Genomic DNA, 72,089 nt, shown 5'->3' with positions numbered 1-72,089 from the left:
GAAAACCGGAAGCCACGCGCAGCTCGCCGGTGGACGTGCAGCCCACCACGTCATCCTGCAACTGCGGCGACATTGTGACCACCGTCGGGATAGTCCATGGGATAGGGTGACTGTTGGCGCGTTCCAGGGGCGAGGGGAAACACTTCAGAGGGACGTAGCGCACTGCCCCAGAGCGTGGACCTGATTGTGGCTGGCGCGCACTGTTTTGAAAGCTCATGTAATCCAGTGTTTTGGGAAGTGAAAGGAGGCTCATGCAATAAACAAAGTTAAATAACCGCTCACAGAATCACAGTTTTTGTAGCGGGAGCTTACCAGTCGAGCATTTCGCGGTACATGGGAGAGGCCAGTTGTGCGCATGCGCCGTTACCATGGCAACCGAAGAGGAGCGAAGTGCGGCGTGCGCTTCGCCGTCGCCGCGGCCGCGCGCCAGCTCCACCCTCAAAGCCGAGCTTGACGTCACGCGGATGAGCAGTTGTGCGCATGCGCCGATACCATGGTAACCAGAGAGACCCCACAGCTGCGCCGCGTTCTTCGTCGCCGCCTCGCCACTTTGTCTGTAGCACAACGCCGCGTCTGTAGCACAACGTTTGACATGCATGCAGAGAAGGAGAGTCCAACTGCTGCTAAACGGCGATATAGACAAGAGAACATCAACTTTTCCGATCCTGAGGTTGTCGCCTGGCAGTTAGCTTGAACTAAATAAGAACGCTGGAGTCTGTGTGTACGTGAAACAAGGTATCACCGCTGTCAGACATCTCCCTTCTATCGCAGTAAATAATGGTGAAGCCAGATGTGTTCGGCTTCTGGAAAGCGGCATTATCATCCAAGGAGTCTACGTGGTACCGGGAACATCTGTCAAGCAGACAGTTGATGTTGTTGTCACGTGTATACCAGCCTACGGCACGGTTTCACAGTTGTATGTGACATTGGGTGATTTCAACAGGAAACAGGACTCTCTTAGTCAGTGTATAAAAGAAAAGTTTGACTTTAATTTAGCTTTGGACCCTCACGTCTAGACTACGCAATGGGGAACTACAATAGAGCTTGTATACTAAAGAGGCTCTACCAAATCGAAATACTGTATCGACAAAATTGAGACCGCTGCATGCTACTTCACAGGTCATCGGGCAGTCTTCGTCTCTGTCAAGCAAAATTAATAAAAGATGTGTATACAAAGTGTCTTTCATTTCTAAACATAAAGTGAACACAAAAAGCTCAAGCAGGGAAACGTACCTCTCGCTACGTATATCCTGGCATAGCCAAGCTAAGCCACTGCCAATTTTTTTTCCAAGTTGCCAGCAGACACGCACCAACAGACCGCAGATCCCTCTCACGAGCACGGCGAATAAGGGCAAAAAACATCACCGAGGTCGAGCAGCTCAACATACAGTCGCACCTCTGACTCGAGCACGGTAGGTGAGAGCCAGGCAGAGACGATTGAAGTTTAACTTGTAATTACTGGTCCCTCATTTTCTTACCAAGAAATTTTAGAACATTTACTAAAAAGGTCTACATCCTTAAATCCGTGCTCTTTCTGCGGTATTTTTTCCGCTAAATGTCTTTATCACAGATTTTACGCCGAGCTTGGCAGCAACTGCAGACAATGGGACAAAATTCCAGAAGCTTTCCTTGCAGTGAGTGCGCACTAATTAAGGTACAAAGAGAAAGCCATCTGTACTGGAATTGTTTCGCAAACTATTACCATACTTAACGGCGCTTGCGTGCGCTTAGTACTTAGATTAAATCGTAAAGCTCCAAATTATATATGCATTGAAAATCCCCAGGGCTGGCACGGATTAGCTCATTCCTATTCGCAATGAGGATAACGAGTTATTGGAAGCGCCTCACTGCATTTGTTTCTTAGGTTTCGTTGCACTTAAGCCGCTGAGAAGGAAGAACTCTAAAGGGGACGCTCTTTGGGGGCGCACAACTTGACGAGATTTTTTGGAGCGACGTTGAGTTTTAAGAACCGGAAGTAATTGAATCAGAGCCTCCGCTCAGTGCAGGTTTGTCCCCCTCTGTCCCTCCGCTCCACCCCAAGCCCCTGATATGGATAGACGGTTTCTGCAACTAGTCCAGAATGGTAGATGAAATTGAAATTGTAATTTATTCCGCAATAAAACGAAATGTAGCGAGGAGGGCAGGTAAAAAGCTGTAAAAACAGCTTGAGGAGTCCTGACCTCCAAGCATACAGAGCAGCGCAGCAGCGCGCGGTGAAGGCGATATGCATAGTTATTCAAGTGTTGGCTCGGATTGCATCAAAAGCACGAGCAAAAAGGCAGAAAATAAAAATAAAACAACAGAGAACATTATTATACAAACATGACACGCAATTTCTTTAATGAAGTTGTGGCTATGTCAGTATTTGTTTCCATAATAAGGTGATCTTAAACCGTCGGCAATAAATATTTTAAGTCTGTTTCCCGTAGTTCGGCATTTAGAGATGTTCCAGGGTTCTAAGTAACGTATGTTATAGGTGGTCTAGTTAATCTGCAAACCTCCTAGTTTAGTTAATGCAGCACTATGTTTTAATATTCCAAGTTTATAATGGAGGCATAGTTTGTAATTGTATAAAGATGCAATAAGAACGATACTGCACTTTTTAAAGACGTGTGCAGTATGGGAGCGATATGGGACATTACAGACCCGTTCCTGCAATATTAACAGTTTGCTAATGTTTGTTGCTCTTGTTGTGGCCCATACTAAAGAGGCATAGTTTAATGTAGAGCAAAGTAAACATTTATAAAACAGCACATCAACTGAAGTAGAGAAATAATAACAGTGATGGAGCATGATGCCAATAGCTCTGGTCCATACTAAAGAGGCATAGTTTAGTGTAGAGCAAAATAAACATTTATATAACAGTAAATTAACCAAAGGAGAGAAATAATAACAGTGATGGCGCATGATGCCACTAGGTCTAGACAATTTTAACGATATACCTTACGTGTTCATCCCATGTCATATGTTGTGAAAACTATAAACCTAGTCATTTAAAAGTTTTTACTATGTCAGTATTGATAATGTTTAAGACAATGTGCGGCTATTCGATCTGCCTGTGACGGGAGTGAATAAAAACAGTTTTTGCTTTGTGATGGTTAAGTGCTAAGCAATTACTTTGAGCCCAAGTATTTATTTTAGATAGAGTGCTGTGAGCTTGATTAGATAATATCTTACATGAGTTATCTGAAAAAAAAAAACTATTGTCGTCGCATAGATTATATAGTGAGTAGTTTCATCTAGGCATACTATTTCATTGATATACCGGATAAACAGAAACGAACCCAGAATACTGCCCATTTGGACCGCCGTTTTCACTGATTGCACTGCAGACTTTTGTCCTCCGATTACTACAAACTGTGATCTATGTTGTATATAAAATGTAATTAATTCTTGTGCTTTTCCCCATAATGCCACAATGATGAAGTTTTTTTCACAGAAAAATTTGTGATTAATAATATCAAACGCATTTGAAAAATCGAGAAACAGTCCAAGCACCATGCTGTCGCGTTCGAAATTCTCGAAAATAAATTCTTTTTGAGGCAAAAGTGCCAACTGTGTCGGCTTGTTCTTTCGAAATTTATACTGGGCTGAACATATAAGGTTATGACTGTCAGTGAATGAGTATAGACACTTGAAAATTATTTTCGCCAGGCCTGTGGAAAAAGCGGATAAACCAATATAGGACGATAATATGTCTTATCGTTCCTATCACCCTTCTTTAATATAACTGTTATCTCTACGGTTTGCATGGCGCGCGGAAGAATTCCAGTCAACAAGCCCATACTGAAAATTCGGGCAAGGCGAACTGATGAAGGCAAATAGCTATTACATTTTTATATGCTCTATCTTAATGTACACGGCATCAGTTACTTTGCTGTCATTAATCTCCCGAAATGTACTTGCAACTTTCCTTTACGAGACTGGTTCTAAAAATATTGTTTGTTCATTTGGGTCATTCACAAGAATTGAATAAGGGGTATGATCGCTAACGTTGCGAAGTGACAGAAAAAAGCTATTAAAGGCTTTGGCTAGTTCAGCAATTTGTAACTCTATTACATCTTTTCTTATTTTACTTACTGTATCTGTTGCGGTTCCAGTTGCAACGTTAAGTGCTTTCTAAACATTCCCTTTACGCCCTTTTGTCGAGTTAAACAGGTTAATATAAATACTGTCTTTTGTTAACCTCGATGGTGTTTCGTGACAAAAATTCTGTATGTATTTAATGTTTTGAGGGCTTCCGGGGGTTTAGTACATATAAATGTCCAATATAATTGATCTCGTTTCTGCATAAGGTTCAAAAATTCTTTAGTTATCTAGGGTTTGCAACCTTTTTTACGTGTTCTCTACTTCTTCAGGGGAAACATGGAATATATATTTCAGAAAATTCGCTACATATGCTACATTCGCGCCATTTGCTGCGAACACATCCTTCCAGCTGACTGTGGTTAGCCGGTCTCTAGTACAGACCGTTGCAGGAATAATAACTTGGTTAGAGAATACGAAACGTGGTCGCTTTGATTTGATAATGGGCTGATTTCCTGACATAACTATCGGCAAGTGGCCGCTGACACTATCAATTAAAGTACAAGCTCTAACGAGGAATGCGTCAGAGTTGGTTAAAAACAGGTTTAAAAGTGCCATTGATTGTGTAGTGATTCGTGTTGCTGATGTGGTAATATTCTGGCAGGAATGAGTGTTTAACAGTGATTCGAGTTCTGATTTTACATTGCTATCAACGAGCATATTTATGTTAATGTGACCACCAAAAATTATTTGATATTTTCTTGCGCTTACAATTTCTAAAAATGAATCAAAAAAAGAAAAAAAACTTAACGTTGGCGGAAGGAAGACGGTAGAATACACAGAATACTGCAGTGCTGAATCTAATCACAAGGGTTTCATAAAAGAGGGTAATATAGCAAAATTCGGACAGTAGTTCAGAATTCATTAAATCTGAAACTAAAAACGCAACACAGCCCCCCCCCCCCCCCCTCTACTCCACTCCCTGTTGTCACCACGGTTCATGTAATATGATTTGTGTGTCTGAAGTGCATATACACATCCTCATCCGAGGAAAACCAAGTATCAGAAAACATAACATCAAAGCAAACTTGCGCTTCAGTGAGGAGATAATCGAGTTCATTTCGCTCAATTTATTCCGGATCTAAGGTTACAATAATGAATAAAATTCAGGCATTGCCGACCATCAGCATTGAGGACGTTATTAAGATGTGGGAGGTTTGCATGAGAAGTAAAAGAAGGAAGCATTCGAGGTGATAGGGCACCGAAAAAAAAAATACCGGAAGGAATGCCAGACCAAGGTGTATCGCAGACTTTCAAGGTCTGTGGCTCAGCGAATAAAAATGCCGCTATCATCTTCCTTTTTCCTGATAAATGCAGTGCCACAAAAACTTTTAATCGTGGCTTTTTTGCCCAATTCCTTGCGCGGCGCAGCAAGTCTGTTCTGGTGAATCATGTTCTCGGTGATTGAAACATTCGATAACTTATCCGAAGTTCTTTACGCGCTCCCGGCCATAAGACACGAATTGACTGCTGAGCAAATCGGACATTGATTCCACGTGTTTTGTTTTACTTCGAAGGAAGTCTGAACAGCGCCAATAACATTCCTTGTTAGCTCGGTCAGGTGGATAGTCTTACCTACATCATTCAGTTTACAAAAATTTTTAGTTTTCTGTTACTGAGATGCCATGAACTTCCATATAAAGTTTCCTGCTACGCCATTCAAGGTAATTTACAGCTAATTTCATCTGTTCAATGCCATGGGCAGTACAGCTAGCCTCAAGCTTGCTTGCACGCTTGCTCAAGTTACTAATATCCTTCTCCGGTTGAGCCTGTCGGTTCAGGATCTCGTCATCGTTGCTGACACCACCTCAATTGAGGCCTTACTCTCTCAGACCTTCACAGGCAGGTCAACCATGGCATCAAGACTTTTAGTTATATCGGTGAGACAGACAGTATATTAGGTTCTGTGGGCGCTGTATCAACTTTGACCTTTAATGGACGACAGGCCATGCACAGCCGTGTGCGGCGGCCGGAATCGTCTTTGGATTTAAACGTTGATTCTGACCAGCCTGAACAGCTACTAATACGAGAAGAACACTCACATTCGCAGCAAGTCAGAAAGCGTCCATCGTCGTGCAGGAGCTCACTGCAGATGCAGACTTGTCCCGTGCCAGCCATGGTCCGAGGGAGAAGATTGAATACACGCCTTGAGGTCGACAGGCCGACAGTAGCAGCTCATACAAAGGCAAAGAACGCAGCATGGCACAACATGGGGGCAGCAGCGGCAGCAAAAATAGCGCTAAGCACGGACAAACTGAAGCGAGTTCACTAGTCTCGATAGGCGGGAAGAAAAAAATATATAAGGGGAGCGCCCTTCCACCGCTGCCGCCCGTGTGACTAATTTGGACGCTGCCACCAGGAGCGCGACAAGAGTTTCGCGAAGTCCGTGACGTCAGGCAGGGTGCACAGGTACAAAGGTATCGTCCCAGCAGCGGTTACAGATCAGGTCACGATAGGCGGGAAGAAAAAAAATAGATAAAGGGAGCATCCTTCCACCGCTGCCGCTGCCGCCCTTGTTAGCCTGGGGCGTATGCGCCTGCAAACCTTGCACAAGTTTTGCGCATGCTATTGGTGTTAAACGTGGACACGATGGAAGACCACTGCTGGTCCGTCCTATTTCGCAAGTTCTTCAGTGTGCCACATTTTCCGCGGCTCCACTTGCACTCAGCCGCATCTCAAAGTCTTTTCTCTCCTATTCCTACAGTTTCTTATATCCCGTTATTTTGGCCATACGTGCTAGCCACCGGGCTAGGAGGCGTCTTCGCGATTTGAGCACTGTCTTCCAGTCCAAAATTGCTTTACAGTGCTGTTACCTTCCATTTAAAAGCACGAACTGATTTCGCGGTTCCAAAGTAAATGCCACAGAAATTGTGGCATTCAGCTCCTGGCAGTGTTAGGCTGTAAAAAGGCCAGCCATTGTTCGTGATTTTTCTTTATTGCTAATACTTAAACTATTATCGTTAGCATGATTTTTACAACATAAGATAAATTCTTCTGTCGTCGAAGCATATTTTTTTTTAATATGTTTGGCTACGAACTTTGTACCAAAAGATTTTCTCTAGCATTTTGCTATCCCTTGTCGTGGCGACATTACTACAGAAGCATGCCAAGAAATAATTCTACTAGTACTAGAGAAAAATACTGCAATACGAGCTAAAAATCTATCGTTTCGACTAAACGCTAAAATATTTTGTCCTATTTTGGGCAAAATTTTGTCGTTTTTATTTTTTTCCGGCTTGAGGTGGCCTGTACAGATTTTATTGACGCTATAAGGAACTACATGTTTTAATGAAAGCGTGCCACGGGTAGATAACCCTGTAAAAGATATAGCAAGAGAACCGAAAAAAATGTCTAATGCATATTCAGGCTGCTTTCCGAGCTTAAGTATTGCATGCATATAGGAAAATTAGATTTATAATGATTAGTATTTTCTATCTCCTCTTAAGCATTGTTCTTTCTTCCCAAGACAATTTAGTCAATCAAGCAATGAGCCTAGGTATAAACTTTCCGTGTTTTCTCCCTCTCTCTCTCTTGAGATACTCCTTAAGGCGAAGAGACACACATGAAAGTAGAGATGCGTACGCTGCGAATACCGCATATTTTATGCTGGTCATTTTAACTAGCGATGTCCAGTGAAACGTTCTCAGTCTACTACAAATAACTCAAGACAAGGAAACGCTGTTAGACTGCGTGCAAAGAAAATTGCAATACTGAATTTTCTACCTCAGCACACCAAGCGTAGAGTTCGTCCCCTCGTCGCCGCACATTCCAGAGAGAAGGAAAGGAGTCCAGCTTTTCTTCTCCCCCAAACCGTAACCGTTTTTCCCATTGGCCGTGGAACACATATAACGCTGACAGATGGCGAAAACGAGATTTTATTCAAGCTCCGACACAGCCTCACGTTTGCTAGAGAAGGGCTCATCGGTACTCGTTACGTAACGTAGCAACGTAAGCCACGCGCTATAGGCTGACACTTCAATCAAACTAGTCCACCCACAGCCCGAACCTCGTAAGGAATGAGGCGGCGATTGCAGCAATTAGCATGCTATGGCTGCACGACTACAGTGGACGACATTTCATTCTAGAGCTCCTGAATAGCACGCGCAGTCCTATTTAGGCCCGTTAGGCAGGGTTAATTACTTATCACAGTCGCTTATATTCGCAGTGTTCCAAAAGCCTTCGGACTCTAATCAACTCCGCTCGCAAAAAAATGTAGAAAAAAACAACTGAAAACAAAAACTAAATTTATCCATCTCGTTTCCAGTGCACATTCTGCTCTCGACATTAATCTGCCCGCAAGGCAAGGTAACTGGACGCAGTGGTGCGTGACTAATTAGCGCTGCCGTCGAGATTAACCTGGGTCCGCCAACTGGACGCTAATGAAATGGGCTTTGAGGGCGCCGACGCCACCCACCTAGCGTCCGAGCTTGATCGTCATAGGCGCTGCCAGTCGTAGCGATTATAGCGTGCAGCGAATGCGTTAGTGGTTTAACTCGATGCGTGGCAGCGGCTCGTATCGACCGTGGTTCAGGTAAGGAAGGACACTGTTTGAAGCATCGAATGCCACAAAATGTAACAAGCTTTATGAGACGTCCAAAATTCAGGATAAGCCAAACGAATGTGCTGCATAGAGGAAATGAGGATACAAAAGACAGGAGGTAGACAGTTTCACTTCATCTTTCATTTTTATTTCCTTAAAGACCCCCCTTCTCGGGAGCATTCATAAAAGAGGGGGGGGGGGGGTGTTATTATAAGAAAGTATAACATTTTTATTTCATGGTGCAGCGTGACTTTATCTAGGAAGGTTGATGGGAGGTGACGACTGGAATTATATGACGAAGGTCATTCTAGTCGCTTGATGCTTGGAGGAAGAATTACATCAAAAATATAGTACGGGCACGTTGGTGTGAAACTTACAATGGGCGGCCGATGCGATGAAGCGTGCGTGATGGCGGTGCGCTGATGTATGGCTGCTGTCTGAGCTGAGAATAACAAAATTTGTGAAATAGGCAGAGGCTAGAAATGCGGCGACGGACTCTAGCTTGAGAGGTGAAGCACTAAAATCAGATGAGTACGAGCGATGAATGCAACGGATGGCTGTGTTTTGCATGGCGCGCAATGACTTATTGAGGTATGCTTGTTGTGGATTCCAAATGGCGGATGCATGCTCAAGTTTCGACCTGATCAATGATTTATAAGCGAGTAACGTTACATTTGGAGGGACATTGCGAATATAGCGTTTAAGAAAGTCCATAGTTTCTTATTCGCAGATGAAATTAGGTTTGTTACGTGCATTAATAACGAAGCTTAAGTGTCCCTTCCAATTTTTTGTATGTTGTCGTAGCGTTATGATATTTGATTTTTGTATTTAACAACGTTTTCAGCTGGCGTGGAGCGTGAGCAAAGGATCGTCAGGTCATGGAACATCTTGGGCCGTACTAGGGGTAAAAGGCCGCTTCTCTGTATGGACAAGACCCAGCTGACGGGTATGACGCCGACAGGAGATTAAGGCACATACAATATAACAAGCCGTTTTTAAAGCCAATTCTACTAAGACAGAAGTCTTTCAGCGAATACCGTATAGGATCCAAACAAATATACTTGCCGCGCATGTGAGTCTTCATCTCGAGTGCTAAATGAATGTAATTTCAACGAAATCATGCGTTGAGCTATGAAATCGAAGGAGATGGTGGAAAAGGTCACACAGTAAATCGGAGAAAAAAGCCCTGTAATAAAAAAATAAACGATGAGGTAAGCCACTCACTTAATTGTTGTATATTATCTCCCCCAAGTAAATGCAGTGTAAGACACTCAAGATGTGGGCGCACTTTCCGTGTACTTCATTTACATTAACGTTCTAGCTCTGCGGCATTGGGACCAATCACATCGGCTAGAGGATAAGCCAGCAGGCTGCAGTGGATGTCGCCAGTGCCAAACGCTGCCTTCTCAAGAGCGTCGCTGACGCATCAGTCAGTAATACAGCCGAGGCCTTGTATAGGAAACGAGACTCTGGCCTACTGCATTGGAATGAATGTCTTTGGTCCTCGGCGCGACCACTACAAATGGCTTGCGGCTTAAGGGTTGCCACTTCGTTGTTCACTCGGCCACTTATGCACACGTCGGAAAGGGGTGGTAAGTGCCCTCACTGCAAGTTCTCGACGCCAGCTGCTGGAAAAGGGTTGCAGATAAGGGATTTCTTGAGCGAAGGACGCCTTTTTTTTTGCAGTTCCTCTTCTTTTCTACGTCCCTCTAGCGCAGGAGATGCCGCAGCAGATCAATAGCGCTGATTTCAGGACAGTTGCAAGAAGCCGGAAAATGAGTTGGATCCTTTAGTCTTGATAACACAATGTGAGTTCAGTCAATGCGTTATAATTTATAAAAGATTCTGGAGTGTGTATGCAATAATACTTTCTTGGTAATATATGAAAAAAGCGGAGCTTGACGAAAACGGTGAAAACAATTCGAACACAGTAAAGTACGCGCCATTTGTAGGAAGCGAGAGTCAATGAAAAAAAAATATTATGATGTTTTGCTGGGTTCGCTGCATTAAACATCCGAACGAGTTGCAATTTATCGGGCTTTATGGGCAGGCTATCGCGAATCAAACAAAGGTAAATGAAACTGAGGCACTTCGAGTTCGCGGAAAAGTTTCCATCTGGGAAAGTTTTCGTTCGGAAACGGTTCTCGCTTACAGAAAAGTTGTTAAGTGGATGACAGATATCACATATGTTAAAAGGGCGAGTGTTTGAGCGCCTCGCTAAGTCATGACGAGTAACCACGGAAGGTGAAAGTCTGGGTGCTGCAAAAGATAGTCCCAAACGGCGAAATCATTCGACGTTCGGGCCACTGTATTTACTTACGTAATGAACGCTTTCGCGTAATTGATGTACGCGCGAATTTAGCTGTCAAAAAGTAGTTTTTTTTCTTTTACGTAATAAACACACACTACTGGGAACAAAAGTTTCCCGGACGCGAGTTTTAGGAAAAACGTTTATTGTAGCGCCACCTCGCTACCCAGTCGCCTGATATTGTACAAAGGCATTAAAGGCCTAAATGCTCCTTCTTCTGTTCACAATATCAGGCGACTGGGTAGCGGGGTGCAGCTGCAAAAAATTCAAGGGCACTTCGACGAGCTAAAGTGCGCAATGCGAAAGCTAGCTTTTCTGCGCCACTTTGCCTCTGCGCGCTCGCGCTGCGTTGAGGGGGAAACGGAGCGCGCTTAGGAGGCATCCGGCTGCGTCAACTGCCAAGGAGTGTCTGCCGACGAAAGGGATCACGCGACAGTGGCGCCACTCTCGGCGCATGCGCAGAGCGAGACCGCCGCAGTTGTGACTACTGGCTACTAGTGAGCCAAGAACTACATATGAATTAGCGGGAAGTAGCGTAATCGTCAGCACGCTCGGGTGCGGAAAGGTACGACGGTGGTTCGAAGCCCTCGTTGCACAAGGATTTTATTTCTTGTCGAGTGGAAGTCATTTGGTTGACAGCTATAGTGTGACCGGACGCCGTGAGTATGAGGCATTAAAGGCTGTCGTCTTAATAAACGTTTTTGCTACAACTCGCAAGCCGGAAACTTTTGTCCCCAGTAGTATTTTTCTGTTTGGTGCGCAGTTCTCTGATTACAATAACGAATGGTAGAAGCCGTCCGTTTTCGGACGCCGAAGCAACTACGCAATGCTAGAAGATGCCGTCTCACAAATGCCGATAATAATGTACCTAAGCCTACAGTAGGAACAAGCAGTAAGAATGTTCCACTAGGAATCCAAAAGAAACCCCGTCTCGTAACAAAGGGTTTTTCTGTTCGATCTCACAAATTAAGATACTATATTAACTCACCGCGATTGGGCTCTCCGCTGAATTCTGCGGGCTCTGCGTACGTAAACTCTAGTAGCATGGATAGCACAATGGGCTACTATGCGATTTACGCGTGCCGGTTGAAGATAAAAGTTGTTCACTATGCTCTTGAGCGAAACAATCTTCTCGGAGAGTACATTTTGTTTTATTTAGAAGGTTAGTCGTACACGATAAAGCCCCTATTTCACCAGCCTATGTTCTGTCCCGTTTTTGTACTTTAACCTTTTATTCTGAATATTTCACACCGCGCAATGAAAGTACTCCCTACCCCTCCACTTTTCAGATATTCGTAGCGAAAAAATTGCTTTTATTATGGGAGTAAATACTGTATACATTGGCATAATTATTTTTCTTGAAGTCGAGTTCAGCAAGAGCTGACACTTGCGTTGTTCTGTAGCGTTTAAAGGGCGAACTACTTCCCTATTTTGGACTTTATTTTATAATAACAACAACTGTCCAAAAAGGGCCAGATTTTTTTCTGAAAGGAACAGTGCTACTTACACCTCCGTGAACAACTCGCATTCGCGCTTTTTGCAGCCGTTACTATCTGACTTCAAATATGTTCAACTTAATAATTAATTGATATTTTGTTGAACTATACTTAGCTGCTAAAGCAAACAGTATCTCTTATTTTTGCCTCAGAATATATGCTGCCATGTTGCGCCAGTTGCAAAGCTTTTCGAGTCATCTGCTGTTCAAGTTTGATTTAAAGGAGCGCAGTACACATTATTCAGGGATGCAATCCTAATGTTCGCACTTAAAAAACAATTTAATCAGGACAATGCGATCAATGATTCTGATTATATGGCCTTTTCGTCGCTCCCACCACACGGCTTTTGGCATCTTTACCAGCTGCTGGCATGTGTCTAATATCTATCGAAGAATCTGATCTCACAAATAACTTGAAGCAAGAATTATCCGAGGAGCCCGTAGTCTTTACGACTCAGTAGCAGTAGCTCAGGCCAGATATCAAACTGATTATTCTCTTTGAGAACTACGTTTGCTTTTGAACCGAACGTTGGGCCCAAGAAGTCATCCTAAGCGGAACGCACAAAGAGAAACGAGCCCTCCGCAAGAAGCGTGTTTCTGCTGACCCATGGCGTTGGATATCGATGCTTGGAACGTGAATCTTTTTGTGGACGGACACAGGCAGCGCTGCACTCACACTGGCAACAGCTGAAGGCGATTTGAAGTTTCGAGTTTTCTGCTCGACTGGCCTTACGCCGTCCCACCTGGCTGTCCTTGCGGGTCGACTGTTCCTTCGTTTCTCTTTGAAGCGGTGGCATTTCCACTCTGGTTCCCTTGCGGATGAAAAATATAAATGTATTGAGAGTTTTGTCCTTTGTACCTGCCTAACTGTCAGTTTCACTTGTCGTGTACCGCTTAAGAGAGAGACAGAAAAGTGGTAGAGGAAAGGCAGGGAGGCGAAGGCATCCGGAAACTGAGCATTTCGTAGAAGCATGTTTTTGTATTTTTTCGAGTTTACGAGGCTATAGCCGAAGAAGCCGAAAGAAAACCACTTCTCCCAGGAATTTGCTTGCTTCTTTTCGTTGCTGGCCTTGCTTCTGGATCTTGGATTTAAAATGAAACATTCACGAAGGCTATTCTCTCAGTTTCACTATAAGCTTTTTTTTTCTAGGGCCTGAAACCTTTCTACAGACGCCTCCATGACCCATCATGTTGAGATACGCAGCGGGCACAGTCTCTGGCCAGCAGCTTTCGATCGCTTCTGAATAATTTCCAAATTATCTGCTCTCTTGGTTTCGCTTCCACATGGACTTGTCAGTTGCAGAAAAGCTGCAGCTAAAATCTATGTTCCTCATATTTTATCTGGAAAGACACTCAAGTAAGATTTTTCAAGGAGAGGAATAACCTTTGGAACGTCCTTTCCGCCTCGAGAAGTGAAACCTACGTGGAATGCGTTGATAATAAATTGGACAGCACTTTTCGTCGCGTTCCCTTCGATAAGGTTATGTGGAACCAAGATTCATTTATTTGGTGGGCGTTCTAAACAGAACGCGAGCACTGATCGCTAGTCGGAAAAGTGGCGGAACGGAGACCGGGACGTATTTGTTTCGTCACCTGACGTCTGGGAACTAGTGACCTGAAGGAGCGTTAAATTTCAAACGCCTCCTCAGCGGGGCCAGTGCAAAGAGGTGCACTTACGCGGCGCTGTTTCTCAATCGTTCGCTCCATGCAAATCACCTTTCCTGGCTACCGACGATGACGTTGTAGAGAAACGAGAAGTTCCCGGGTTCGAACCCGACCGCGGCGGCTGCGTTTTTATGGAGGAAAAACGCTAAGGCGCCCGTGTGCTGTGCGATGTCAGTGCACGTTAAAGATCCCCAGGTGGTCGAAATTATTCCGGAGCCCCTACACTACGGAACCTCTCTCTTCCTTTCTTCTTTCACTCCCTCCTTTATCCCTTCCCTTAAGGCGCGGTTCAAGTGTCCAACGATATATGAGACAGATACTGCGCCATTTCCTTTCCCCCCAAAACCAATTATTATTATTATTATTATGTTCGAGAAAGTACGCTCCGTGGGAAATCAGCGGTGGTGTAGTTTTTCTTTTTCGGCGAGGAACTTAAAACATTTGTCGCCGGGACGATAGCGACGGTGAAACAGTCTTTTGATTGTAAGCCTGTTACCCTGCAAGAACAAAGCGCCGAAAAAGAAAGCTTCAATCGAGCTGTCAGATTTGTACCGTGAAGAGCAATATGTTCACAGACAATTTTTTTCCTGATGAAGTGGATGCAACTTATAGTTATTAAGCGTCTTGTCCTGAAATAATAAAAAAAAGGAGAGGGTACCTTTATCTACATTTCTGCAAGTGTTGTTGTTTTCCGAAAAAAATTTTACGCGTGGAATCTTGAATACTACAGTTTTCGGCTCACCGCAGAGAGCTGCATTAGGTGCACGAGGTTCCGATACTGTGTACTGCCTGAAACGTTACACCGTTTTGTGCCGGAAAACAGCGACTAAGAGCTGGACAACCTGCTACATTGAAGTGACAGTTGATAACGGACTGAGGTCGTTGGCTCCATTAATAAGGGTAGGCTTCTCAGCTGGACGAGCCTTTTCTAAATTCAGGTTTTCTTTGCCTAGTGTAGCTGTTGAGCAGACTGAAGTCCGCGGGTGATGAAGTGTAGCGCCAGAAATATGCAGTGTACTGAACACCGAAGCCGTGAACCTTTAACTCGATCAAACACAGACACCCATGCACACAAAAGCACGGCACTGAGACCTGTTTTCTCGTTATTGATAGTTCCAATGTAGATTAATATGGCGATAAATGGTTCAAACTTCCTGAATTGATTCGGCCTCTTCTTCACGGTATAAAATAGAGAACTGTGAGTGGGAAGTGGCTTTACGCAAAGGCGTTTTTTGCCTCTTGTTTCGGCCACAAGGGAAACGTTACAAATTTGAAAGGCTGACGAGGGCCCGAACAACCTTCATGCTTCGGAATATCTCGATCTGTCAATGATTTCCAATAAGGCTCTTGACGACATAAGTTGTGGCGTCAGTTGGGTGATGTCCAATAAAAGCCTATTCGGTGGTCATGTTTCTTGCAATCTTCTAATAGAGCACTTCGTTGATGACGCTACATTATATTTAGTCATCAGGAAACAACAAGAGACCGCGTAGAGCGTTGCCAGGTATTTGAACTAAATGCCCTTCTTTAGCTGACATTTAGAGCAAGAATACGCCATTCTGTAAACTTCGGGGCTCTAAAGCGCATCAGAATTCAGTCCTGAAGAGCCGAATGAGTCTGTCTAGAAACACTGGAATATGTGTTTAGATCTTGAAGGGAGCCATTTTCTATCTTTTCTGAAATATGTAGCTATACAAACAACATCATCTTGGGTTGTTAGAGCCACGTGTAGCAACAAAAACGTGAACATGCGTTATTTACTTTGCAAATGCTTTACTGACGTCTGAAAAGAAGTTTCCGGTTTCAAGTTACGACCATTTCTGTTGCAGTCATGGCTATTTGTGCAAACACCGATGAACGTTGAACGATGCAATGCTTTCACGTCCCAGGCTTTTTCCTCTTCCCGTCTGGACCTTCGAGGAGTGCGGATGTGTCCTGCATCTCCTCTCGAGACGTGCTCGTTCCTCCCGACGACTACGTCTCGCCTCCGCCGCGCCCGGCGCACCCTCCTGCCCGCCCTTTGGACGATCGCAAGGAGCATCGAGCGCGGCCAGCGCCGTACGGCGCACCTCCCGGGGAGCTACTAGGCCGCCCCGCCGACCCGTCGCCCGCGTAGGGCCCCGTCGCCCTACTCCTAGTAGGCCTACTCGCCCGGCGGCCGCTTCGGCGGCCGGGTAACCCTCGCCCGCCGGGAGAGCCTCTTCGGGCCGTCGCCGTCAGCTGCAGCGGCGGCGGCCCATGTTTCCTGTGAACCCCCCAGCAGCCGGCGCACCTGAGGACGTTGGCGGCGGCTTGTTCGCCACCCTGACTCCTGCTGTGCTGCCCCGGACGTGAGCGCGGCTTCCCTGCTGCCCTCCGCCCTCCCCGCGCGCACTGGTGCGTGAGGGGCCCCGACGCGCCGTCTTCATGGCGGTTCCCAGCGTTTCCTCCCCCTGCTGCTGTCCTGACGCAGCTCCCGGCGTGATTTTAAACACCACCGCCGGTCCCTGGTCGCCAGCCCACTGACGCCCTGCTGTTATTACAGCCCCTGCGCGCCGCCGGCAACGGCGGTTCCCAGCGCACCCCGCCGCGCTGCCTCCCAGCAGTCAACCAGCGGTCTCTACCGGCTACCCAACGGTGGCTCTCTGCAGGCAGCCTCGGCTACCTTGCAGCCTTCGCCTGCCCTGGTCGGCTCTCCGGCTGCTCCAGGGTGACGGCTCCTTGCTTCCGGCAAGCCCCCGACGACGCGCGCCACTCCCAGCGCGTGCCGTTCATCTTCCCCTCCCCAGCGAGTCGGCTGCTTGCTGCGTGCCTGGTGCCTCGGGTGTTGTCTTCAGTGTCCTGTGAAGTGCTGTCCCGTGCCACCACCCCAATCCCCCTCCCCTCCCCCACATCCCAATCCCCTTCCCCTGGCCCCCAAGAGGGATGCCCACGAGGCCAACATACGTCGGGGCCAGTATCCCCCTCCCCAGAATATTCCTTAGCATCAACCACCACCACCACCACCACCCAGGCTTTTGCAAATTCGTGTAACATCGCTGTTGTTGTCGCAAGCTCGTCATGATAAGTTGATTAAGCTGCGTACAACTAAACTACCTGGCTACACAGTGGAATCCGTATGTGTTACGAGTATGCCATAGAGAATGCAAACCGAGTCGAGTGTCATGTGGACACTATTATCTCTGGTCAGAAGCTACTATAGGATTTCAACACTGTGTTTGCCAGGCGTATTTAAATCGAAGTGTAATGAACAAAGAGAAAGCGTCGCCTCATACACAGTGTTTTAACTCAGCTTAAAAGGGCCGAAGAATTTATGTCCAGAATGGCGCAACAATTCGATGCGAGGACTTTAAATTGCAAGAGCGATTAGGCGTGCTCACGCAACACCGGCGAATGACAGTGAAACGTTATGTCCAATGGAGGCTGAGCGAGACTGCGCAGGCTACCTGGAACGCAGGTCCAGACAATGTTCAGAATTTAGCTGAAACAGTTTTCCAGATAAGTATATGCGGAACAGTGAAAACTTTGTTTTTATGAACTGGAACTTTGTTCTAAGCAGTTCACTGAACTGTCCATCTGCAGCGTACTTTCATTCACTTGAGCGCTATGAAAACAAAAGTTTCATAAGTTCCAATTATCTATGTGGAACCAGCTTAAAAACTTGACATATGCTTCAAGATCTTGCCGTAAAGCCTCATTATTTCATGTAATCATTAAGTAAATCTCTTGAATCGAGCTCTCGTTGACAGTGTCTTATCAGGTTGTACAAAATGTCGCTTCAAAATGTCATCTTGAGTGAACTGAAGCGCAAGTTTTTGAGCGTTGTATAGTTTGTTTCCCTCTATGAAAGGCGAGATAAAGCAACATACAGAAACAAAACAAATAAACGAATCTAGGTCTCCGCTTGATGGTTAGATGACGACTCCGAATAGGTGGCTACCGGATCAGCGTTTTCGACCAAGTATTCGCAGCGCAACTTAACTGCAGCGACTAGAAGGGTGCCTTTCTCTTTCGCAGCGTGCATATTTCCCCACATTTAGTCACTCACGAGGTGGAATAAACTTTCTCCTAATTTCAAGCGCCGGCGTTTAATCCATCGCATGTCATGTTTCTTTGAGTAATGCGGCCGCATTACTCAAAGAACCGCGTCACGTGATGGCTTAAAGTAATACGGCCGGCGACCACTAAAACTGCCTGAGGATGAAAAATTGTGGCTTGTTCGAGAAGATGCAGCCCGTCCTAACAAACTTTCAGAGTCATTTTTCAAACGCAGCTTGCGCGGAATTTCTGTTCATTTAGTTACGGCTCGCTAAAAATCTTCAATGAACCTGGTGTTTTGCAGAGCACGCCCTAGTCTCTTCTCTTAGATCCCAGTTTTTTTTTGTATCTGAAAAAAGAGAAAAAGAATAGATTTTTTGACTGGAGGACTTCAGCTTGTAAGGTGCCCAGACAGGCCCCAGGATAGAAACTATCATGTAAGGGTCACTGAACTAAAACGTAATTCTCATCTTACAAACTTAGCAGACCGCCGTACTATTGCAAGACTATGCCTTTTTCATAAATTTTACTATCACCCCGTGATCAAGTCTATTATCAGCTCTGCCCACCGCATCTCCAGCTGCACGAACCACCAGAAGGCCGTTTGCCCTCCCCCTGCCCGGACTAGTGCTCATCTATCATCATTTTTTTGTCCGCACTGGAAAGGACTGGAATGACTTGCCCAACGCCGTCGTACTTCACTCCGACCCATCATCAATCAAACAATCCATCGAATCAGCTCTGTGCCCTGAATTGCACTACCTCATGTAATACCCCTTTAATGGGGCCTTTGAGGTTCTAATAAATAACAAATAAATAAAAATATAATAAAGTTCTGGGAAGGAAAAGTCGCTAAATGCAACTTTTTTTTTTGCTGCCCAGGAGCCCTTCATTCATTTGTTGTTCTTAAATGTGAATGCTGTAGCTTTGGCTAGCAAGGTGCTATTTTAGTGAGACGTTTCTGGCAGAATGAGTCTTTGTTGTGTCCTTGCTTCTGTATGCCGTATTTCCTGCTGCATACATGCAACACAGATACCAACTCGTCCAAACAAGTTTTTTTGTCGTGCACAGAGGAGCATAGCCGACAAAGGCGCAGAACAGAAAGAACACCAACGTTGAAATATATTAAATTTGAATCGCTCAAAGAAACAAACACAACAAGACAGAAATATAGAAAGAGCGCCTTCCTGTCTTCCTGTGTTTGTTCCTTTGCGCCATTCAAATTTATTACGAGCCAACTAGCCCAACAGCAGGTACTTTTGCAATGCACTAAGAGCATTCCACTCTGTCTCAGCGCTCATGACACAGCACACATTTATTAATTCTTTTAATTTTACTTCATAAAAAAAGGCACGCACTGTATCGAATTAACATAAACTACCCGCTAGGGAAATGACGTATAAAAGTTTCAAACAGGCCACATCACCAAAGGGGAATTGCGAGCAGCCAATTTGCGTATGTCTTGGCCTATGGGCATGCTGAAGCACAATCTCTGTTCAACGTGGCGGTATTCACAGGTTTAATTAATACACTATTCTAGTATCGCCTGCATGGTTCCACTCGTCGCACAAAGATATGAACGCTCGATATCACCGTGTGAATCTGCATATCGTTCTGATATCACAGTGCAACGACGCGGTACGTTACCAGCTGCTGTAAGAGCAAGCACTCGACACGGACAAATTCTGTGCTGCGGGCGCTCGCGTAAATGTGTGCATACGTATATATATATATATATATATATATATATATATATATATATATATATATATATATATATATATATATATATATATATATATATATATATATATATATATATATATATATATATATATATATATATATATATATATATATATATGTTTTTGTGTTTTTGCGCGTAATGAAACGAAAAGTCCGCTATTCTCCACGTAACAATGCGTCCAGCAATGCGTGTTACGCTTGAATTATCGAGAAGCAATCCCAGCATAAATAACAGAGAGAAAGCGAAATGTCGAGGTGAGCGAATATTAAAGCTTTGGTTCATGTCAGCAGAAAAATTTCGTTGTTTCTGAGAATTTAAGAAGATCGATGGCTTACAGTAGTAAAAGCAAGGATGGAAATTGACTCGAATAGCAAGTACTATTCGCAAACTTTTAAGTAATGACGCGATTATTCCCCCTGGTTATCACATTTTTAGAAGCGATCGCAGTTCAAGGGGCGGGAGTGTCGCAGTAATTGTGAAGTCATTTTAGCGGGTCGCTGTCCTCGACCAAATTCCTGATCATGAAAGTCTGTTTTTAAATGTGTCGTGTTGGGGTTTGACCTTTTTATTACTATGTGCAGTTTACCGCGCTCCTGACACTGAAATCTCATTTCTTAAGAGCTAATATGATCACCTGCTAGCCAAGCGTGAAATTAATGTGATTGTGACGGGGGATTTCAATTTACCAAGCTTGAACTGGGGAAGTTTAGTTTATAATACCTGTGTTTCTAGTGGTGTAATTATAGACATTATGTTAGCCTTAAACCTTAACCAAATTGTGTGTAACTGCACCCTTAAAAATGCTCTGTTGGATTTGTTTTTTATCAGTGATTTGTTCTCTAATGATGAATTGAGAGTTGAACCTGATATTTCGCATCACCATTTGTTGTTGTTTTCTTGTCCTACTGATCACGTTAAAAGTACACGAAATTTGTCTGTTGCCTATGTCCATGGTTTTGATCGCTCTGACGACACTTCTATTATTGACTATTTGGATGATGTTTTGACGTGTACCAATGAAGGTGGCACACACAACTTATGGGAACGCCGCAAGAAGAGCATTTTATTTTGCACCACAAATTTTGTACCTCGGCGAAAAATTAGAAACAAGAGTCGGAGCCTCTGGGTGAGTAGTGATATTATTCATATGAAGCAGAGACTTAAACGTCTCAGGCGACATCCCTCTTTATGTTCTCAGTATTTGCAGAAATTAAAACATGAATTAGCACAGGCACTGTCTACATCAAAATCCCATGATTTTAAGGTCACCCTTCCTTCATTCATAAAAACAGATCCGAGCAAATTTTGGCGATACCATGGTCAACAAAAGTAAGCCTTCAAAGAAATTGGAAGTGAGGAGGGGAGCCTCGTCACTGATGTGAAGGATATAGCTCAACAGTTTAACAGGTATTTTCAAAGTGTTTTCGGGAGCCTTTCAGATATGGTTGTTGATGCACGCAAACAACCCCTTGATCCTAACGAAGGTCCTGTTATTTCTACAGAAAGGGTTCTCTCTTTGCTGCGTAAAATAAATATTCGGAAGGGCCATGGTCTAGACGACATTCCAAATGCCTTTTTAAAGCGTTACACGCTCCAGATCTCGGAGCATCTAGCTAAACTTTTCACTTTGTCTCTACAAACCAGTGAGTTGCCAGAAGATTGGAAGAAGGCTTGTGTTGTGCCAATTCATAAAAAAGGAGACAAGTTACTCGTAACTAATTACCGACCGGTATCTATTATCTCTACATCCTGTAAGCTTCTAGAGCAAATCGTGGCCCACTTAATAATTGACCTTTTAAATGAAAGAAATATTCTGTCACCTTTTCAGCACGATTTTAAGAAGGATATGTCGACCATCACTCAACTAGTTACGACTATTGATGATTTTCTTGAGTGCTGGATAACTCGGGACAGATTGATATTCTTTTTTTGGATATGACTAAAGCTTTTGATAAGGTGCCACATTCAAAACTCCTTTATAAATTACAGTTACTTGGTATTCCGTTTTATTTGATTTAATGGGTCAGAGCATATTTAAGTGGTAGAACTCAGTGTGTTGATGTGAATGGTACTCTTTCTTTATCCCTTCCTGTTACTTCCGGTGTTCCCCAGGGTAGTGTGTTAGGACCTTTGCTGATTTTAATATATATAGGTGATTTAATAGATACCATTCCTTCGTCTGGGTCTATAAGATTGTTCGCAGAAGACTGCGTTGTATATAAAGAAATAACATCAATTGGAGACCATCAATTGCTTCCAGAATCTTTGCTCAAAATATGTCACTGTTGTAAGGAATGGAACAAGGATTTAAATATAGATAAGAGTGTACTTCTCAGAGGCACAAAAAAATGTTAGTCATTATCAATATTGCTTCCACCACAGCCACATTACAGAGGTTTCACAATATAAATATCTAGGAATTACTCTTAACAACCGATTATCCTGGGGCACTCATATTTCTGAGATCTGTTCAGCCGCTTTCTCTAAGCTTTATTTCTTGAGACGTAAATTAAAACATACTCCTAAAAATATTAAGCTTTTGGCTTGCAAAACTTTTGTCAGGTCCAAACTTGAATACGCTTCTGAAATTTGGGACCCGCACACCAAGAAAGATATCTATCAATTAGAGCTCATACACAGGAAGGCAGTAGGTTTCATTTTTGATTAATATAGAAGGTCTGACTCTCCAACACAGCTCATGAAAGAAAATAACATTCCGTTGCCCCGTACACGCAGAAAAGTTAACCGTATTTCTTTCCTTCATAAAATTATAGCTGGCAAGCTTAGCATTTCTCCCCCTTCATTCCTCAGGCACTCCCCCGCTCGAAGGATCCGCCATAGTAGGGAGCACTCCTTACAGCCTCTTTTTGCCAAAACTAACGGATTTAAGCACAGTTTTTCCCCAAAACAATAGCACATTGGAACGCACTCCCTGAATCGATTTTTAACTCTCCTAACGTGGAACAGGCGCTAGAACTTTTTTGCTCAACTAAAAAGGAAGTAACTTTTTTTTTCCCCTTTTTTAGCATGTATTTTTTCTCTTTGCTATGTTCATCTTTTTTGCTTCGTTTTTGCTGTGTGTCACGCACAATGTTTTCACGTGGTGTTGTGATTTGTGTTTTTTCATGCCCCTCCTGCATGGGCCAATGCTGGCCTGCAGTATTTTGAAATAAATAAATAAATAATAAAGCTTTCATTTTTAGCACAGCTTCAGGGAAAGGAAAGAGGCACAAAGATTGAGAGCATTGAAGCTTGGAAAAAATCCACCTTGGCGCAAATAACTGCAAACAGAAAAAAGAGACACGGAGACAACGGATAGCCTGTCCGTTGCCTCCGTGTCTCTTTTTTCTGTGCGAAGTTATTTGCGCCAAAGTGGATTTTTTCCAAGCTTCAAAAGAAATACTAAACCATCTAGCCCGGCAACATGGCTTACTGAGAGCATTGATTTCCAGAATATCAGTCTATTCGCGGATGGTACGGCTAAGCCATTCAGGTGCTTGCATGGGGGCACGTACAACAAACCTGCGCTCATGTCCGCGGTCTTGACACGCATTAGAACTCAGTACAGCAGAGACTTGCCAGGTTTCACAGCGAAGCACTAGCTCTTATGGATGAATCCTAAAAAAAAATGGCAAGAGGCGTACTGATGAACGAAACTACGGTTGAGAATTTCTCTCCTTGTGTTTATGGTCCTGCAATAATGTCGCTCAGTCAGTGGATATTTCTCTTATGGCATTTATGCACGTGCGCCCCTTAGTGGACGTGCGTTAAAAATGAACAGAATTGATTGACTGAGTTTGTAGGTGGGCACAAGTCAAGCGTACCCGTCTCAATTGATATTCTTCTGCTGCCCTGCATTGCGCCAATGCAAGGGTACCAGAAAAAGGTAGCAAAATAGATTTACGCAATCAATCGCAAGTGATCGGATCGTATCCAGGATTTCGGGACACTGTCTGCTCGAGCCACTTGTCGGCGGTGGCCAAGAGCTCTGTCGTAAACGGAGCTACTTCTACTAACAATAAAACATTGGTGCGAATCTAGATTGAGAAAACAACGGCAAAAAACGATCTCTGCATGTAGTAGGGCGAAACCCACCCCCGGAATAGAAAGGCGTAAGCGTTTATTAGTGGAACGGCAGAATGAGGACTCGTAGTCGCCAGTTTTCTTTTCCATCTTTTTTCGTTTCAATTTGTACTTTGCCATCTACTTTCTCTTTTTGGATAGCCGGGGCAGTCTTCGAATTAAGATAAACCCAACTTCTTTTCAACAACTACACTAATTTTCCGCCTGAGATATTTTAAGGCATGGAATGTTCTTAGCCCTTCCCTAGGCAAACTCATCCAAACACCCTTTGAATTCCCGTTTTTGCATTGATTACTATGATGACACCATAATCCTAGCTCATGCAAAGGAGGAAATTGAAAGGGAACTTATCGAAGCGCACAAGATCAGGACTACAGGAAAAGAAAATTGAACCAGCCCTGAATCCTTTGTTCTTTTCGGTAGGGAATTATAATGACTGGGGATATCGTGCCAAACACGTGAGAAATGTGCACTTTTCTTCTTTTGATTGTACGAGTTTTGGTTTGTGTTGTAACCTTATATCTCGATAAAATATCTACGTCTGTGTATAAAAATGATCTACTTTAAAGAAATGATGCGTAAGTATGCGCTTATTCTCAATCTTTCTTTGGCGTGTGCTTTAGTCTCGTGGTAAGCACTAAACAGCGGTTTCCTCCACACTGAACAATCAAATATATCTTTTTCTTGCTTCCTTAAATCGGTCTGGTCTGTTACATTGCATAGGATACAGAATGTAGAAGTTTCTTCAGCGGGTCTTTTTGGATCGAAGACCACCGGAAAATAGAGTTTTTTTGTGTTAATACCTTGCGTAATGTTTTCAAGTGGAATAAGGTGCTTGCTGTCCCGCACCTTCTTTTAAATATACTCTGTTTTAACTCAATGTGCGAACACTTCCAAATAATTTCGTGAAGATTTAGGTAGAAGGAAAGGATTTAATTTCCTTCCGCCTCTCCTAGGGATGCTACTTGCACTGTGCTTCATCGCACAGCAGAATGGGAGAAAATTGCTCTTAACTCGTAAATAACATAGTTCTATTTTCAATATGTCCGCTCCAAAGAGAACGCGATAAGCTTTCTTACATTCTCTTGTTACTGACTGAGTGTCATTCCCAGGGTTGAGGAAAACAATTTTAACAAAAGCAGCCCATTTAAATGCTCGAGGGGATGCTTGTAGCGCGACAAAAAACACAAGGGACAGAGACGTCTCTGTCCCTTGTGTTTTTTGTCGCGCTACAAGCATCCCCTCGAGCAATATGAACCAACTCGCCCAGCAAAATGTTTTATTGAACTCCATTTAAATGCATTGCCCTCCTGAGGAAGCGACCGAAAGCTGTCGCAATTTGTAAGCACGATAAATTCTATGTATTTTAATGCAATGAAACATCTTTATCCCGGATTGTGTTAATGCTTGTAATCATATATCCACATATTGCTGCGGCGGTGCGATCATTAGTGGTTAGGAGGGCATCACTAGATTTATAGCGCCTCAAAAAATATCAGCTGTGCAAAATTCTCGTCGTAAGTACCGGTGGTGTAAAAGCGCAAATGATTTGTAATTGGTCTACCTTAATACCAAAGTCAGTATCTCTCTCTTAGACTCAGTGTAAAATGCTAGCTAATTCCCATGCGGCGTGGCGAAGACCCTTTCCCGAAAGGTAGGCTAGGCATTGGCAGAATTTGTGGGGAGCGCAAAAGCCAAGTCAATTTCGCAATGATCAGTATTATATTTTGGGTTTCAGATTAAATCTTGAGACAGCACCAATATATTTTGAGCTTCACTTCCGCATACCAGGTAATTTTCAAAAATAGACTTTTGGGGGTAAAATTATAGTTTTAGCGGCAATATATCAACAGGGTCGGCGGACACCTGAAAGCTGATGAACTGTCTTAGGTAGTAAGCTGGTTAACTAATTTCTGATAAGTGGCTTTTAACTATCACAATTTGGCCACTGGTTGCAATTAGAGATTTGTAGCCGGTCGTTAGAAGTAGCCATATCATTTTTTAGAATTTTGAAAACGTGATTATCCCTGGCGCTGTGACTCGACAAAATTTGGCTATGTCGTGCCAAAATGCATGCCTTTTAGAAAAGCATGCAAGCAAAGCAACCTTAACAGTGCACGTAACTGGTAAAAAAAGCCATATTTTGTCGAGCCATAGCGCCAAGGGTAATCGCGTTTTATAAATTCTTAAAATTAATATGACTATTACTAACGACCGGCTGCAAATCTCTAATTCAAACTAGGCGCTTAACTCTATTAGTTAGAAGTTAATTATTAAAAACTAGTTTACCAGCTAGCTTAAAACTTAAAACAATTTATCGGTTTTCGGCGTCTGCCAAAACTGGTAATACTAGCTAAAAAAGGCATATTTTTACTTCAAAAACCTATGTTTGAGAATTACCTAAAATCTTGCTTGAAACATCCGATATAATGCCGACCTATACAAATTGAACAGTTGAATCATTCAAGACATTTCTTGAGCTCATGTTAAAAAACAAGGTTCACAAAGCAGAAGATGAAAGACTGTGAAGTAAACACTGAAAGAAAAAATGACGTTTCCGGAAATTTCTTTTAATTATGCCTTTCTTTTTGAAGCTACTGTCAGAAATTAGTTTTTTTTTTGCCCTGGCGGTCGCGAATCACAGAACATTAATATCAATTAGGCGGGGCGCACTTAGAGATTTTCCTTCTCATTCGCCGGACTATTAATCAACCTGGTGGCAGTTTTTAAGCCGCTGACTTTTAAACAGGCAGCTACTGTGAGAAACTAGTCCACACAGCATAAATAAAAAAGAGTGCTTTCCCGGCGGAATTGAACTTATGCATTCAATATCGGGCTTCGCATTTATAATAACTTCATTAACTCACAAGTTTTGTAAGTGATTTGCAGTGCTAAGCAGTGATTGTGAGCCTTCTCGCTGCAACGATTACGAATAATGAGACAATTAGGGTGCAATTACATACTCATTAGCACCTAATAATTTCGGTTCTTTGCAGCGAGGCTTCTGTTTTGCTAATATTTCTGTTTCAGATGTACTTCGTTTAACTAAAAGCTCTAACGGTTGGCGACGAGGAAAGATAGCTCGTGCTTGGAATAATTTGCACGGGCCCTTGGACTCCTTTTCTGTGCTTATTTTCTATAGGTGCTTGAGTGCGTGGCGTCCAATGTGCTACCCCGAGGGATAATGCATGTTTAAAGAGCATTAAGAGCGCAAGTAAGAATGCAATAATCGTGGTCCGATTACTGAATCTTCACATGATGTTCCAGAGAATGCAAGTGATTTCCTTTTGAACCGCGCCAATGTTCAAGTGCCAGCCTCCGCCACAGACAATGTATGTGGCCGGAAGCACAAGTGATCGAAGAGTTACATGGACCAGAGAAGTTAGCGATTCTGAATTGAGTGCAATGCGGAAAGTAGCTTTACCAAATAACGTACACAGCTAAATATCACTTTGAAAGCGGCAAGGTGTAGCGCTAAGAGGTCTTTTCAGTATTGCGCCTTGTTTTCACTAGGAGCCCAGATCTTTGAGTGTGTTAGCCTCACAGAAAGGCAAAAACGCTAAGCGCTGGACACACAAAAAAGGAAGAACACGAGCCTGCTTAAAACATGCCTAAGAATTTATCATCATCATCACTATGTTGGTTAAGAATCCCGGCCAACAAAGGTCATCTCTACCGGCGATGAGGACTCTGCAAAAGCCACAGTAACTCTTATGCGGAAAATATTTCAATTTCACCGCGCCGGCTGACTTTCCGCAACACCTTCATTTTCACTTCGTCGTCTGCATTACTGCTAGGCTATGGTGAAATTTCATTTCTCTTCTTATCCACAGTTCACACCTTCAGTGCTTCAGCCTTATGAGGTTAATATTTCTTGCTATAGTTCGCTTCGGTCATCGCTTTTTCGTGAGCGCCTTCAAAACTATTGTAAGGTAACATTGTCAGGTATTGTTATGGAAATACTGAACACAATGGTACATTCTTCTTATCAGTAGCAAAATCAATCTCTTAATGTTTGGGAACGCTTTTGGGAACGTTTTTGTTAAAAAAATGCAATCCTGCCTAGAAGGTGCCTGCAGATATATCGATTTATATATTTAAATTTTATTATACATGTAAAAATTTTATTCATGAACAACTTTACGTTCAAAAATGCGTTTGTGCAGAATTTCTGGGTATAAATTGGCCAATCAAACAGGTCATCTTCTGGTTGTCAAGAAATATTATTGCTGTTATCGCAGCCTTTTTGGGTGGTATAAATTTACATTTTTATATCGTGACCGCCTTCCAAAAGGAGTGTTTGCGTTTTAATTCCCACTGGGAACTTTACTCCTTGGCCAGATACACTCCCCATATCAGATGTCGAGAACTCTCGAGATGGTGCCGAAGCCTTCGCCGCGGTGGAGGTGTCGCGCATTAGGGTGCCCGAATTTCGCTGTCACCAAATTCATAGGGTGACGTTTCCAGCCCCCTTTCTTCCTTTATTTTCTTGCGTCGCCTTGCTGTAATATAGGGTATGCAGCACGCTGTCTTATTCAATCGCCTGCGACTGGATGACATCAGCTTAATTCCTCAGGATCCTAATAAATAGCGCCTCCTCATAGTAACATTTTTTTGCTTTCGTTTAAATTGCAGATGGTGGGCTTTTCTGACGTCCTTCATTTTTTTTGGGCATGTACTACCTCCAACGCTGTCAGGATGAGCAGTATAAGTTGTGTATGCTGTGAAGGGAATAAAAGTTGTCAAGTTCATCCTTCAGGGCAAGCTTGACAGTTGCAGTAGTGACGCCAGCGCGCAGATACACGCAGTGGCTGTCTGTTGACTGGTATGACTGTTGACTGGTTCACACACACACACACACACACACACACACACACACACACACACACACACACACACACACACACACACACACACACACACACACACACACACACACACACACACACACACACACACACACACACACACACACACACACACACACACACACACACACACACACACACACACACACACACACACACACACACACACACACACACACACACACACACACACACACACACACACACACACACACACACACACACACACACACACACACACACACACACACACACACACACACACACACACACACACACACACACACACACACACACACACACACACACACACACACACACACACACACACACACACACACACACACACACACACACACACGACATGCACTGACTCACTTTTTCAGATTAACTCAGTACAGCTAGACCCAGGCTATGAAACTGAAAAGAGTGGCAGCCACATTTAATACAGAGTGCAACTATACTATCAAGGATTTCTGCTAGAAAAGTATACGCAATTAATTATGTGCAGAAGCACTCGCGCCGAGGACCGTGAACGACAAGAAGGGACAAAGCAAGATGAAATACACGCTTTTATATGGGAAGCAGCGGACATTACCCGCGCCCTAGGGAACGTATGGGCAGCAGGGACCTCCCCTGCTGTCACCGCCTCCCACCGTGGGATCGCTACCTGTCACCATCTGTCGCCTTCTCGAGAGACGACCCAATAAGGGTATCCGCAGTCGCCGTGGCTGCAGTACACACGACCACCCGCCAGTCGATGGCGTCTCTACCTCTCCTGGTTACTGTCAGGCTGCTCGTGACAAATGGCCGTGGATACTGGACGCCGGAAAATTTCGGCCGTCGGGACACTCTGTGCCGGCTGTTTACCGCCACTCCATGAGGACTGCGATATCACGTCGCTACATAGCGCTCACTTCGGGTCGACACGCGTGCCTTGTGTGCTGGACTAAAGAGGAAGAGACATACCAAAAAGATGAAGAGCTGCTGGGAGAACTACAGGAAGGCAGCTATCTCGCACAAAGTTAATACCTTCAGGGAACTTTGGGTCAAGTGGTAAAACGAGAGGTAAGAAAAACAAAAGCACGTGATCCAAGGCAGTGTCCCAAAGTGCGCCGAAACTGTACTGTTAGCACGACGAAGACGCAAACGTGGGCTGTGGAAGGGGCTGCAAACTTAACGTGTTTTGCCAAGCGCTAAATATTACCACGTGCACACCCGTTTAGCTGTCGCTTCTTTTTCATTGTGCTGATCAAAGTCAGCGCCTTTACACAAACAAAAAGGTGTAGATTAATCCAAAGCCCTCCATTACTATAGCCATCAAATTGGGTTGATTTCATGCCAAATAACTCGGAGGTTTTGCTCGACCATCTGTCAGAAAAAAAAAAAACCGGTATATGGTGTTACCGTGGTGAACACTATCGCAGCTTCTTTTATGGCGAAAATTTTATTTCGTCTCGTGGTTGCCATTTTAAGTTCGCAATGACACCAAAACATAGATCCGTAAGAAGTAAAGTGTGAAATTATAATTTTTTTCATGAAAATTAAATATTGTATTGCGACCAAAAGATATTGTTCTTTTATTAAGAGGTGTTTGAGGGAAGCCCGCCATTTTTGTTTAATAATAAGCTTTGCGAGGTATGAAGACTTTTGTGGCACAATAATACCAGTGTTGGCACAAAGTGAATAATGTCAAGCAGTTAGCTGCTTACCTGATTATTAATAATTAGCAATATAAGTAACAGCTTGGCGCCCCGTATGAGTTTGAAATTTTTAGGCGGCTATTAATAGAAGCAATATCAGTTTCCACGATTTTTGATACTTGATTATCCTCGGCGCTCTGGCTATAAACAGTTTTGTTAATCTCTCGGCACACTAAGCGCTGTTTCTCAAAAGCGCTCTTGATGAGACGAAAGGAGCATTTCTCCCAGTAAACTCACTCTTTTGTCTTGAAAAATTTCTTGCGTGTACCCAAAGTACTACAACAACCTTGAAATTTTTCTACCGTCATGTAAATAGCTGAGGAAAGCAGTCATCAGTGTTTTACCTTTATATAGAGACGGGGACGTAGAACGAATAGCTGCCCTCCCCCCCATGGCTTTCGTCTCCTGCCAAACTAACGAAACAGCCAACTCGTTTTTGCTCGAGGCATATGTCAGAATCCTTCAGTACGGTTCCGAGATCGCCAGAGTAAGGCGCGGGATCTGAACATAGAAGTGTTACCTCCCGCCTAAAAAGACAATTCTTTCGAATAAACTTCTCGAAATGAATGTCCTTTAATGGGCCTGTGCAACATTGTTCTTTTTATACTTTTACTTAAGTCACCAATGTATGTAATCACTGCTGTATATGCCGGGATTATTTTTTTTCAAACTTTAGAATTTTGTTGTTCCATGAGGCAGATTCTTTGCGTTCTGAAATATTGTTATCAAATTCTTTTCATAGTTATTATTATAAAAATAGTCAGAATGGCTGCTGTGAGAACATGAAGATTATTTTAAAAATTCAGAATGTTATGGTTTTGGTACTTTTTGTGTTTCTCATATTTGAGTTAAAATAAAAAAATTATCTTGAAGCCTTTAAATATAAAATTTTATTCAAGTACATAAAACACCTTATTCAGAGGTGAAAATTTTTACTTTCACAATTTTTTGTAGGACTATGTTTTATTTTTTCGCGAAATTAAGATGACGGCCTATTCACCACTTTTTTCTCTTTTGCAAATACCAATCAGGGAAAATTTTTACCGCAGTGAAATCACACACCATAATTTTTCTTAAGAAATTGAAGGTAGTCGAGCACAGCCTCTATCTTTTGGCGCCGATCGACCTCATAGTCATGTGAAGTTTAGGAAGCTAGAGCCTACGCACAACATGCTGCCGATTATTCGCATCGAGGTATGTCCAAACTCACGAATGTTTACTTCAGAACAGGGGTACACTTAACGTCGATCAGTCATGGGCATTTGCGCCCATCAGGCCGCACTTCTCTCTATGAGTGTCCGAGCAAAGAAAGAAAACTGAACCAGCGGTCAGTGCCGCCGCGGTGGCTCAGCTGTTATGGCGCTCGCCTACTGACACCGAAGACGCGGGTTCGATCCCGGCCGCGGCGGTGGAATTTCGATGGAGGCGAAATTCTAGAGGTTCGTGTACTGCGCGATATCAGTGCACGTTAAAGAACCCCAGGTGGCCGAAATTTCCGGAGCCCTTCACTACGGCGTCCCTCATAGCCTGAGTTGCTTTGGGACGTTAAACCCCCATAAACCATAAACCATCCACCAGCGGCCTATAGCAGACTTACCGTCGGTCATGATGGAGAATGAATGGCATAGAGTACCCCCGAAATCAAATAAACAATCAACATGATTGAGTTCTATGATGATTGATTATCAAGAGGACACTCACTCATTATAACTTAGTGGCGCCACTGGCGGGTGTTTTCGCCACCACCTCATATATCGCTCGTAGACCATAGATTGATGAAAAGTCGATTTCCCGCGCTCTTCTCATCGCGTCTGCGAATCGCAGCAAGCAATGCTTTTCACACTGCTTGCGAGAAACCCGCTGGCAAGCTGGTGAGGTACAGTGCTGGAGCGCGACCTTCTAATAAAAGAGCTGCACCATCGAGCAGCATGAGGCGATGGTAGTTAATTTCGTCCTTCTTTGCCATTTCCCCAGGAATTTCTTCTCAAGCGTAAAACTCATTCGTAACGTAGTAAGGTGAAAATTGCTGTATATGTATTTTTTTACTAGGAACATGTTTCTGACAAGATTTTTGTTTGTGTTTGAGAGAAAACTCCGGAAGTTGAAAGATCTTTTAAAGATTTAAATTATCCGCGTCTTTGCAGGCCACTGCTCGTCCGTACACAGGCCAGCCCTGTAAAGTGCTGAGTCTAGCATCAAACTGGAGTAGTATGGAGCCTAAGTTCCTGCGCCGCTAGGACCATTAGGCGAATATAGGAACTTCAGTTTCGCGTGTGTTCATTAAAATACTCCTGAAGCGAAGCCCGACCCCGAAATGCAAACAGCGGTGCGGGACGGAAAGAACGTTATTTCCACAACAAGAAAGTACCATTTCCTTAATTAGCAAGCGTAATTTCTAGCGTGACACTAAAGGACAACGCTCTCATAGAGAAGGAGGGAGGAAACGCGTGCTGAAACTAGGCCCGAATGAAATTACTGGAAGCGAAACAGGTTTGGTTTATGGGGGTTTAACGTCCCAAAGCGACTCAGGCTATGAGAGTCGCCGTAGTGAAGGGCTCCGGAAATTTCGACCACCTGGGGTTTTTAAACGTGCACTGACATCGCACAGTACACGGGCCTCTAGAATTTCGCTTCCATCCAAATTCCGCCGCCGCGGCCGGGATCGAACCCGCGTCTTTCGGGCCAGCAGCCGAGCGCCATAACCACTCAGCCACCGCGGTGGCTAGGAAGCGAAACAAAATAATAAATAAATGAAGGCAAAACATGCTTTACAGACGGGTGTGGTCGCAGAAAACAGGAGACATTTTTTTTTTAATTTGCTTTTGTGACGTGTACCAAGACGCCCGCATGGTTCCAGGAATCAAGCCGTCATTTACGCGATAGGGCAGCACCGTGTTTGCGCGAGTGGATAAAAAGTTTTGCTGCTCGTACATTTTGGCAATAAGTGTTTCCTGCGCATTAAATTGTCCCTTGAATGTTTTTCGGAGCCTACAGGAACCGAATGTAAGAACAAGTATAATCGCATTAGTCTCTGCTATGCGGATGCTTCAACACAACGGCCCACCGTTTGTTCAGAAGCAGAGCAGCACGCCTCGAGGTGATCGTCGTCAAATTCAGGCGATCCCTTACAAAAACTTATTTAGACAGCCTTTAGATTGTTCTTAGACTTCTGTCTATAAATTCTATACACCCTGTGTATAGACGAACCCTAAAGAAGAGTTTATAGGCAATACAACTCCTATAGACAGTCTATAGACAATCAATATATTTATGGCCATACTCTTTTAATAGACTTTTGTCCATAGACTATAAGTAGACAAAATATCTATTTGAAGGTAATAGAGCCTATAAGACTGTCTGTAGACCATTTTTATAAGGGGAGTGCGTTGGCTATGCTAGACTATACGACAAGGAACTCAAAAGGAAAGCAAGAATGTAAGGTTAACTAGGCTAACCGTACAGGAAAACTGTCACATCAGGCCCTGTCATTTCCGCTCTGTTGCTTAACGGAAAACTTCAGGGTCATCAATCATCTCATAACTCGATCTTCGGCGGTTGTTAACCGAGATCCTGTTTCTTTAACCCGAGGCTTGCGGGGGGTGTAGACATCACCGAAGACGTGGGCTGTCACCGTGCGTGAAACCTCATAACCTAAAGCGAAAACGGTGTTAACAAAAGCTTCGTGTGGAATTGGGCACGAGGTGCACTACTTATGGCAGATAATAAATAGCTTATGACAGTGAGGGACCACTTTGCGTTCAGTTCTCCAACCTGACAAAGAAGCGGCGTACTCATCAGCAACCTCTGACCATACTTGGGCTCCGAGAACAGTTTTATGTCGTGCTTCCTTCTTTACTATTTTTTCTTTTACATCATTGTCATCCGTATCTTAACCTTCTTAAAAACACTCGCGCATGAGCAGGAAAAAAAGTTGTGAACGCTCTGCTGCGGTGCAGTCTTCCTCCTGTTTTTTTTGGCGTGCTGTATGCGCCCAGTGAACAACGAAGAACAACCTGCCGCTGTAACGAACTCAAGGCTTCCAGTATCGAATTTATCTTTGAGTGATCTAATAATACAAAAAAACACAGTGTTCAGAGAGTGTATAATGTTAAAAAGAAACGATTGTTTACCAAATTTTTTGTAGCATATTTATGATAAGTGTTGCACATGGTTGATATATGTAAGCGTTTCGTTCCAATAGCAGTAGCGAAAGAAACTGATAGAAAACAAAAAGGGCTAAAGCGTTCTCATCCGTCTATTTTCTTTTGTGCTGTTTTGAACCAAGCATCTACAAAGCGAAATTTGCATCTAAATATTGCACGTAGAAACATTCTTCAGTTTGCCTGGACTGTGCAGTTGTGCAAGCTGTGTGTCGGTTCGACAGCACTGTGCAAGGTTTTTTTTCATTTTTTTTTCTACAGATTACGAGCAGCCTATTCTGCTGGGTGTTTCTCGCATTTTGTGAGAAGTATTATATTTATATTTTTTTGTTCAACATACGGGTAATACGTCCTATTAGAACAAAGTGACAGTCCATTCAGAACAATTTGCCAGTGCGCCTGAACGCACATCCTGAGATCATGTTCAAGAAGAAATTTTCAGATGCGTGCTGTAAGATCTTGTTTTTTAAGTGCATTTTTTTCAGCATATTTGACACTAGTGTTGTATAGGACAGCACAGTAGAGTGCACCAGGGTGTTGGGTCCCTATCTCTTCGCGGCGATTGCAAACGTGTGAATGCTGCCACTCACGTATAGTTCCGCGCTAGTAAAATGCCGCTACCTGACATTACGCAAAAAGTGGTAAAAAAGTGTATTTAAACACTCTCTGCACTCCGTGTCAGCCAGCGGAAATTAATTTCCAAATGTTGAAACTTAAAGCTGAGTTAACAAGGCCTCCAAGCTTTTTCTGGCCTCCCCACCACTGAAGTGTACGTGTCGAGAAATTTTATGATGATGAGCCTGCGGAAGAACTTAACATTTGCTTTTAAATAGATCGAAAAAAATAAAAACACTCGCAAGAATGTTCATGCTTGGTGCGGCTCAGTGAAGAATTATTTTTAGCCGATTACTTTCCGTTCAAAGTGTACATATTTGAGATTTTTATCTGAATTATTTTCCAGATGCGGGGGTTGGTTTCATCACAACAAATTTTTAAAGTTATGCAGCGACTGCATTTGTAGGTTTTGTGCTTTGCTTGTCTAGCGTATTAGCAGTGGGAAAGATGAAATACAGCAAGCAATAGCTGTTTCTTCATTTCCATTTTTATGACTTATATCTCGATTCTGTACATGCTTAGGGCTACTGTTTACCGAAGATGAAAACTTAATACACAGCTAGCTTTAACTCGGGAAGCAACATGGCTTGGATACGTCAGAATGCGAACCAGCGAACGGGTTTAAGCAATCGGTGGCTGGAAGAATGCCCTTCCGGCACTGCGGCGGCGAAGGTGGGGATTCGTCCGTACGTCGAGAGAAAAAAAGGCAGGAATGAGGCTGTCCTCCGGCTGTGTTTACATCTCCGACGAGGGTAGTGCGTCGATGCGGCACGGGCACTTTCTTTTATTGGTGCCCCTTAACGAGCGGCTCCACCGGCATCGATCGCCGGCATTTCGGGAGGCTCCTTGGCTCGATCGAGTGTCCCACGACCGGGAGCAACGTAGATTAGAGCCGTGGAACTCTTCGAACCCAGCGTACGGGACAGCAGAGCCATCCGGACGACCTCGTAGCTTGGCCAATATATACCGAGCACAATGCAGGCCGACCATGAGTTTCAATAAACCGGGTACAAACTACGTTCTACAATCAGCGACTGCCGGATGCAGGACCATTGGAAAGTCATTTGAACCTCGGCACAACAATAAACATAGAAGACATCAACAAAAGAACAACAACGCAACTTGAGCGCAACTAGAAACTGTAATCGCTAAGCGAAGGAGAACGAAAACACATGCTTTCTTGGCCTTTTCTTACCACGAGACTTCTTTAGGTTGTTATATAATCGCCAAGGGCGTAGTGAGGCTAGTTATGTGGTTTCAAATAGTTTAGCTATTTTTTTGAATGAGTCCAATGAATGGCATGCTCCCACAAGGTTCATTTGTGTCTAATTCAGAGGACCATATCATATAGTGGAATCTAATATGGAGTCCGCATTGCGTCTTTTCAAAGAAAAAGCTACCCCCCCCCCCCCCCCCCCCCTCCGCCTATCGCTCACCTACTCCAATTTCTGGGCTGAAAATCATGGGGCTCGTCGGAAAAGTCAATGCTGCGGCTGTACAGAACACTCTTATTTCTTTTTGCGGTACTGTACATCCGTGCGTATGAACACATGACAGACGAATTTGCGTGCCCTCCAGACTGTACAGGGTGAGGCCCTTCGCACGTGCCTGGGTCACCATCTCAGCTCATCGACAGTTGCACCATTGCTAGTGCCAAGGGTTGCCAGCTTTCGACGTATAGGCCGCGACATAGTGCGTATTCACATATTTCATCTAACAAGAATTCCCCAGCACCCTCTTGTATCAGTGCCGGCACAGAGACCGCACGCTGCGTTTGCAAAGGCAGCCCACCTGTCGTCCATGTCATCACATTTTCCCGGCGGCACGACTTTCCTCTGCGCTGTGATGTCTGCGAGACCCACGTGTGCGTGTCACAATTACAGGGATAGCGAAGAAGTGAGACTTATCGACGCCGGCCCTTCGACAGTTGACGCTGTCCTAACTCCGCACCGAATATAACGACCACACTCATGCATCTACAGATGTTTCGGTTTCATCTACTAGTTCAGCTTGCGCCGTGGTCGTTCCTGCGGGACCGGATAGTAGTAACCAACTAATTACGCATCAGACAACCTCCACCCGGACGGAAATGGCTGCTCTTCGTGCGGCTGTGCAGTATATCGGTGCACAAACACCCCTAAAGTCGGCTGTTTTCTGCAATTCAAAAGCCACCCTACAATGTCTCATTTCTACTTAACGCCATGACGACCACGAAAAAGTCCAAGCGAAGATAAGAAGTCCCTAACACCTGGCACTGGAAGAGGGCCATAAAATCGAATTCCAGTGGCTACCGGGAAAGTGTCGAATTGCCCGAAACGACGCAGCTGACGTTGCAGCTCTTTCGGGCCAAGGCAGTGCCGACATTGCCCGAATACCCATGACAACAGCCGACGCAGCAAGACATCTGTGAGTTCTTGGCTAAAACGAGACTCTAGTGTCAATGTCTACCTCTGGAAACTCGGCATGCTGTTTCCACCGCCACAACCCTTTAATTAAACACAATCCCCTGTCCGGCCTCTCCCGTTGAGAGAGGTTACGGGGAGCACAGGCACTCCCTCAAGATTTGAGTTAAAGAAAATTTGCACCCAAACCTTCAAAGAGACCATAACAACAAACGACTTTTGGCGTAAGTTTTGTGTCCATTAGTCACACAGTTACTGGAAAATACAAGTTTCAGCTTTATTCATGATTACGCCAAGAAAGCGTTTAAAATGTCAAAAGGAAGTGGATTTGAATGGGACATGCTCCTGAACAAATCTTTTCTGGTATTATTTTGTACCAGGTGGCTAAAATTTCGCATTTCAAAGATTATCTCATGCTTCTTAGAATGTGTGGTAAATTTTCGCCTGTAATGCTCGCCTGAATTTTTACAAGTCATGCATCTGAAGTATAGAGATTTTTGTGCACCTGTATGACGTCAGCATATGCACACAAAAGCACAGAGCAATATGAGAATTGGCTCACAATGTTTCTTCCATGCAGTGAGAAAAAAGATGTGCCATTTATCAAATTTCTGAATTACAAAAAGAGACTCTTTAGCATGCCGTAGGACCACAGTGGTTGAAACAAACTTGAATCCTAGCTATTCGCTCCTACAAATTGGGATAAAAATTATCTGTACTTGTAGTATAGAGTAAAGCATATGCATGCCAAATTATATTTTTGTGCCTCAAGAGTTAGTGCAGTAATGTCATGCACAAACACATTGGCTGCATAAAAATTATCAATGTATAAAAATGCGTACCAAGTGATTTAAAGAGACATTGGCGATGCAGCTTTTGTGAACAGAATAAATACTAGTTCGTAATTTTTTTTAGCTATAAAACTGACGCAGGATGCGTTCGAAAGAAGGAGGCTTCGTCTGCCGGCCTGCAGTACCAGAATGGCGAGAAACGCAGCTATTAAAATTTATTGCCTCGTAAAATTAGCTAATTTGTGCGCATTTCTCTGCCACTTGGCGTGTTTACATCGCAGGGTTTAGTAATTTCGCGTCTCTATTCGGCGCTGGTATTCTTGGCCATAAAAGATAAATGCTGAAACATAATAAAAGCAAGCGCGAACTATACATAAGGCTGTCTGAGCATCTGAAAGTATTTATTTTGTCAAGTACCTTGATTCAATTGTCTGATTATATGAGCAAGTGCTTTTAGCATGGCAAGGCAGTTTCTGCCAAGTTATATCGAACGTTAACATCAGTAATAATCAATGGGCCTGTGTTTTTTCAGGCAGTTATAATAAATATAAGGCATGGTTGTAATGAAAGTAATAAAGGAAACTTTCCTTTATTTGCAATAAAAAAAAAATCTCATAGACCCCTGATGCCCCTGAGCCTTTTCCACTAGATTGCTTTTTATGCTACTGCAGCGAGATGCGGCAGGTAACGAGCAGCGATTTTAAACTTCTCGCAGGAGAAGTTTCATTGGCTTTAACACGCAGCGATGTGAATTACGATGCCATATGTCTTTTTTTATTTTAATATCTATTTCATGGTTAAATCTACGCTTGGTAACATCACATCGTCAGGGCGGTTGGACTAAAGAAACCATCCAGTGCTACTTCTATCCAAAAAAAATAATTAACGGTGGTTTAGCTCTGGTTAAACCTGGAGCGACGCGATAGCTACAGCTGGCCGAATGGAACTTGATCACGTGACCAACTACTTGACGAACCACGTGATCAGCCACGGCGCCGCGCCGCCGGGAGCTGCTCCGCCGCACGTGACCAATCACGTGAGAGCGTGACGACGCAGCCACAGGGTGGCAGTGCCGCCATCGCCACGGCGCCGCCACGCTGAAGGCTCGAAATGCTACCGTAATGTAGCTATCGCTACAAAAAGTAGTTACGACAGTCGTAACAATACCAGCGACGTAGATCACCCAAATTCAGGCACAATAGATTCGGTAAGAAACAGAATTCTGGTTCTTTTGGAACATTTTCATCTTACCTGTCCAGGAGGCTTTGTGTGCGTGCGCGTGTGCGCGTGCGTGCGTGCGTGCGTGCTACTTCTATCCAAAAAAATAATTGGCGGTGGTTTAGCTCTGGTTAAACCTGGAGCGACGCGATAGCTACAGCTGGCCGAATGGAACTTGATCACGTGACCAACTACTTGACGAACCACGTGATCAGCCACGGCGCCGCGCCGCCGGGAGCTGCTCCGCCGCACGTGACCAATCACGTGAGAGCGTGACGACGCAGCCACAGGGTGGCAGTGCCGCCACCGCCACGGCGCCGCCACGCTGAAGGCTCGAAATGCTACCGTATTGTAGCTATCGCTACAAAAAGTAGTTACGACAGTCGTAACAATACCAGCAACGTAGATCACCCAAATTCAGGCACGATAGATTCGGTAAGAAACAGAATTCTGGTTCTTTTGGAACATTTTCATCTTCTTACCTGTCCAGGAGGCTTTGTGTGCGTGTGCGTGTGCGTGCGTGCGTGCGTGCGTGCGTGTGTGTGTGTGTGTGTGTGTGTGTGTGTGTGTGTGTGTGTGTGTGTGTGTGTGTGTGTGTGTGTGTGTGTGTGTGTGTGCGTGCGTGCGTGCGTGCGTGCGTGTGTGTGTGTGTGTGTGTGTGTGTGTGTGTGTGTGTGTGTGTGTGTGTGTGTGTGTGTGTGTGTGTGTGTGTGTGTGTGTGTGTGTGTGTGTGTGTGTGTGTGTGTGTGTGTGTGTGTGTGTGTGTGTGTGTGTGTGTGTGTGTGTGTGTGTGTGTGTGTGTGTGTGTGTGTGTGTGTGTGTGTGTGTGTGTGTGTGTGTGTGTGTGTGTGTGTGTGTGTGTGTGTGTGTGTGTGTCGCTGCAGAGAAACTGCGGAGAACACCATTTTATTTCTTTGCCGCACGGGTGCTTCTCTGCGGCCTCCATACACAGAACTCGGCATTATCTCTCGCAGTGGATTCTTCAAATGTGGTCAAACTTTTACATTCGGACCATGTTGCGCTGTTAACTAGGCTTCTAGAAGGAACCTTAGTTCCTTTTCGCTGTTATCACCATTTGTTCTGACGGGGATCTGCTAATTGAAGAACGCTCAACCGACCGTTTTTTATTCATTCCATTTTTCCTCAGTTCACTATCATCGCAGCCTTTGGGGAAGCGATAAGCGCCGTGCCATCACCGAGCTGTGAAATTAATTAATGCTCCTTTCGTTGGAGATTCGGTCCCAGTGAAAAAAAAAATAGATCACAGAAAATAAAAAATACCAGCTGCGCTCTAATCCGATTAGCTCCGGCCGCTCCTCTGCGCGCTTGGAATGCTTGTTCACAATGAAAATGTACTCGTTTCGGAAGGGGTTTTTTTTGTGGGTAGGGAAATAACTGGGGATTTTCACAATAAAGCTGGAGTGTATTCTGTTGCTATTGGTTGTGAAATGGAGATACCTATTGTTGCTGGACAAGCCGTTCTAGCGTGTATCATTTCTGACGTATGCGGATGCTGATGGCACTACTTGGCCTTGATTCTATTGTGACTGCCGCGCCAAAAAGAGGACAAGATTTTCATCAAGGAATGACTAGGATCGGGATGACTGCAGGAATGCATTTACGGGTACATTTTCTCCTCTCTTGTCCGCAAATTTTTTTCCATCCGTCGACACCACTAGAAAACTTGCGAAAATAAAACAGAAGAGAATTAGCTTTCAGTGGGATCGGAGTCCACACCTTTGGACTTCTATGTTGACACCGTAAACGCTCGACCACGGCCACCCGTTTTGAGGATTGCTGGAAAAGACGCGCTACTCAATGCAGTGTAAGTAGAAAAATAAAAAGACCGGGAAAAACTTCTTGTGTTGACACGTCGACAGTAAAAGACAAGACTAAACGCCAACACCAGTAGTTTGCACTTAGTTTTTCGTCCCATCTAGCAAAGGTGCACGAAGGCTCAAGGATACAAAAGGACCAATATCCTTCACAAGTATCCTAGGGACATTTTGAAGCTCCACAACTGCGCAGAGGTCAATAGAGTTTTCGACACTGGATAGTAGTTCAACTTGAGGAATCGTAAGACAGCTAGCTGACACCGACAGAGCGGGCCTGGAAATAAATGCTAGAGTGATCGTTCAAAAACCATCAAACTTTTTCAGAACACTTGAGATGAAAAGAAATATTCAATTTCCTGCACACTCAATTTATGTCGCAGAAAGTTGGTGATCTGTTACGGACGAGTTTTCAAGGGGCAGTCATCCTTAAGCATTTTGTTTTCTTTTCTTTTTGCTTGAGTCGAATGCATATGACAGACCCTGCCTTGACAATGTTTTTTGAGCATCCGGCTGTGTCTTGAACCGATCTTCTAAGTCATGGCACTCGAAAACCAACTCACTGCCTCCGAAGCAATGCGATGACAAGCATTTTCAAAACGGACCCGAAAATCAATTTCTTTGTCTGAAATTAAAAAGGACAAGGACCGCTCTTTTAAATACAACACCGTCTAGGCTGTGTTCAAGTTCCGAGTCGGAGGAGGAAAACGCGACACCACCTCAACGTCCTCTGAAAAGCGCCTGTCAGGTTCAGTTGCCAATGCACACGAAGCGACATGTCCAGCCATAAAAAACAGTTCTGGGATGGTACTCTTCGGAAGAACTGAAAACTTAGTCCTTTGGGGAGCCCCTCAAGGACAGAATAAAGCAGTGGCTTGACGTCGATGGCGTGCACCTTGCTTTGAGGCACTTGTTCCTTTACTTCTATCTTTCTGGAAAGTTGAGTACGATTTAAGGATCCACATTAAGACAAGTCAAAAGAGCCGAAGGTAAAAGAAATGAAGGTTGCTAAGATCGATATCCGGGAGTGTTAGTATTAAGGCGAAAGCCTTTAATGGGTCATACTCGCTGTGGCCGTTCTTCCGTTACATCCAAAGCCTGGAACAGTGCCAGCTGTAGCCCTCCCCCGGGGGAGGGTCACACTCCTCGCCCCGCGGCGAGAGGTGGCGGCACCGAAGCGTGTGCGCAGCTGCGCTTAGCAACAATGACGTCACCTGCACCGGAAGGCGGAGCGAGTACGCGCTGCGACGGCGCTCCTTCGCCAGACGTGTCGTTGCATGGCGCCCACAGTCGAATGGCCACAGGCTTTCGCCGAACACACCTTAGAATTTCCAAAGTGTCCTCCTAAGTTTTTTCATCATCCATGAAACGCCGCAGAAGCGACACGAAAAAAAAAGCAACACATGCACTGACATCGAACAAGGTTTATTGGAAAGCAGATCAGGAATATCATGGGCAGCCTCAAAAAACAGCAAAGAGAGCTTTTACATAGCTGCATGCTATTACGGTATGGCAAATCATGCCTGTAGTGGTCACCTTGACGAAACTGCAAGTGCTAAAAATATGGCTGTAGCTATTCCATAAACACACAATTTACTACATGATTTAAAGAAAGTTTGCAGTTCTGCTGGCGCTCACGTTGCTTTCCGTGCCACTGAAGTTCAAAATTCTTGCAAACGTGTCAACCAAAACCGTGGAAAAAAAAAAGATTTTTTGATAGGCACTCAGAAAAGGTTCGTGAAATGTATAGTGGGCGCTGTGCAGTCGACCCCTTTGTGATATCGTGACCTGACTTAGAGACGGAATGTTCAAGGAGTAATAATTTGTCACAAAATATTTTATGATATGGCTCACAAAAAGTGCCTATATTTTTTTGCCTCCTACCCATATTGCCGCTTGAACCAATAACAGTTGAAAAGCTTTTGTTTCAGTAATGCGTACCGTCCCCGTCAAAAGTAAACAGTCCAATGGGTTTTCTGCTAAGCCGTTTAGCGACGTTTCCTTGCACATTTAGGACTGCAAAGCTTGGGAGGATTGAGGACGTGAGACCATTCCTCTTTCGAGGTATTTCGGTTGCTGGGGCATGCTGTAGGCCTCAAAAGCAAGCCCCTCGGGCTGTGTACATGACGGTTGTGTGCGTCTTCGTTTTCTACACAACCGTTGCTTCTATCGCTCCGAACGGGGAACAAAATCCCCAACTCACTTTTTATCAGTACTAATCCTGAAGTATTTCGCTCGATGGTCCCAGAATTTTCAGGTGTTTTTATTATATTTTTGTGATTTAGTCGGTATGTGTTCACTGCTATATCCTGTGGGGTCAAGGAGGTTCTTGAAACATTTAGTTGCTGTTTTTCTTAACATATTTTGATACTTTCGTGAAAAAACTGCGATTTTGAGTGACATTTGTTTGCTGATTCCTGTGTTTTTTTAGTCCCGCTCAAGCAACGCGCGTTGGGATTTTAAGGACTTAATATATGATATGATGATAATTGATGAAATAAACTGTGGCACTTACGGTTCAGTACACCACACCGCTTGGCCCGAAACAAAAGTGGTGACCTCCATATTTCTCACAAAGGCTGCACCGGACGTGTTTATGATTCGAGGCTGGCTTTTTTCTCGCAGCACATACATCTCGTGAACTAGGTTTCCATGGCGCGTCATCTACCGCGCAAAGAACCCTTGGGCGTGCGTGTGGCAAAAAAATAAAATAAAAGACAACGAAGGTTCAAGCGACGCAGGAGGGCGGAAAAGGGCCCCAGTATATGTCACGATGCTTGCGACAGAGATCAGATGGCGTGAGATGCAGCTCAAGAGCAGCAGGAGCAACCGCAGCGACCGTGGCTTGAACCGAGCAGCCGAGGATAATTGGGTGCGGTTGGCCGTGACAGACGACAAACATCCTCAGCCTTCCAACGCGCGCGTATGCCTCCGCGCACGTGAACCGCAGACGGAGAAAATCGATTGGCGGATGAGACTCGCTGCGGCTGCTGCTGTCTCGCCTCCGTGGTCGTCGTCTGAAGCGGACCATAAGAAAGGAGGTTTCCTTAAATATTTTGTTTCTCCTGAAGTGCGTGTTTTTTCTACCTGTCATACCGATAAGAAATAAAATAAATGAAAAATGCGGTAGACAGAAGATAGGAAGATGATATTCTTGTCTGCGTCAAGGCAGCTTGCCTTCGGCTGCCCAGATGAACGCAAATCTTCTTGTCGCAATCCCTTCTAGCGCATTAAGCCTCCTCTTCTGAGTCTTTTCCATTTTATGTTTCGTTTTGATAAGAGAGAAATAGTTATTTAAAACAAGCGGTGAAATACTAAACACCACACAACTTCGAGAAACGTGCGAGAGGTGGATGGCCTCGGGAATATCGTTGCCATTGTGTGAAGCCTTTGGGAAGATGCGCATTTTACTGCTAGATACTTTCGGACTTCAAAAAGCTATTGTATGACATTAAATTCTGAACCACAATAAAAGAAACCTATGCAGCGCAACCTTCGTCATTGTTCCTTGACTTTGTGCAAATAATGCCTAGGAGTTCTGAAATCAGGGTGGCTGAATAAAGGAGTGTATAGCTCTCTCTGTATTTAACACGTGTCAAATCAGTGTGTTGTGATCCGTCCTGCAAAAAGACAGGTCTTAGGCAGCTTTGCGGGTTTAGCGCGTCATTTCTCCCTACCCTATATGAAAACTAAGTGAAGTGCAAAAAAATTAATAAGAAAAGCAATGTCACGTGCCCCTAATGTTTGAAAAGTTTCTGATTTCTCATTTACTTCAGGCCGCCGAGCTGGCTGAGTGGTTATGGCGCTCGGCTGCTGGCCCGAAAGACGCGGGTTCGATCCCGGCCGTGGGGGTCGAATTTCGATGGAGGCGAAATTCTAGAGGCCCGTGTACTTTGCGATGTCAGGGCGCGTTAAAGAACCCCAGGAGGTCGAATTTTCCGGAGCCCTTCACTACGGCGTCTCTCATAGCCTGAGTTGCTTTGGGACGTTAAAACCCCCCTAAACCATAAAACATTTACTTCAGGAATATCAGCACATCTATAATAAACTTGACAGGAAATACTCACGCCATTGGCGATAATAAAACTGTAGATAACGTACTGAAGTCTCTTCTGTGTGGCTGAGCAGTGCCAGAATGCTTTTTTTAGTTGAAATTTTTTTCGGTATAAAACAAAAAATTCGCACAGCACTGATTGGACCGACCGCCTCAAAGGCTCGTTGCGGGTCCAATGCAAAAATTACTAACAGCGCTAAGGAAACAAATGATTGTGTACAAACGTCTACTACTGTAATAGACAAGTTTACAATATACACACAACAAAAATAGAAAAAATGCAGGAGACTCCAAAATAAAAAATTATGCAAGCACATAAAATAATGCTACTAAAGCAAAAAAATATGCAACAAAAACATAAAAACACACACACAAAAAAACAAGGCATCAAAGCAGGATTCAAAAGTAGAGAATTGATGATTCAATTGAAAATGTAGCGGGCGAAGCTTAGTAAGCGACAGAACAAAGCAATCCCTGTTCAGAAAAAACATGCCAAAAAAAGAACTTGTCGTTACCAATTTCAGATACCAATCTGATTAAGAGTTGTAGGTGTCTACGGTGGTGGAAGCCTGAACGAAGATTGCACCACATTTAAATCATGAGCTGAGGTCATGGGTACACGCAACATAGCCGGAATTTGGATTTTCACATTAAGGCACGGCGAAATAACCGAAAGGCTGCGCTTCAATTATTCAGGATACGCCCGAAAAAGGGTGAGCCGTATATCCTCTGACGTTGGTTGTCGCAGCGAGCACTGTCAGCAGAGACCCCAGAACGTGTCATCTAGGAGCTCAAGAGCAAGCCGCTATTCTGTGCTGTTACCCAAAACTTCGCCCGCAAAAATTGCGGGAAGAGTCCACTTACAATTCCAGCCCACTTTCTTCGATAGCTCATCAAACGTTGCTTCATACACGTCAGCAGAAAAGATACCAGTTGAACAGTGATAAATGACAATCAGGACAACTGTTAAGTTATTGAGAAAGCTGACTGATAAGCTGACTGAGGACATTTTATTATGCACATCCGCATATTGCGTACGGCAGAACGTTATGGCGGCGACATTTACTCCGATTACTTAAGAACGCCCGCCAAACATTAAAAAGTACATTAAAAAATAAAGCTTCACCCTACGAAAACATGAAAGAAAAAAAAACGTTTTTTGCTGAGTTTTTCGTTTCAACAGGGCGAAGTATGAACCCACAGTACTGTTCGCATGCACGAATACCGTTCCTACTTGGCTTTCCGCGAAAGCGAGTATATCTCCAAAGTAGCAAAGTTTTCTAAGCTTGAGCAACCCCACCACAAGCGCTGCACCGGAGTGGCAGACTACAACAGAAAAATACTTCTCAGTGTGCTGAGACTTCAAGGAAAGTCTCCGCACACATTCAGATCTCCTGTCATGGCTCAGGTGGGAGTTATATGCCACCATGAAATACCAAACAAAGCAGTCACGTTTCCTGTAGGGCCTACAGAAATTGAACGACAGCGGACGAAATTGCACTTACTTTCAAGGGCAATATTTTGAATAAGCGTCAGGCTTAATTCATCTGCCATTAGTTTTGTCAATACAGATCGACAGTTATCAGCTTCCGCTCTTAGTTGGGACTAGCTGTTGCCTGTTCTTTATTGATAGAAAACATTTTCTTCCCAGAAATTCTAGCACTACAGCACTTAAACGGAAAAAAAGAAAGAACACTGAAATGCTGCACTTACTAGTACCAAAAGAAATATCAGCAACAAAACAGGTTTCATAGCACATTCCTTGTGCTTTCTTCAGCATAGCGGTCTGACCAAATATTTGCACCTTGCCAGACAGTCGCTTTTTGCGCGGCTACAGCAATTCCTTGGTGTCGAACGGTACTTACAATGAACCGATGACGCAGAACTATTTGCGACGCAAACACTGGCTGAAAAATTAACACTGCTTATCTTTCATTTATATCACCCATAAACTTATTCAAAGTCAAACCTCACCATAACGAGCAGTTTGCGACGAAATTATCGATATAAAAAAGCAATAGCTATTCCTTTGAAAGCTCCCATAAAAAGTCACGTATTTAAGATGTTTTTACGAAGTAAGAATTTTTTGCGACAGGTTATAACGAGCACCAAGTGAACTTCACAGGCCGTTCCGCGCGGACTATGTCAATTTGTAGCGTACAGAGCAATTACGTCGCCATTCGATGCGGCAGACTGAAATAACCGGGCATAGCCTTACCCTCGCTTCGGAGATAATGTGTCGTTGTTGCTGGGCTTTTCAGTACGCTCCCTGATCATAAATTGGCCACCAGGCTTTTGTCCTGTCTCATCTTGCCCACAGAAAAATCCATAAATTTGATTTATTTTTATTTCCATTGTAGAGCCTGCTTGTAATAGGCCAGAAAAAATAAAGTTTGTTGCAGAAAAGGCTTCCATCCTGAAGGAAAGACGACGCCACTAGGGTGACGTTATCGTCGCGTCTCTGTTTTCATATGTGACTAACAGCTTAACGTCCCACAAAATGCTTTCCTTTAGCGTACTTAAGCGTGTATACGCTTTTCTAAAGCTGCCTAATGTTCCGTCAGTCTTCGGTACGCATAGAGAGCGGGTATTTGGATTCTTTTGCAGCCATTTATTCATACGCCGCGAGCAGACAAGCAGACGACGAGGTGGGGAGGAACATGTTTAACGCACTTTTCTGATTGGCTGAGGAGATCTGTCGTTTCTATAGCGCTACAAGGAATTTATGAGATGTAGCCTATTTAATCTCTCTTCCCGTTATTCTCTCTCCCTCACTTAACCTTCTCGCTGCGGGTGGTTTGAGCGCGCTGCGATTCTCAGGTGCCTGTACAGCTCAATTTTGTTCTTTTGGGGGTGTAGTCGTATGGTGTGGCCATTTGGCATTGTGTTTGGTGTGACTCACGGTATCGACATGCTGCTGTGACAAGGTGAATGCCGGTGACAACAGTGAAAAAAGAAAGCTCGAGGCAATTTCTATTCTGCAATAGTTGACCAGAGCTTAGCAGCAATCAGAACGGTTGGAATGGGTATGAGAAGTGTCAATAACGGCACTGACTACGGTGTGAAAGGAACAAAGAAGAGAATTTGTCTTCGAAGTAGTTGAGGGAGCCGTTAATAAATTATCGAATAGTTCTTTGACAGCCTTCAGTGTGACGTATACTTCTCCACTAGACATCGCTGTCTTGCGCTGAGGTCCTATCGAAAACGGCCCTGTGACTCATGCGCGAAAGCAAACCGAAGCGCGCACCAGCGACGGAATCACCGTCACACGCTTTCTTTCACAAAGACCCGAATCAGCTCCGGCACCGAGAAAAGCGGTCTGAGTACTCTAGGCAGCTCTTACCTTGTCCTCTACGACAATGTTCTTCCAAGAGTCGCATTCTTGGCGTCGCCGATAAAAGAAAAAACAACCGTGCGCATTTTGACCAGGCTGCCTCTTCGTGGCATATCCGGCCACGTCGGGGGCGCTCATTGTGCATGTTGAAAGCTCCCAGCAGGTCGACCGTAAATACGCGCCAGCGCTTTTTACCGCGATCTACACGTCATGCGACAAGCATGGCTAAGGCAACTCATGGGTGTAACGAACCAACAGCTATAACGAAGAAATCGCAAGCCCCCTACGCCGTCCTGATAACGAGGTTCAACTGTATGTTGCTATGCTTAATGCGACGTGAGTAAGCCCTGCAAGTTGGCACAGAAAGGCTGCCATCGAAGTCTGTTCTATTGGTCGAGCTGTTCATATTTGGGGCAGTTTATCGTGGGCGTGGTGCTGTCGTGCGTACTTTGAAGGGTGTGTGCTTCTGAATTCGGTGTTCAGCATAGAAAAAATAAACTGTTGATGCGATTGGTGTATGGAAAGTGTAACAGTGCTCGATTTAGTCTTAATAAAATTTAGTCGCAGTGAGCGCCTCTTATCGTCTTTGCCACAGCGTTTTCTTCTTCCCAGCTACAGCACTTTCAGCTTTTTCTTTGAAGCCTGACAGCTGCCTTTTCCTCTCCCTCTGTGAGCCAGCCACAAAGCACTTAAGGCGTTAAAAAAAAATTTTCCTTATATCATCAGCTTGCCCTTTCCTTATTTTCTCTTTCGTTTCTCTCTCTGCAGCAAAATGTCTTCATGCCAAAGGCCGGAAAACCGCGATCGCTGCGCAGTTCCTGCAAGTTCCGTAAAAACTTAAGATTCTAAACATCAGCGTCGTATTCCAGTCAGAGGTGAGGTGGTCCTGGTAATATCACTTCAGATAGTGCGATGCATTTTATATAGCATGTGGAAGCATTTCCTGACGTTGACTTTTGCGCCACGAAATTAACATCTTTGTTTCTGGATTCACAAGCGTAGCTTTTCTAGGCGCTGATAACACACAGGCAAGAAACCTCAACGCCGCTCGCATAACGTTAGAGAACAGGACGCCTGTGTACTTTGTTACTCATTCTCCCCTTCCTTCTGGGCACTTCTGCAAACATACCACGGGCCTTTTATGCTTTCAGATTTTCTTGGCTTTCTTTCTGTCTTCAGTATTTTTTCGGCATTTACTTCGAGGTGTATGAAAACGAGGCTCCTTATCTGCGAAGAAATCCGACGACGCTGTTCGCGATCTGACACAGTGGTGTGGTTATCAATTTATTAGCGGCCCCGCTGAACGTGCTTTCATAGAATATATCACCGAGATGCTGCTTAGCCGCGCACCATCTCCTTTGTTTAGTTCTTCCTTTGTCGTGAAAGCCTGTCATCACATGCTGGCGTACGCGCTGACATGCCATAGTTTTCATACCCGGCTCGTGGAAGCATGTTCGTGGGGGTGCCAGATGGAGCTTGTGGGTCGATGCAAGTAAGGTTTAGTTTGTTGTTGTTGGCTTTGTCACTGAACTTATGAAGCATAAGCTGTCGACTCTTGGATTTTGAGGCTTTTGCGAAAGGATGAAATTATTATTTTTTTTGGGGGGGGGGGGGGCGGGGAATTTAGGATTCTTGATTTTTTCTTATTTAAATACGCATTGTTTCGCAATATAGCAACTCAAGAAAAAGACAGAAAGCCAGGCTGCCAATAGGTGAATGGATTCATAAAAACTGTTTAATGATGCCTTCTATAACCTGTTGCTGAAAATTTCTCTATGCTTTTATGCTTTTCACCCATTTTACACATAAGACCAAACCGCGCATAGGTAGCTCGGCTCACGTGATGACCACTATGTTGCCACGTGCTTGAGGCAGCAGGCACGACAGTAGACAGCCATTAGTCTGGTGCTGAAGTGACGCCGTTTATTGGGCGGCCCTCTTTCCGCAACACACAAAACAACTAAGCGTAGGTGAAATCAGCAAGTGCATTGGGCGATCATTGTGTTAAAAATGCGGGTTACTGTCGGCAGCACTCATCATAGAGTCAGCAGCGATTTTTCAACTTAAGAAACCTGAATCACAGCAAAAATTGCAACCTTTCTTTTCGTCAAAAGCTGAAGTAAGCGTTAAATGCCTTGCAGTATGGTGCTAGCTGCATGTTTGAAATTTTTTTCGCTCAGGCCATGCCACGCCCCAACACAACGCACTTCTGCCACCGACCTCACTGGAGTGCGTAACAAGTCAAAGATGCGCACGCTGCGATAACGCGCTCACGAGTCAAAACAGTGTACTGTGTCCCGACTCAAACTGAACCTTTCTTAAAAGTCTCCTCTCTGCCAAACACAACGATAACATCTGTGGCACCGCCCGAGCGAAACAGCATGCGCCCCGGAGCACTCCCTTGCCACTGTCTTCACCCTTCTTCTTTTTACGGCTCTCCGCGTCCGTTTGTCGTTTAGCGCCAAGCTGGTGGGCACAAACGCCACCTTGCGAGAGGTGAGTTGGGATTTCTTATAACAGTGCTACGTGGTGTCGCCGGCAACACGATCGTTGCCGTGAATGCAAAGCGTGCTAAGTACGATAGGGCTCGCATCCGTTCCGGCTAAAAATTTCCGGAAAGTTCGCTTCATGTTCTCTGTCAAATTCGCCACGTTCCCGGACGATGTTGGCCTACGCTTGCGAGAATGGAAGCTAAAAAGCATGTCATGCTTAATAATAATGAATATCGTGGACACAGCTTCGTGCCGTGGGATCACGATTTTTTTCACCATGTCCTGCCGCGGTGGCTCAGTGGTTAGGGCGCTCGACTACTGATCCGGAGTTCCCGGGTTCGAACCCGACCGCGGCGGCTGCGTTTTTATGGAGGAAAAACGCTAAGGCGCCCGTGTGCTGTGCGATGTCAGTGCACGTTAAAGGTCCCCAGGTGGTCGAAAATATTCCGGAGCCCTCCACTACGGCACCTCTCTCTTCCTTTCTTCTTTCATTCCCTCCTTTACCCTTCCCTTACGGCGCGGTTCAGGTGTCCAACGATATATGAGACAGATACTGCGCCATTTCCTTTCCCCCCAAAACCAATTATTATTATTATTATTATTATTATTATTATTATTATTATTATTATTATTATTATTATTATTATTATTATTATTATTATTATTATTGTCCTGCTTGCGTCTCTCCCAGACAACGAAGTGATAAGGCCCGCCGGCGATAAAAAAAGGATATGAACAGAGAACAAAAACGGAAACAAAGCGCAACTTTGCAATGTCTCTGAAGGCGATTATATAAGACGGATGTCTGGTCTACGTAACCAGAGGGCGTGCAGTGATGTTGCTGGTAAGCAGTGGTGCGCTGTTGCGCGCCGATTTGAAGCCACAGAAAGGAAAACAGAAAAATAAAACAGAAAATTGTTTATAATCACAAACTTGTGCATCGCAAGGCCTCAACTATATACCAAGGCTAAGCAGAGAAAGGTAAACAGACTGTTTCAGCATGTTAGCTTAGAAAGCGAATGGTTGGTCTAATAAAATAATTAAGCCAGAAATATGAAGGAAAAGAAATTGTTTTCCTCCAAGAAGTAACAGGCGTCTTGCATTTGTGTGGAACGCTTCCGCTTAGGGTAATTGGCCTGAGAAAGTGGTTCAAAGTGTTTACAAAATGCAATGCGTGGTTTCAGTGCTCCCTCTCTCACGGGCATAGGCGTGTAAAAATAAAGCAGTTCACGTTCGCTAAGCGGGAATGTCTCACGAGTGCAACACCGAGAAAGCGTGAACAAGCATCACGCCTAGAATAGGCGAGTACAAAATCACGAAAATCACGCTTGAGAACCGTGCACGTTTTTAGAGTGTACTGGGAATGCGGCTTAGTGCTGCTAAGAAGACGCCTGATAACCAATTTGTTCTTTTCCGTTAATTTAGCGTATAGTCGAAAGTACCCGTTCTATCGGTTCTAGCTGCAGGACACAAAAATAAGAGGGTCCTTCCTTTTCAGAGAGAGATTTGCACTCTTTTGGGAATACACAACCAGGAGGGCTTAGTATTCCCTGCGGGGCCACTTAACGGGGTTCATGCTTCTTTGTAAGCCTAATGAGGGTCATTCAATACGAACCTTGCTGGATTACCGATGTCTTAATGGGCGCTTTCGGAGACAATCAGAAGGCACTCGCCCTCACATTATTGGAACGAGTGGGCCATGCGGGTCTTCATTAGCATCCGCCTCTTGATTGCTTTATAGCGGCCCGGCTTGGACGCTGTCCACAAATGAGACAGAAAGCGCCTTGTAAACTGAAGTATACGCGCCGTAATAGAAATCACGCTAAATGAAAGCATGGTGCCGTATCCTGCCCGAGAAATTTCACGTTCATATCTATCTGTCCAGAGGCACCATCATAAGAAAAGACTTGGTTTCAGAGAAATGCACACACATTTTACATAATATTCGGCCCCAGCGCATAGGTGAGGAGATAAAACAAAAGTTAGGCCACTTATTTGCACCCAATCACGCTTAAACCTACAAATGAGAACATCACCATTTACGGTGCATGAAGTGCTTGTCATCGTTGTGCGCTGCCAAAACAGTACTTTGTGTGGCCGTACATTTTATGAAAACCTTCGTCAGGTTGCTAACAATGATTAAGAAGACTTACTAAAGAGAGCAACCGCCTGTTGATGTTCCCGTGGCTAAGATTCATTAGATTGCATGCTATCACAGCACGATGGCCGCGATGTGTATTTAATAAAGGTTTCAGTCAATCAAGAAATCAATCTATTATTTAATTAATTAATCTTTTATTCTGCCTACTCCGCCTACATAATCTGGCACTGTTTCACGTCGCTCCATGGTTCGCAGTGCAACCATTATGAAGAAATGAAGTTTTATTTTCACACTCTCAAAGCAGTACCCAAAGACTGTGTTCCATGCTGCTGCCGGTTACGAATAAGAAAGTGAGCCTACTGTGCCTAGAAAAAGGAAAAAAAAATTGTTTCGTGCCGTTAGGTATAATCGATCCGATACGCTGTGATACGAATGGGTTGTCCCCGAGGTGCGTATTCCTCCGGTGCGAATAGCCTTGCGAAATGGGGAGCACTTTTCCGTGGTGGTCTATAACGGGATGCATCGCAGGTGCCGCAGTTAATTATGCATGACAGCGCTTCGCGCTCCCGTCTCTAGCATTGATCCCACACTACGCGTGCCTAGCAATACTCCGTTGCCAATTCCGTGCACTGCAGTGGAACATGATTATAAAGAAGGACGCTGACCCACTGTTGAGAGCAACTCTTTGGGCGTTGTTACCAACTTTATAGCATCCAAAAAACCCATAGAAAAGAAGTTCGAGGTTTAATTGAATTAACTGAAATAGTGTGGTCTTTTTCTATGTGGTTGGAGCCAAATAGGGATCGAACACGAAATATCCGCAGCCGCTGGAGCACCGTCCACTTCAGTCTGGAAAGCACTGAACAGAATAGGTTGGGACTTGTTGCACGGTAATAGAATTACCTGCATTCCGCACTTCACCGCAAATGCAGATAAATGAGCTCTGAGAAGCAGCACCAACGAGCAACACATTATTTCTTGTCTTGTACATTGGTTGGCGTGGTGTGACAAGATTTCCAAAGCTTTTTGCGATAGTCTGTTCTCTTCATGGCGACGAAAATATTCTGAGCAGTTTCTTTTTATTGCCAAGGCAGTTATTTGTTGGACAGTCTTCTTAAGATAGCATGTTCCCAGCGGATTGCTGCAGGTACTTCCTAGCGTCAGTAATGTTACACTGAATACAGATGAATCCGTATCAGAGATAAATGTCCCGTTTGTCGCAGGCCTCTCACAAGACACTACGCCGAATCGTGTTATCTTCCGTATCCCGATTCTTTTGCGGACAGACCCTTCTCTCCTACAGAAAAGTGTGGAGTTTCATCAGACGCTTTGCGTCAATCTCAAAAGCGACGAAGAGCTTTGAAATATAAAAAAAATGGTGTAAAAGATGTTTTAAAACAGCTCCATTTCTTTCCGTCCTGCAAGTTCATAGCAGTTCCACAACATTTTTTTTTTCTGCTGAAAACGCCGCATCGAAAGAGGAATAACTGCAGAACTGAAAATGAAACATCAAGTTTTTTTTCTGAGGTGCTTCTGCTGAGAGCAGTGCATATATAATCGATATATTCGGGCAAGGAATTGAAGAATAAGGGCCTAGGGTAACAGTACAGGAATGTCGGCTGATCATTTTCTGCTTTTCTGCCTCACTGAAGGAAAGTTTTCAGCTTCTTTCAAAGTTTGGAAGTGGTTGTTTTTTATGGTCCGCCTAGCTCGATCGTTTTCTAGCGAGAACAAGAGAACTGGGAAGCAAGAAATGCAACTTTGTAAAAGAAGCAGCTTCATAAACAAATACAAAGGAAAGGTATAATATATAGTACAACCACTTTCACGGCGGAATTGATGATGGTGCTGCTGCATTATTATGGCCCTAGAGCACCTCTGGCCAATGAGTACCATGACACAAGACAAGGCTTCTTTTTCGTCTATTTAATGTTAGGTCAGACACCTATTTTTCAGCCATTTTATCTTTTACTACGTTTCCGACATCTGGTGCAACGCTGCGAAAAGTACTGAAGTAGTACGCATCCACAAGGGAGGCGTGTTACTCCGTGGTTGTCGTGTGTGTGGCTGAGTGGTTTAAGGCATGAGAAAGCGACAGCTTGTCGTTACCTATTAGAGCGCATTAACTCAAGCTCATTACAAATATATCAGGTGGTAAGCCTGAAGGCAAACAAGTTACTATTTTTCCCTAATCGCAACGAACGCACTACTTTTTGATCTCAGATGTAGCGCGAACAAAAGCACTAGTTTTGACAGCGTCGCACATGATGTATGAAACGCAGTATAAAGAAGCCGAGCACCAGGCCAGTGAAAACCTTGCACCTATTGTATCTCCAGTGGGTACTCGGTGGCAGTGGGGATCTAACCGTTCACCGCCAACTTGAGAGACGCTCAAACCACCCGGCCAGAACGTGTTTCCATGGCCGAATTCGAACAGACATCAATATTGCTTGGTGGAAAGACTACACTTTCTAACCCAAGGTATCTGCCTTGTCTAATTACGGTACTGCGACATAACAGTTTGTGTGTGTCGCCAAAGCTTCTAAGTCTCGGCGGCGGAAAATAAAAAAAGACGAACTTTGCATTAAGGCTTAATTTCTATAGACATATTTTGTAGGGTAATCAGGGCAACGGGAAATACGCGCTCGTTCACTGAAGGCATAAAAGGGTGCAGCAGGTGACAAAAGAGGCCGCAAGTGCCAAAAACGTTAAGATATAAAATACCATCAAACAGCGATACCTTTCAGGGCACTTCAACGATAATCTGTCTCACTCTATTTTTACTTATTTTTGCTGCCCAAACTAATCTCTGTACTTCACGTCCACTACAGGTATGTTTCCTTTCTCCTTCTGCCCACAAAAAGCCTCGCACCTCAGTTAATTTTGTAGCGAAAGCTACATTAGCCACGAACACGCAGTTTCGCCGTGCTCGCAGTCCCACCGTGGTCGCACCGCACCACGTGACCAACCACGTGACTGGTCACGTGACCAACCGCGTGAAGAATCACGTGACAACGACTAGCCAGACAACCAGACTAACCTGGACTTGTATTCAAGATTAACCAAGGCTAACCAAGATATGCCTTAGCATTCGCTACGTATATCCTGGCATAGCTGAGCTAAGCCACTCCCATTTTTTATTCTTGGTCAGTTGTCTCCCAGTTCTATGGGGGAAATATGTTGTCTTTGTCAGAAATCGTGACGCTGAGGAAGGGCTTGCAGAGATTTTTTAAGGTCTACAGTAAAAGAACTGCGAATCAGAAAGTTCTCAAGCCAGGCTTCTAAGAATGAAAAAAGTTATCGTTTTCATTATTATTCCAAAGCCACTGGCCTTGCATGCTATTTGTTTTGGTATGTGATCAGGCAGGCATGTGCGATAAACAAACAAGCAACCACATTAAGGCTTAGCTGGTTCGAACTGCCAGCCGAAGAGACTACTTCCATCTCGTCTCATAGAAAACGATGTTGCCGACGTATGAAAATCCAGCTGCTGTCATTGGCCTTGATCTGGCCTTCATTTCCTTTCCAGCCCAACACTTTCTTAACTCTAGCTCCCTTCTTGATAATTTGCGACTTTAAGACTAAAAAACCGCCACAGACGCAGGACACAGGGAGAAGACAACACAGGGCGGTTGTTGCCTTGTCCTGTTTTCTTGTCCTCTGCCCTGCGTCTGTTGCGGTTTTTTAGTCATAATGTCGCACCAACTGGTCTACACCTTTACCCTGTTAAACTATGCGTCTTTACGCGGCGCCGGTATCAGGTAACCGAAACGTATCGCCGTGCCTATCCGTCATTAAAAGAGTATTTGAGAAGCGCCAAGGCCAGCCAGAGGTCCTAGAGTAATTTGCTGATGCGCGCTCTTTCTACTGCTCATTAGCCATTGGGAACACGTGCTTGAAACGGCAGTCTTGAAGCGGAAAAGGGGCGACCTCGGTTTTGTGGCTTATTCTTCCCATGGGGCCGATTACGCGGCAGAGACACTGCACCTCTCTAAATTTATGGGCGCGATTAAGTTTGGCAATGTTTTGGTCGCTACGCCGTTACACGACCGTAATGGCAGTCCATTTTTCTTGCAGCTAGGTAAAGTGGAAAGAAAGGAGCTTACCCTGTCAGTAGGATCGTGAGCGTGTAGAAGTAATGGTGCTTCGTTTTTCCAGTAAAGACAAGCCTAATGAGTGAAGTCAATCGTAGTAGAAATCGTAAGAGTTATATGAGTTGCAGCTCATGTCCTATTCATTGTTAAGGCCGTGTTATGCAAGAGGAAGCAAGACGAGGCAGTGGCACAAACATTTGCCACCAGGGTACCGTGTCCTCCGCTGCATCCAGATGCTGTCTGCGCCCGAGCAGCATAAAAAAATAAAAGAAGAGTAGCGGCAAACCACAAGCGGTTTTCAACCCTCAAAGAATCGCGAACCATAGGCCGCAGCCGTTGCGGTCGCGTGATTGGTCGCGTTGTAATAACGCTGCCCTCAAGGAGACGTTCACCCAAACACGCCCCGCTGAATGGTAGCTGTTCAGTTCTCTGCTTTAAAAACTGATATGGCATCGTCCTGCCTATCGCGACGATTTCGTTGTTGGCGTCAACTACCTGTCTGCTCCAATTGAAAGGTTAACTACCAAAATGGCTGATCATTTAAATAAGTGAAATTGTTTAATAAACAACTGACGTCCGCCGCGAGTCAAGAGTTTGTTTCTTAAAGCATACCTAGCTTCTGTATGGAACACCCTTTTTTAGAAATTTTTGAAAGCGCACTCTGCAGCAGCCTGTGTGTGCCGGAGACGAAAAGTGCTCCTAAATCATTGCTGTTCTTGGAGGATAAAACACACGCTAGAAAACTGACTAGGCATCGGCTGGGGGAAATAAAAAAAATAATTCCGGGTGCAAAGGGGTAATCAATGGTCGGTACGCCTAATTGCGCGCGCGAAGTTTGGGAAACAAGTTTGAGCAAGCCTATAATACAGTAACAGTGCAGTTAACCTCACGACGACCGATTAAGTGGGCGCCACGAGTGCAGCTCACCCACGCACGTGAGAAAGGACAGCGAAATCCATTAGCTTCGCTCGAACATAAGCAGCGTTACAGGGTGTCTTTAATCACGTTAATGGCCAGGGGAGACTGAGCAGTCTAGTGAGGTTCATTAGGGCTACAGCGTGAGTACGGCCCAGGCTATGCGCGACATATATTTCTTCTGTGTGTGTGCGTGCCCTCCCTACATTCAGTACCGGACCGTATGTAAGGACGTAAGGAGCGTACGTTTCATCCTATACCGCTTCGGCAAGGTCCGTTACTACCGAGACGATTGGTCCCAGCTATCATTATTTAGTTGCTTTCCTGAGTAGTACGCCATGACTTCAGAGATTGAGCCCTGTAGCTGAAGCGCGCTCATTGCGTCTGGACTCGATTTGCCAGTAAATTATTGACGGTTCTTCCTTGCAGTAGAACCTGAGGCTCGAGCAACAACCTTTAAAAAAATTTCTTTAGACAGTCTACAGAATGTCCATAGACTTCTGTCCATAAAGACAAACGCTATAGACAAACTGTAAAGAAAAACCCTAGAGAACAGTCTATAGGCAATACAAATCATACAGACAAAATTCTACTAAAAGTGTAAGGCCATAAATCTATAGAGAGCCATAGACAATCTATAGACAATCTATAGATTTATGGTCATACACTTTTAGTAGAGTTTTTGTCTATAGGCAGTCTGTAGACAATGAATAGACAAAAATAAATATCTATAAGAAGGCAATAGTCTATAAGAAGTTTATAGACTGTCTATAGACCCTTTTTATAAGGGACGGGAGTACGCTGCCTGAGAAAATGTGCCTAGTCTGCTTTGTCGTCCAAATATGTATTGATATGGTTCTGTCTTTCCGGATATGTGCGGCCGGCGTGTTTAGAAACGCACGAAGTTGGCTACTTATTTTCATCACAGACAAAAATGTCTGGTCTGTATCACAATTTGAAGAAAAATCAGTCGTAAAGCTTCGTGAAAAACTATTGCGGCAAACGAAAGGTGTAAACGGTTAGGCTAGTTTGCACATGAGAGCTCGCTTTGTGTAAATATTTCGGCCCCAATAAAGAAAGTAGTAACCGAGAAGATGAAGCTTAGCTTGTTCCCGTACGCATCGTAGTACCCTCTCTATATGCTACGAGTTTGTTGGTTGGGATTTCTCTACCGACGAGTTTGTTGGTTGGGATTTCTCTACCGAACCAACATGGCGGGGGTAGCTCTCGGAGAGCTAAAAACTGGCGCCACGCATATTCACGTATTGTATGCTACCACGCATCATGGGCGGTGAGTCTGTCTGTCTGTCTGTCTGTCTGTCTGTCTGTCTGTCTGTCTGTCTGTCTGTCTGTCTGTCTGTCTGTCTGTCTGTCTGTCTGTGTGTGTGTGTGTGTGTGTGTGTGTGTGTGTGTGTGTGTGTGTGTGTGTGTGTGTGTGTGTGTGTGTGTGTGTGTGTGTGTGTGTGTGTGTGTGTGTGTGTGTGTGTGTGTGTGTGTGTGTGTGTGTGTGTGTGTGTGTGTGTGTGTGTGTGTGTGTGTGTGTGTGTGTGTGTGTGTGTGTGTGTGTGTGTGTGTGTGTGTGTGTGTGTGTGTGTGTGTGTGTGTGTGTGTGTGTGTGTGTGTGTGTGTGTGTGTGTGTGTGTGTGTGTGTGTGTGTGTGTGTGTGTGTGTGTGTGTGTGTGTGTGTGTGTGTGTGTGTGTGTGTGTGTGTGTGTGTGTGTGTGTGTGTGTGTGTGTGTGTGTGTGTGTGTGTGTGTGTGTGTGTGTGTGTGTGTGTGTGTGTGTGTGTGTGTGTGTGTGTGTGTGTGTGTGTGTGTGTGTGTGTGTGTGTGTGTGTGTGTGTGTGTGTGTGTGTGTGTGTGTGTGTGTGTGTGTGTGTGTGTGTGTGTGTGTGTGTGTGTGTGTGTGTGTGTGTGTGTGTGTGTGTGTGTGTGTGTGTGTGTGTGTGTGTGTGTGTGTGTGTGTGTGTGTGTGTGTGTGTGTGTGTGTGTGTGTGTGTGTGTGTGTGTGTGTGTGTGTGTGTGTGTGTGTGTGTGTGTGTGTGTGTGTGTGTGTGTGTGTGTGTGTGTGTGTGTGTGTGTGTGTGTGTGTGTGTGTGTGTGTGTGTGTGTGTGTGTGTGTGTGTGTGTGTGTGTGTGTGTGTGTGTGTGTGTGTGTGTGTGTGTGTGTGTGTGTGTGTGTGTGTGTGTGTGTGTGTGTGTGTGTGTGTGTGTCCTCTGGATTAGCGTCCTCTGAATCGAGCGGTGACAAGTGCTACCAAGCTCGGTATTTTTCTTACTTGTATTTTTGCATAATTCTTCACTTTTCTCGGCACGAAAAGTCACACATACGCAACCTGGCACCTCTGAAGAGCAACCATGTATCAACTCTTGCCGCAAGACGACGAATCGATTGTAGCAGTTGTGTAATCATCATCTGCCGGCTCACTCCAATTACCCCCCTCTTACGCCTGTCGTGACAACTTCTTTCCCAAGAAACTTCACAACCTCATCACTCTACTTGGTTTGCAGCCACCCTCGATTATGTTTACCTTCCTGTGGTATTGTAACTGTCAGCCGAACACGTCATCAACTGCCGTCTCTGTGCATCGAGTGTTCGACCTTAGTCGCCACTTCTCGTCCTAATTTCAGCTAAAACATCATTAGTCATGTTCGTTCCGTAATCCTGGCTGCTATCTTCCTGTCGCTTGACGTTGCGTCTCTAATTTTTCTTGCCACCTTCTGCTAGAAGATATGTTCTTGTTTCAAGATTCTCTGGTAGTAGATGTCGAAGTTCGACGCAATACATAGTATCGGAAGCTGTTGTACGCGTCGTTGTAAGTACTCAGACACAGATATGTCAGTTTGTTTAAAATTTCTGCGGGGAGGCATTTAATTTAACTTGTTTGCTGCCGCCTCCATTTTGCTTTCTACTAAACCACCCCTCCACACCAAATTGATTACGCCGCTGGGCACCCGCCAATGCACCTGTCAAAACACCTGGCACCTGTCAATGAACTTGTGTCCACGTATCAGCGAACCTGCACCGTCGGACGCCCTTTAATCGCCGACAACCCACATGACAGCCATCAGCTTTCAAATATTTTAGACCTCTAACATATGTAGCGGTCAAGAGCATGCAGTTGACGTCCGCGAGGTAAGAGATACTGTTTTTATAATTTATCGTTTAACGATACTTTAGAAATGTAGGGTGGAGTCCATAACAGATGTATGAATAATGCAGTGCCAGGAAATCGGTGAATAATAGTCATAAGGCTCAGTTTCCGGCTCAAAGCCGTGGGTATTGTGGTATTATTAAATAGTGTACCCGCTGCCAAAAACAACTTGGGATAAATATCTTGCAAACAAATTTCGCATGTTTTGATACATTCACCATACTCATTCTTTTTTTAAATAACAAAGTTTTATCTGGCGGATAGAGTAAAGGGGTAAAAAGTAAAAGCGGTCGGAGGAGGAGGAGGAGGAGGAGGAGGAGGAGGAGGAGGAGGAGGAGGAAAGGCAGGGAGGTTAACAACAGAGAGACTTTTCAATGAAGTGGTAAGACAGTTAAAAAGCTCAGCGGTTGTTTATGTGCAAACAAAAAGCCCATCCAAAAAGAAATGAGAGCATTTGCGCATCAAACACAACTTTCTTTTGCCACAAGCCCTTTTCTATGTTAGCAGCCGAGGCCCAAAAAGAGAAGCATTGCCTGCCCTTCTGTTGCGGTTGGCACTCACTTCTAGAAGAGCGTAATATATTTTGAACACTGATGTACAAATCGCGCAAAAATAGGATAAGACACCAAAGCTTGAAGCTGCTTCACTTCACCGCTATAGAAAGAGACGGGACAATCTCTTTAGCCCTCTAACATCACTGGTTCCTCAGTTGCCACGAAACGTGCGTTACGCGGCCCTAATGAACATAGCCGAGCACAACGCATGTGCAGGTGCTTCGTGCGCAAGCTTGTAAATAAAACTAGTAAATAAAATTGTCGCAGAGTTTAAGTGGTCTCGCGGGGCCTTGCGTAAGCATTGATCGTAATTTACTGTCAGGTAAGAAAGAGAAAAAAACAAAACAGAAAATCCAAGAAATTACTCAGCGTAAACCAGGCTTTTTATCTGTGTGATGACCTGCACGGGGAGGTGATGTGAACATAAAAGCATACTAAATGAGAAGAAATGGGGAAAGAGTAATTACTCTGCACAACCAAAGGCAAGAGTACAGGCTAAGTGCCTTGGCGAAAACTGAGCGCTTTCTGAGCCCCGCTGGGAGTACGCGCAATGACGCGTCCAGTATTCATTTCCTAGTCCGGAGAATGCCCGGTCGTTCAGAGTAGCCAGCACTTTAAGTAAAAGCCGGTTCTCTGAGCTATATGCGCAATGTTGAATAAAGTTAAATATTGTTTCTTCGACACAAGCTCTATGTAAACTTACGGGGCAAAACGTGAAACAGCTCGTTTATGTGAAGAATGATACAAATGTGACAAACGTCCGCGCTGGCTATCTACCAACATCGTTTTCCTTTGGCAAAAATTATAAAAGTGTCAAATATTCCTGTGTTAATTCTTGTTTTTCTGTATAAAATGTCGGACCACCGCTTCTTGACAGACAAATAGAAAATTTATTGATTATACAGATAAACGCGACAGCTTCATAGCGACCCGGCGTCTGGTTACGACACCAGCTCTCTTCACCCACTCTGCGCATCTCTCGAGCGTCTCTCCAAAGCTTCCTTTCTCTGAGTCCTCGTCACGTGGATGAGGACCTGTCGCTGCCTTCTCTGCCACAGCTCTCACAGAAATTTTTGCTCCTCTCCGGATGAAATGGGCTGAGTGTTTTTGTATGGCATCTAGTGGTTGTATGCTAATCAGTGACTGTGCATGCAAATCATGATAACAGCTGTGTAATGCTAATAACTTGCTCCTCTCAGTCTGATTTTTCTCTGGTAACGTTTTGCTGTTTGCTTCCGTCATATTCCCCCCCCCCCCCCCCCCCCCCCGCCCCTTTCCCCGAGTGCTGAGCGATGGACAAAAAGTTTCCAGAGTGGCGATGCCATATTTTTAATTTTCAGTTATTCTTTACTTTGGAATCCCGTAACCCACGTACGGCGCATTACTGAGCTGCAAGTGTGCGTGTGCGTTGGTTCTTGCGAGAGAGCGCATGTGCAAAAGCGCCACAAAAGTAGAATCGCGCTCATAGACAAGTCTGGCGTTTACATTCATAATGTCGGCATACCAACTCTGTTAGGAGCTTTTCTCGTTTTTTTAAGGGTAAGTGATTATTCAAAATTTTTTAACGGCGAATCAGATATGCTTCTGTTTGGCTCATTGAACGAATCAAATGGTGCTTGTTGTAAATTGCTCGAAACGAGTGTAATATGTTCTCAAGTTCCAGAATTGTAACCTTGCAAAACAAATCGAGGCAGCATGTTATTGCCCGTTCGAGGTGACATGATGTCAGGAACACAAAAAAGACGGCCAGAAATTCATAATACACTCATTTATGCCCTGCAAGAGCAATGTCTAGTAGGAAAATTCTTGCGGGAGAACTTAAGTAGGTGAGTGCTAGTATTAGTGGTATTAAGCTGCAATTGTGTATCGTTAGATTCAAGACACATGGTAACTAGCGCTAAAGGCAGGGATCGAAGAGAGACGGGCACCACGAACACCAGACATCAACTCGTTTTATTCCAGACAGACACATTCAACATATCGGCAAAACATGTACAAAAGATCACGCCCTAAAGCGCATGTGCAACGGCACCTTCCGGTTCAATAATTGTAGTTCTTTCGATGACAAGGATAAGGATAGGTTGCTAACGCACGACTGTCGTTCCATGCAAAAAAAGGCAGTTTTCCAGTATTTCCTGTTCCTTCTGGTCTGAACTAGAAAAAATAACCCGTGTCTGATTGTATATTGGAGCACACTTATCTTCACACCGTTTGAAATGTGTCGCCAAGTGCTCCGAACCTGACGTTGCCTCGACAGCCAGCCTGTGCTACATTAGCCGAACATTGATACAACGGCCAGTTTTGCCGATGTAGCAACTCCCGCATGACAAGAGAATTCTTTAAACCACATTGGTCTTGCAAGCCATATACGACATTTGGTTTTTATAGGGCTATGCGGTTTTTTCTTTTTTGAGGCAACATTAACAGCTTTGCACAGTTTGGCGAGTTTATCTGGTGCAGTAAGCACAACTCGGACCTTGCCTTTCTGCGCCACCTTTATTTAGGCGGTGTGTCAGCTGGTAGTTATAGGGCAGTGCCACGAATCTATCCCACTCATCAGCTTGTAGCTCAGTCGTCGTTTGCTGTTTACCAGCGCTTATTGTTTTTAACAGGCCTTCAGCAACGGATGTCACGAGCTCTCTAGGGAAACCTGCCTTCGTCATGCAATCTGCCTGCAGGTGCACACTTTCATTTACCTTGTGTGAGCAGGATTTGTGTAGGGCAGCACGAAGGCATGTCTTGGTGATGCCTCTTTTTACTAATTTATAATGGGCCAAATTAAAATTCAAGATTTCTTTTTTAGACATTGGCTGGTACATAAAATAAACGCGTGCGTCACTCAGAAAAAGCCGAACCATCCATCCAGGAACTGTAGGCTGCCATTTTTAAAAAGCTTTAGAACATAGGCACACGACTTAAAAACTTCTAAGCTTCGTTCGACTAGAACATTCTTTCCGTCGTCCTGAGTAGTTTTGCAATTACAAAAAGTCGTCGACATATCTAAATGTATTTAAAATCTTTTCGTTCTCAAGGCACCCTTCAATGCGTGTGTCCAAACTGGCTAAAACAATTCACTTAGTGCAGGGGCGACACAAAAACCGATCGACGCACACACCCTCGCGCAGGACGTAAATATCGCCATCAAAATTCACAAATTTGCTAGAAAGGTAAAACTATAAAAGCATTAAAAATTCACCAAATTCACCAAAAATTCACCAATTCACATTTTGTTTTTGTCTTAAGCGCTAGTTACAACGTGCCTTGAATCTAAAGATCACTAACTAGCCCAGCTTTCGGCTTTAAATTCTACATCGGACAAGTCCGCTTAAAATTCTCTACTGAAGCCCAGATCATGTGAAGCATATGAGTAAAGAATGTCGATGCAGCGTTTACCCAAACGCTTGTTTCGGAAAACGACCACGTTCGATACGAGGCCGGTGTTGTCACCATCCGGAGACCTCTACATATAACTTAGAAGCACCAACACGGTTATAAGATTTCACAGTAAACAAGAAACGTTGAAATAAACGTTGACTTTGCAAAAGGTAATGACGAACAACTGTAACTTGCATTTTTTTTTCATAATGAGACGAGTGGGCGTAAAAAAGTGAATGAGGAGAGGTAGGAGAGCCAGAGGAAAGGGTAAATATTGTATTATCCAGTCCAGGCGCTGTTTGCGCGTCAGCCGATTTTCAGTCCCCAAAAAGTAAACATGCGTCCGCTCTCTTGCAGCATCCGTCCCCATACAATTTCTCGCGCACACACGCCCCTTTCCCGACAGGCTTACCTTCAGCTCCGCAGACTTGATAACACCTACGTTGCGAAAAGTCGCCAAGCAAGCGTCTTTTTTATTCCGAATACTGTCTTTATACGCCCTGCCCAAATATTGAGCGGCAGGTGGAGGCGAGAAAAAAAAAATGCTGAAGTACCATGTCAGAAAGAAGCCGGCTCTATAGCAGGCCCTCCTTGGTCTTCGGCGTTTTTATGGCCGGCGTGGCTCAATTTTCGTTTGTGTGTTCCACCTCCTGTTTGCTTAGCACCTCTTCCCCAAGCATCGCAAGAAAAGAGGCGCCGTCGCATCCGTAAAAGAGAAAAAGAGTTCTGTATATGTCTATATATATGTCTGTGTTTGGCCTTGTGCCAAACGAGAGAATGCCGTCGATGCAGCGCCAGCAGTCGCGGTTTGCGGCGACCTGAAAAACTTGCAACCGCCTTCGTCCGAGAGGGCTCCGTTATTCTCAGTTGTCCCGTAAGCTTAAAAACTGCGAGGAACAAAAATTTTTTTTCAGGATGTGTTCTATTTTTTTCTTTTTTTCGATGCGATAAGACCGTTGACACGAAAGAAGAAAGTGGTAGGGTTTTAACGTAGCTAAACCGAATAGGCACGCGAAAGCATGTGTTTAGTCTGGCTGCCCCATTTTTTTACTTTGCTGGGTCGTCGGCACGTCTGGAGCGGATATTAGATTCAGGTTAAGCTCTGATCGAGGTTTAGTTGACCTGATCTGTTGGCGCCGTGGATGGATGTTGAAGGCGGCGATTGTGCAGTGCACAACGCGAGAGTGTAATGCAGTTTAACGCAGGCGTGATCGGCTGCCGCAGTAGCATAATGCCTTTGTGCAGTGGCTAGCGCAGCTTATCTCTTCGCGCCTCCGCGGATTCGAAATGCTGTCACGGCATGATTGATTTTATTTCTGTATGGGCTGTTGGTAAGCTATGTACTGCCAATGTCACCTTTAAAGTCAATCTTCACAAAAACTCGGTGAGCCGGTTAGACCTCACAAAGTAGGGTTTTCGCACTAAAAGGGAGGAGACTTGATACCTACTAATGATTTCTGTGTGTGCAGTCATCTTTTTATCAATTATTTGTTTAAATTCTTCAGGACCAACGCACAGTATATTTATTGAAAAGATTGCATTTAGAGACAACAGTCAGATCAGAAATATTTTCTTTTTTTTGTTTTTCATACGCAATAAGGTATGTAATGTCCCCATCATTGTTTCGTTATACGTTCACAGACGACCTTGATGCTGAAGGTCATCTGCGGTCGTCTATATAAGAGAAGGAGCAATTACACGCAGTCCACACGCGATGGCACAGCAACACATGAGGTACCGCTTTTGCAGTGAAGTTTAAACGGTTGTTGCTTAAGATGCACGCAAGAAAGTCACAATTCATTGTATCTGTCCAAAATTCTATGCACGTTTTTTATGTGACTACTACTGCGAAATAAATTTTTATTATTGGTTTCGGCTAAAGAATATTCTGAATATTCGGCGATATCGAAATTCGACATGGCAGAGCAAGGTGCGCATGCAAAACATAGTGAATTATTTTTCAATATAATTTGCAGTCTTTTTATTATAATCGGTAATTCAGTGCCGATAGTTTGATGCAAAAACATACATCTAGCCATGCTAGAGCTGCACTTTGTATTAATTCACACAAATATGCGCTGTATAAAAAACACACTTCAATGAGAAATCCGCACTAAGAGCATCCGCGGTGGCTATATTTCGGCTGCTTATCATTGGTTCGCGCAATCGATTCCAGCCTCAGCAGGTGCATTTTGTAGTGAGAGGGAATGCACGAACACACTTCTACTGGCAATTTTGTACATGATGAAGAAACGCAGTTGGTCGGATTTAAACTAAAGCTTTCAACTGCGATGTGCACATTCCTACAGCTCACAGTGACTTACCAGGATAGTATTCATTAACTATTAACTGTGTGCACTAATTGCGCGTTCGTGTACACCCCCCCCCCCCCCCGCGCTGCTAATTACCGCACTAAGGCAGCTTCTATTATTGAACCGCCAGCGAATCTGCTGTATTTTTGAGAACATCCCGTCTGGATTCACTCTTCTTTTTGGAGTTTTTCTTGAGGATATAAAGCATGTTACGTCCTGGAAGTTGAAGTTGTTTTTTTTTTGCGTTGTGCCTTTTTTCCAGCGGCAAAGGTCACACTTGTTCCAAGTTTTACTTCTCCTATCACGACGCATCTTACTAAGGGGCCAATTTGTTTTGGTAGCTGAGAGTTTTTTAATAGGCTTACCCATCTCCCTCTTATCTAATGGCTTTTCAGATGCTCTTTATTTGTTAATTTTATAGTCTTGGGTAACTTTTCTCCTTCTCTGTTGTCCTAAGGCGCGCAGTGGAAAAAGCCGATGCTAATAAGGCATTAGAAGCTTTCAGAACAGCGTATCGGGCGACCCCAGTGCGCATGCGCAGGCTGCCCTCAGGCGGAACGAGCCGACACCTGGCGGCAGCGCCTGCGCGCACTAGCAGAGTTGCAGGCGGAGTCACTGGCACTAGCGGCGCACTGTACGCCATGAGCGGTGACGGTGACAGTATACGCTATGCTCAAAGGCTCTGTTAAGAACCGGCATTTTTGTCTAATTCTTTGACCCTGCGCTTTCGTATGAAGCTGTACGATTGTTCTTTATCACTTTCGTGGCATTAATAGAGGGTGGTGATAGTGAAACACTTATATTTAGGAACGGTGACCAGGGGACAGCATCGATGAACCTCACCCACAACAGAACTTTTTGTGTCATTGACGGCAGAAATTACGCACCTGTAAAAAGAGAGAAATTGTGTCCTAAAGCAGGTGTGGAAATACCCCTGTGAGGCAATAATAATAATAATAATTGGTTTTGGGGGGAAAGGAAATGGCGCAGTATGTCTCATATATCGTTGGACATCTGAACCGCGCCGTAAGGGAACGGAAAAGAAGGGAGTGAAAGAAGAAAGGAAGAGAGAGGTGCCGTAGTGGAGGGCTCCGGAATAATTTCGACCACCTGGGGATCTTTAACGTGCACTGACATCGCACAGCACACGGGCGCCTTAGCGTTTTTCCTCCATAAAAACGCAGCCGCAGCGGTCGGATTCGAACCCGGGAACTCGTGAGGCAAGCATTTGTTTTTTTTTTCGCATATGCAAAGTAGAGTTGTTCGATATTTTCACACGCGTTGACCGTGCCGGGAACAACTCGAAATACGGTCAACGCTAGCGAAAACACGTCCTATGCTGTTTAGTGTGAAAGACTTCCTTCAACTACGGATGTTGTCCGGAGCCAGGTTTTAGGAATTCGGCAATAGCATACTGTATCAAATTTCTGGCGTACGTATAGCCCTCGTGTACGCAGAACAATACGCTAGGAGAGCGCATCGAGAAGCGCAAACTGAGCACGCGTTAACGGCACACTTCATGAAAATCGGTGGACGGCATTGCCTTCAGAGTCTCCTTTGAGAGGAATTTGACGTTTCGTTCTTGGGCGGTATGCGACTACAGCATCTCTGCCATATGCGATCAGCACGAGGTCTCCACAGGCGCCAGACTCAAGAGAGAACCCGATGTCTGGTGCTCAGACAGTCTTGAGTCGAGAATTACGCGGATTAAGTACAGTGGTGACAGTGGATCCACTCTGTGGAAACCGGAAGGGCGAAAAAGTTAAACAGAATCAATTTTTGAAGGAAATCACCTCCGAAGCTATCAGGAACGGAGTTTAGCAAGACTGCGTTTCACTGAAACTGCGATAAAACTGCGATAAAAGATAAAAGACAAAACTGCGATAAAAGACAACGGCCTGTTGGTAGACCAAGAAAATTGCTTCCTAGGCGCTGCTTCGGACGATCTGATTGGCCGGGACGTTCTTTTGGAAGTGAACTGTCCTTACTCAGCTGGGAACTCTAATGCCATAGAAAAAATCCGTGGCAAAGAAAACATTGTGTGTAGAAGACGAGTACAAAAGTTTCAAACTGATATCCAAAAGAAAAAAATGAGTACATCGTACCAAGTCAGCTAAATATCGCTCGCCGTCATAAGCGCTTGAGTTCTGGACCAAGAAAGGCATAAACCTTTAGGAAATCTCCAGGGATCAATCATTTTGGACGAGAGAGATGGTGCCTGGGCTCAAAATATTTTGCACGTACTGCATGCTACTACAGCTTGTGAAACCAGAAAGAAGCCGCGGCCCTCCAATTTTTGAGCCTGATTACATTATGGAAGCGCGAATGAATCGATTGCTCAAGCGGCGTTTGAATAAAACATCTAGAAATGAGGTAACGAAAGAGACTGCATCGCAAAATATGGCGATATTGTAGAGTGCCTTTGAAAACTGCCACGCAAAACATCCAGCCCCATACGTGTTTCGTTATGCAAGACCGTGGTTTATGCTGAGGCACATATGCAGTTAGGTGATTGAGTGAGCCTGTCGCTATGCTTTGAAATTACTCCCACAAGGATCCAGCGCCTGAAGGTAGCGGGTCTTTCACCGAGCAACCATGCTTCATATATTGCCTGGACGCAGGGACCATACCATCGCTCTCTACTGGACTTCATAAAATGAGCCGGTTTTTTCTATTAATTTAATCAATATTACATCTTTCATCACATCTTCGCCCATCATTGATGTCCTGAGGCAATAAATCTCGCTTAAAAAATTTTACTCCCGAGACTCTGACCCCGACGCATCTTTCAGGCTTCGTTCCTTCACTCCCTCCGCCGCCAAGGTGGCTTAGTCTTTGCGGTGCTCAGCTGCTGACTGGTCGGCAGCTGGCCCGAAAGACGCAGGTTTGATCCCGGCCGTGGCGATCGCACTTCGATCGATGCGAAATGCTACACACCCTTGTAGAGTGCTCTGTCAGTGCACGTTAAAGAACCACAGGTGGCTGAATTACGCGGAATCCTCTACTCGGACGTCCCTCATGACCTGAGTCGCTTTGGGACGTTAAACGCCCAAAACCAAATCTTTCACTCCCTCAGTCGACCCGTCGCGGTGGCGCAGTGGTTATGGCATTCGGCTGCTGACCCGAAAGACGCGGGCTCGATCCCGGCCGCGGCAGTCGAATTTCGATGGAGGTTAAATTCTAGAGGCCCGTGTACTGTGCGTGTCTGTGCATGTTAAAGAATTGCAGGCGGTCGAAATTACCGAAGCCCTTCACTACGGCATCCCTCATAGCCTCAGTCGCTTTGGGACGTTAAAGCCCCAAAACCAAATCATTCACTCATTCAGTCAGTCCGCCGCGGTAGCTTAGTGGTTATGACCAGATAACCATCCGCGGAAGCCGGGTTCTGCCAGAGGAACTTGCGCTCGAGCCGAAATTGCAAGAGCGCCGTTCTGCGCAGCACTGCAGTGGTTCGCCGCCAGAGTGCTCGAGGCATCGACTAGTATCTGGGACGTCGATCGAGTGAGACGAGGCAATGTTCCAACCTTTTATGAAGAAGTTTTTGGTACAACATGGCTCGAGGCGCTGATGCATGCACCATGGTTTCGTTTTCGCGCCTTCGGTTCGCGAATGTGTTTGGGCCAATACGGGCCAATCCGGCGAAACGGATACCCGACGACTAAACGGGCTAAGAGACGTTGTGGACGCTGCGTTCCGAGTGGCATGTCCGCAACCAGCGCTTTATCTTCAGGCGTCGTGAGGGAGCAAACACGTGGAACGGCTGCTGCCGCTCGCGCTGCAGCTCAAGTTGAAGCTCTCGTGTCCGTTTCGCGAGCCGTCTCGACGGGTTTTGCTGGCAATTCCTTCTCCTCCGATAATCAATCGTTGACGTCACTCCTCAAATCAGGAGGTACCTGACCCCCTTGCAATGCTCTGTGGGAGCATTCAGTAAGCTCCTCTGTCATGCTAGGAGTAGGACAAACTGTGATATGAGACTTTTTTTTTTTCACCGAAAGCAATTTTTGTTCAAGCAGCTGTCAACAAGGTATTAATCTACAAGGAAAATTTTATTGCTGTTACTACTCCATGACTCCAAGTCCTTGCTTCAGTCCTTTGTCGGAAGGGGAAGCAACTTCTGCTGGTGACGGGCGAGAATAATTTTTTTACAGTTGTCTTTTTACAGTTGTGTTTTCTG

Source organism: Amblyomma americanum, chromosome 3 (genome assembly GCF_052857255.1).
Source record: "Amblyomma americanum isolate KBUSLIRL-KWMA chromosome 3, ASM5285725v1, whole genome shotgun sequence".
NCBI lineage: Eukaryota > Metazoa > Arthropoda > Arachnida > Ixodida > Ixodidae > Amblyomma > Amblyomma americanum.
Note: the sequence above shows the minus strand (reverse complement) of the source record.